General features: G+C 33.9%; 3 protein-coding genes and 2 long non-coding RNA genes across 7 annotated transcripts; 1 reads left to right on the top strand and 4 right to left on the bottom strand.

Annotated features, from left to right (window-relative positions):
• Nucleotides 1-133: 133 nt before the first annotated feature.
• Nucleotides 134-8,452, top strand: LOC127149611 (uncharacterized). 2 transcript variants are annotated; one of them, XR_007821284.1, is made up of 3 exons: nucleotides 134-194; nucleotides 276-324; nucleotides 8,412-8,452. It is a non-coding gene; the product is annotated as an uncharacterized LOC127149611 (long non-coding RNA). The 2 variants fall into 2 exon arrangements; XR_007821285.1 differs by lacking the exon at nucleotides 8,412-8,452 and adding an exon at nucleotides 1,109-1,149.
• Nucleotides 8,453-23,943: 15,491 nt separating this feature from the next.
• Nucleotides 23,944-25,939, bottom strand: LOC127149610 (uncharacterized). The gene is made up of 2 exons (XR_007821283.1): nucleotides 25,391-25,939; nucleotides 23,944-24,223 (listed from the first exon to the last, which is right to left on the bottom strand). It is a non-coding gene; the product is annotated as an uncharacterized LOC127149610 (long non-coding RNA).
• Nucleotides 25,940-38,081: 12,142 nt separating this feature from the next.
• LOC103493022 (probable receptor-like serine/threonine-protein kinase At5g57670) lies at nucleotides 38,082-44,096 on the bottom strand. Of its 2 annotated transcripts, none has more exons than XM_008453642.3 (10): nucleotides 43,906-44,096; nucleotides 43,691-43,818; nucleotides 43,482-43,600; nucleotides 43,272-43,399; nucleotides 41,810-42,193; nucleotides 40,829-41,083; nucleotides 40,574-40,731; nucleotides 39,485-39,700; nucleotides 39,221-39,367; nucleotides 38,082-38,367 (listed from the first exon to the last, which is right to left on the bottom strand). In XM_008453642.3, exons 1-10 carry the CDS (start codon nucleotides 44,039-44,041, stop codon nucleotides 38,212-38,214), a joined length of 1,827 nt encoding a protein of 608 aa, XP_008451864.1. In that variant the 5' UTR covers nucleotides 44,042-44,096; the 3' UTR covers nucleotides 38,082-38,211. The 2 variants fall into 2 exon arrangements, with proteins under 2 accessions (XP_008451864.1, XP_016901699.1); XM_017046210.2 differs by having other exon boundaries at nucleotides 43,272-43,390.
• Nucleotides 44,097-56,886: 12,790 nt separating this feature from the next.
• LOC103499225 (protein GLUTAMINE DUMPER 1-like) lies at nucleotides 56,887-57,234 on the bottom strand. The gene has a single exon (XM_008462178.1). The coding sequence runs from the start codon at nucleotides 57,232-57,234 to the stop codon at nucleotides 56,887-56,889; it is 348 nt and encodes a 115-aa protein (XP_008460400.1).
• A 3,033-nt stretch (nucleotides 57,235-60,267) lies between these two features.
• Nucleotides 60,268-65,820, bottom strand: LOC103493013 (diacylglycerol kinase 7-like). Its single transcript, XM_008453630.3, has 12 exons — nucleotides 65,166-65,820; nucleotides 64,851-64,973; nucleotides 64,608-64,745; nucleotides 64,432-64,517; nucleotides 64,195-64,282; nucleotides 63,867-63,942; nucleotides 62,948-63,030; nucleotides 62,469-62,539; nucleotides 62,230-62,307; nucleotides 61,419-61,506; nucleotides 60,902-61,018; nucleotides 60,268-60,785 (listed from the first exon to the last, which is right to left on the bottom strand). Exons 1-12 carry the CDS (start codon nucleotides 65,538-65,540, stop codon nucleotides 60,627-60,629), a joined length of 1,482 nt encoding a protein of 493 aa, XP_008451852.1. The 5' UTR covers nucleotides 65,541-65,820; the 3' UTR covers nucleotides 60,268-60,626.
• Nucleotides 65,821-72,089: the final 6,269 nt, after the last annotated feature.

Raw genomic sequence — 72,089 nt, 5'->3', positions numbered from 1 at the left:
TCCGCTCCGGGTCACGGTGAGTCTTCGGTAAGGATTGTTTTCGATGAATTCCCTAATGTTGCTACATCCGATTAGAGTTTGAATATTGGAATAAGATATGGCCCTACTTTTCTCCCTTGAAGGTAGTACAGAGTTGACGCTTAAGTTCTCGGGTTCCGCGGCAGGCCTGGTTGGAGATAGCTTCCTTTCCTTGGGTAAGTCAACGGATATCGCTTCTGACCTTTTGAAACGGCTTCTACTAAAGTCAGCTACTAAAACCTTCGTGTTTCGTTTAGGTGGATCTGTTGAGCGTGGATTCGATCTAGGGGCATAACCGAGTATCAGGTAAGGGTTTTCCTACTACTGGACCTCGGATCGAGGCCAAAAAACGTAGTAATCCACAGGGGATTACACGTTAGTGACTGTACTGAATAACTGTATGCATGTTGGCTGTAAGCACTGTTATTATAATTTGTCTGATGTAAAGATACTGTGACTGCTAGTTGTAGATTGAAATTTTATGTTGATGGACCTTGAAGTTTCGGTTCAATATGTAGTAATCACTGGTCTGGATGTTGATCATGGAGTTTGGACGGGGAAGGACAGTGAGTCCGGTTTGGTTGGTTAATTGATTTGATCTAGGGTTTTCCCTAAGGATGAGGAATTGGTGATGCGTATAGTAACCGAGGGTGTAGTTGTTAAAACTTATATCATCTGACTGATAAGGCTTATGGCAGAACTGTAATATGATCGCCGTTGGGGTAGACTGATGTAGACGGTTTAATATGAACTGAGGGGTAATGGTTAGCTTCATCTATGGGGTAGTGTGCCTTACAGATATGTGCATCCTTCGGGAGCACTAGACTGATATGTGCATCCTTCGGGAGCACTAGACTGATATGTGCATCCTTCGGGAGCACTAGACTGATATGTGCATCCTTCGGGAGCACTAGACTGATATGTGCATCCTTCGGGAGCACTAGACTGATATGTGCATTCTACGGAACCACTGGACTGTTATGTAGGGTACCCCCGAATAGGAAGTTAACTGTTGTTCCCTAACGGGCCCAGTAGTGGGTCCCTTACTGGGTATGTTTATACTCACCCTTTTTCTTCTTTAACTTTTCAGGTAGGGGTTCAGCGAGGGGCAGACCGACGAGAGGCAGGAAGGATGCGTGAAGGCCATATGGACGCGTCTGGTTTTATTATCGCTTCCGCTATGTATTTTGTCAGAATATTTTGACTTGTGATTTTGAACTGGTGACTTAATATTTTTATTTTGTGACCTTTTTGATTTATTTAAAATAGGGCCCGAAACTGTCTTTTGTAAGGTTTCTAATGTTTTAATGAATCGTGACTGGTCCGTTTTAAATTTTATGTTAAATGGTCGAGTCTTGGTATTTGGTAGTGACCTCAGCTTAGTCCGGAAAGTTGGGTCGTTACAGTTGGTATCAGAGCCTAAGTCTTAGGTTCTGTAGACTGACTTATAATGTGAGTCTGTGTTTTGTGTCCTTATGGCTGAAACGATCCCTGCCGCTCGTCAGGTACGCTCTCATGAAAGTATATGTATAACTCTACATGCATTACCTTACCTAAGTTAAACTGCAAATTCAATTACCAATTTATGACTAAAGGAATCGTTGGTGGTTGTTAGGGAAATGCCACCAAGGAGAGGTGCACGTAGGGGTGGTCGAGGAGGCCGTGGAAGGGGAGCAGGACGCGTTCAGCCTGAGGTGCAGCCTGTAGCCCAAGCCCCTGACCCGGCTGCGCCAGTTACTCATGCGGACCTAGCCGCCATGGAGCAGAGGTTTAGAGATATGATTATGCAGATGCGGGAGCAGCAGAAGCCTGCCTCGCCAACTCCGGCGCCAGCTCCGGCGCCAGCTCCAGCGCCAGCTCCAGCACCAGTTCCTGCTCCAGCTCCGGCTCCGGTACCAGTTGCACCCCAGTTTGTGCCGGATCAGTTGTCAGCAGAGGCTAAGCATCTGAGGGATTTCAGGAAGTATAACCCCACGACGTTCGATGGGTCTTTGGAGGACCCCACCAGGGCTCAGATGTGGTTATCGTCCTTGGAAACCATATTCCGTTACATGAAATGCCCTGAGGATCAGAAGGTTCAGTGTGCTGTTTTTATGTTGACTGACAGAGGTACTGCATGGTGGGAGACTACAGAGAGGATGCTAGGTGGTGATGTGAGTCAGATCACGTGGCAGCAGTTCAAGGAGAGTTTCTATGCGAAATTCTTCTCTGCCAATTTGAGAGATGCCAAGCGGCAGGAGTTCCTGAACCTAGAGCAGGGTGACATGACAGTGGAGCAGTATGATGCGGAGTTTGACATGTTATCCCGCTTCGCTCCCGAGATGATAGCGACCGAGGCGGCCAGAGCTGATAAGTTTGTTAGAGGCCTCAGACTGGACATTCAGGGTTTGGTCCGAGCTTTCAGACCCGCTACTCATGCCGATGCATTGCGCCTGGCAGTGGATCTCAGTTTACAGGAGAGGGCCAACTCGTCTAAGACCGCTGGTAGAGGTTCGACATCGGGACAGAAGAGGAAGGCTGAGCAGCAGCCTGTTCCAGTGCCACAGCGGAATTTCAGACCAGGTGGTGAGTTTCGCAGCTTCCAGCAGAAACCTTTTGAGGCAGGGGAGGCTGCCAGAGGAAAGCCGTTGTGTACCACTTGCGGGAAGCACCATCTGGGCCGTTGCTTATTCGGGACCAGGACCTGCTTTAAGTGCAGGCAAGAGGGTCATACAGCTGATAGATGCCCGTTGAGACTCACGGGGATCGCGCAGAATCAGGGAGCAGGTGCTCCACATCAGGGTAGAGTCTTTGCTACCAACAGGACTGAGGCTGAGAAGGCAGGCACAGTAGTGACAGGTACGCTCCCAGTGTTGGGGCATTACGCCTTAGTTTTGTTTGATTCGGGTTCGTCGCATTCTTTTATCTCGTCCGCATTTGTGTCGCATGCCCGCTTAGAGGTAGAGCCATTACACCATGTTCTGTCAGTATCTACTCCTTCCGGGGAATGTATGTTGTTGAAGGAAAAGATGAAAGCATGCCAGATTGAGATAGCAGACCATGTGATTGAAGTAACGCTGATAGTTCTGGATATGCTGGACTTTGATGTAATCCTGGGTATGGATTGATTGGCCGCTAACCACGCCAGCATAGATTGTTCACGTAAAGAGGTAACGTTTAACCCTCCCTCGATGGCCAGTTTTAAATTTAAGGGAGGAGGGTCAAAGTCGTTGCCTCAGGTAATCTCAGCCATCAGGGCCAGTAAACTGCTCAGTCAGGGTACTTGGGGTATCTTAGCAAGCGTGGTGGATACTAGAGAGGTCGATGTATCCCTGTCGTCAGAACCGGTGGTGAGGGACTATCCGGACGTTTATCCTGAGGAACTTCCAGGGTTACCTCCGCACAGGGAGGTTGAGTTTGCCATAGAGTTAGAACCGGGCACGGTCCCTATATCCAGAGCCCCTTACAGAATGGCCCCCGCAGAACTGAAAGAACTGAAGGTACAGTTACAGGAATTGCTTGATAAGGGATTCATTCGACCGAGCGTGTCACCTTGGGGTGCGCCAGTCTTATTCGTTAAGAAGAAGGACGGATCGATGCGTCTGTGCATTGACTATAGGGAGTTGAACAAAGTAACATTAAAGAACAGATATCCCTTACCCAGGATTGACGATCTATTTGACCAGTTACAGGGAGCCACAGTGTTCTCTAAGATTGATCTTCAGTCGGGATACCATCAGCTGAGAATTAAGGATGAGGATGTACCGAAGACAGCATTTCGTTCCAGATATGGACACTACGAGTTTATTGTGATGTCTTTTGGTTTGACGAATGCTCCGACCGTGTTTATGGACTTGATGAACAGAGTGTTTAGGGAGTTCCTAGATACTTTTGTGATTGTGTTTATCGACGATATCTTAATATACTCCAAGATGGAGGCCGAACATGAGAAGCATTTACGTATGGTTTTGCAAACACTTCGGGATAATAGGTTGTATGCAAAGTTCTCGAAATGCGAGTTTTGGCTGAAGCAGGTGTCCTTTCTGGGCCACGTGGTTTCTAAGGCTGGAGTCTCTGTAGATCCAGCTAAGATAGAGGCAGTCACCGGTTGGCCCGACCTTCCACAGTCAGTGAGGTTCGTAGCTTTCTGGGTTTAGCAGGCTATTATCGACGGTTTGTGGAGAACTTTTCTCGTATAGCTACTCCTCTTACTCAGTTGACCAGAAAGGGAGCTCCTTTTGTTTGGAGCAAGGCATGTGAGGACAGTTTCCAGACCCTTAAACAGAAGTTAGTTACCGCGCCGGTTCTTACGGTACCTGATGGTTCTGGCAGTTTCGTGATTTATAGTGATGCTTCCAAGAAGGGTCTGGGTTGTGTTTTGATGCAGCAGGGTAAGGTGGTCGCTTATGCGTCTCGTCAGTTGAAGAGTCATGAGCAGAACTACCCTACACATGATCTAGAGTTGGCAGCAGTGGTTTTTGCTTTGAAAATATGGAGGCATTATTTATATGGTGAAAAGACACAGATATTCACAGATCATAAGAGCTTGAAATACTTCTTTACTCAGAAAGAATTGAATATGAGACAGCGAAGGTGGCTTGAGTTAGTGAAGGATTACGATTGTGAGATACTGTATCATCTAGGCAAGGCAAATGTGGTAGCTGATGCTCTTAGTAGGAAGGTATCACATTCAGCAGCACTCATTACCCGGCAGGCCCCATTGCATCGGGATCTCGAGCGGGCTGAGATTGCAGTGTCAGTGGGGGCAGTTACTATACAGTTAGCCCAGTTGACGGTACAGCCGACTTTGAGGCAAAGGATCATCGATGCTCAGAGTAACGATCCTTATCTGGTTGAGAAACGTGGCCTAGCAGAGGCAGGGCAAGCGGCTGAGTTCTTATTATCCTCTGACGGTGGACTATTGTTTGAAAGACGCCTCTGTGTTCCGTCAGATAGTGCGGTTAAGACTGAATTATTATCTGAGGCGCACAGTTCCCCATTTTCCATGCACCCAGGTAGTACGAAGATGTATCAGGACCTGAAGCGGGTTTATTGGTGGCGTAACATGAAGAGAGAAGTAGCAGAATTTGTTAGTAAATGCTTGGTGTGTCAGCAGGTTAAGGCACCAAGGCAGAAACCAGCAGGTTTATTACAACCCTTGAGCATACCGGAATGGAAGTGGGAAAACGTGTCCATGGATTTCATTACGGGGCTACCGAGAACTCTGAGGGGATTTACAGTGATTTGGGTTGTGGTGGACAGACTTACTAAATCAGCGCACTTCGTTCCGGGTAAATCCACCTATACTGCTAGTAAGTGGGCACAGTTGTACATGTCTGAGATAGTGAGATTACACGGAGTGCCAGTGTCGATTGTTTCTGATAGAGATGCCCGTTTCACTTCCAAATTCTGGAAAGGTTTGCAGACTGCTATGGGCACGAGGTTAGACTTTAGTACAGCTTTCCATCCACAGACTGACGGTCAGACTGAGCGTCTGAACCAAGTTTTAGAGGATATGTTGCGGGCGTGTGCATTGGAATTTCCAGGTAGCTGGGACTCCCACTTACATTTGATGGAATTTGCTTATAATAACAGTTATCAGGCTACTATTGGCATGGCACCATTTGAGGCCCTGTACGGCAAATGTTGTAGATCCCCGGTTTGCTGGGGTGAGGTAGGTGAGCAGAGATTGATGGGTCCTGAGTTAGTTCAGTCTACTAACGAAGCGATACAGAAGATTAGATCACGCATGCATACCGCTCAGAGTAGGCAGAAGAGTTATGCAGATGTGAGGCGGAAGGACCTTGAGTTTGAGGTAGGGGATAAAGTATTCTTAAAGGTAGCACCTATGAGAGGTGTCGTGCGTTTTGAAAGGAGGGGAAAGTTGAGTCCCCGTTTTGTTGGGCCGTTTGAGATTCTGGAGCGGATTGGCCCTGTAGCTTATCGCTTGGCGTTGCCTCCATCACTCTCGACAGTCCATGATGTGTTTCACGTTTCTATGTTGAGGAAGTACGTGCCAGATCCATCCCATGTAGTGGATTACGAGCCACTAGAGATTGATGAGAACTTGAGCTATGTTGAACAACCTGTTGAGGTGCTTGCTAGAGAGGTGAAGACGTTGAGGAATAAAGAAATTCCCCTAGTTAAAGTCTTATGGCGGAATCACCGGGTAGAAGAGGCTACATGGGAGCGTGAAGATGACATGAGGTCCCGTTATCCCGAGCTGTTCGAGGGATAAAACTTTCGAGGACGAAAGTTCCCTAAGGAGAGAAGAATGTAACGCCCCGAAGCTCGAGGTAAAAATTTTCGCATTTTAAGTGAATTTTAATAATATAATAGTAATTATATTATTAGTATTTGGGTATTATTGTCATTCCAATTTTAATATTAATATTTACATTATCCTTTTACTATTTACTTAATATAAATGTTAATATTATTATCTAATATTATTATAACTAATTAGTATTAATGTTTTATTATAAATTATTATTATTATTATTATTTTATTTAATATATATTATTATTTTTAAAATTATTTAATATTAATATTTTAATATTAATTATATTTATTATGTTTTAATATATATATATATATTTTTTAAAAAAAAAAAGGGGAAACCCTCGCGCGCCCCCCCCCCTTTTCTTTTCGTTTTCGCTGTCTTCTTCCTCACGCCGCGCCACAGCCACGAGCCCCATCCATTTCCTCTTCTTCCTCCATCGCTTTCTTCCTCGTTTCTGCATCGCCGCCGGTGCCTCCATCTCCGTCCGTGTGGTCGTCGTCTGCCTCGGCCACCGTCGTCCGCCGCGGCTCCCCATCGTTTCGGATCTCCTCTCGGCTTCAATCGCCCGACGCCGCCGCACCACTCCGTTTCTCTTCCGCCTTCGTCTCCGCCACCATCCCTCTCTTCTTCTCCGTCCCCGTCGTCGAACGCCTCCCAGCGTCGTTTCGCCACCGCCGCCGTTGCCGGAAGAGAGAAAGCCCTCAAAACCGTGCTGCCCGTTTCGTCCAACCCGACCCGGTTCCAAGCTGACCCGAACCCGTTTCCGGTCCGAGCCACACAAATTCGGGTGAGCCGAGCTGAGTAAGCCGAGCCGAGTGAGCCGAGCCGCGAGCCGAGTGAGCCGAGCCGCGAGCCGAATGAGCCGAGCCGCGAGCCGAGCCGCGAGCCGAGTGAGTCGAGCCGCGAGCCGAGCCGAGCCGAGCCACAAGCCGAGCCGAGCCGAGACCAAGCCGAGCCGAGCCGAGCCGAGACCAAGCCGAGCCGAGCCGAGGTGGAGCCGAGCCGAGCCGAGCCGAGCTCCTTGTTTCACCAAGCCACCTAAGCCTTCCTTCCTCCGCTCCGGGTCACGGTGAGTCTTCGGTAAGGATTGTTTTCGATGAATTCCCTAATGTTGCTACATCCGATTAGAGTTTGAATATTGGAATAAGATATGGCCTACTTTTCTCCCTTGAAGGTAGTACAGAGTTGACGCTTAAGTTCTCGGGTTCTGCGGCAGGCCTGGTTGGAGATAGCTTCCTTTCCTTGGGTAAGTCAACGGATATCGCTTCTGACCTTTTGAAACGGCTTCTACTAAAGTCAGCTACTAAAACCTTCGTGTTTCGTTTAGGTGGATCTGTTGAGCGTGGATTCGATCTAGGGGCATAACCGAGTATCAGGTAAGGGTTTTCCTACTACTGGACCTCGGATCGAGGCCAAAAAACGTAGTAATCCACAGGGGATTACACGTTAGTGACTGTACTGAATAACTGTATGCATGTTGGCTGTAAGCACTGTTATTATAATTTGTCTGATGTAAAGATACTGTGACTGCTAGTTGTAGATTGAAATTTTATGTTGATGGACCTTGAAGTTTCGGTTCAATATGTAGTAATCACTGGTCTGGATGTTGATCATGGAGTTTGGACGGGGAAGGACAGTGAGTCCGGTTTGGTTGGTTAATTGATTTGATCTAGGGTTTTCCCTAAGGATGAGGAATTGGTGATGCGTATAGTAACCGAGGGTGTAGTTGTTAAAACTTATATCATCTGACTGATAAGGCTTATGGCAGAACTGTAATATGATCGCCGTTGGGGTAGACTGATGTAGACGGTTTAATATGAACTGAGGGGTAATGGTTAGCTTCATCTATGGGGTAGTGTGCCTTACAGATATGTGCATCCTTCGGGAGCACTAGACTGATATGTGCATCCTTCGGGAGCACTAGACTGATATGTGCATCCTTCGGGAGCACTAGACTGATATGTGCATCCTTCGGGAGCACTAGACTGATATGTGCGTTCTACGGAACCACTGGACTGTTATGTAGGGTACCCCCGAATAGGAAGTTAACTGTTGTTCCCTAACGGGCCCAGTAGTGGGTCCCTTACTGGGTATGTTTATACTCACCCTTTTTCTTCTTTAACTTTTCAGGTAGGGGTTCAGCGAGGGGCAGACCGACGAGAGGCAGGAAGGATGCGTGAAGGCCATATGGACGCGTCTGGTTTTATTATCGCTTCCGCTATGTATTTTGTCAGAATATTTTGACTTGTGATTTTGAACTGGTGACTTAATATTTTTATTTTGTGACCTTTTTGATTTATTTAAAATAGGGCCCGAAACTGTCTTTTGTAAGGTTTCTAATGTTTTAATGAATCGTGACTGGTCCGTTTTAAATTTTATGTTAAATGGTCGAGTCTTGGTATTTGGTAGTGACCTCAGCTTAGTCCGGAAAGTTGGGTCGTTACATTTACTAAATGACTGGATGATATTTTCTTTTTGTAGAAAGTTTTTGAAGACTCTTTGTGATAATGATTATGAACTCTTTATTTGATCAACTTTGTTGCATTTGTTCTTTTCAAGAAAGATCAAGATCACTCAAGTGTGTTGCATATAAAAAAGATACTAAACAAAATGAAGTTTTGCCAAAGGGGAAGTTTGTTGTGTTTTTTTACAAAAAAAGTTTATTTTCTTTTAAAAGAATTATTTTAAAAATATCTTCCAAGTTTTTAGGCATACTTTTTGTTTCCTTAGTTGGTGGGTTTTTCCTCTCACATGAAATTCTTTTCCAAGAAGATATTTTGTTTACTTCATCAACAGGATTCTTCAAGATATTTGACCAAAATCTTTAAATATCGATTTTAACCGAAAAATCCTTGAAGAATACTTTTCCAATTACGATTCCAAGTTCATCAAACTCTGTCTATAAAAAGGAACTTTCATTTTCCTTCAAAGCATCAAATCAAAACTTATACAAGTAAGAGCCAAAGAAGGATCATTATTGAAGGTAAGTCTTTCCTTCATAAAAAAAATATATTTTTAATGAAGACCATATGATTTATTCAAAGACCAATTCAAGATATATGAAAATAAGAGATTGAAAGAAGATCTTAATAATTGAATGTGTTCAATTATATAAATAAGGGGAGCCTGATAATCTTCATTAGGTTTAAATATCAAAATTAGAGGGAGCTTGATTTGTTTAGTAAATAACAATTATTATAAGAGTACCAATCTAGGGGGAGTGCCATCTAGATTAATATAGTGGAATTATACTCATTTGAATCTTAATAAAATCTCTTTATTTAAGCCTTAAAAGCTCTCTAGAAGTAGGTGGTATTCACCGAACTGAATTAACAAAGAGTACTAATTTTACTTTTTCAGTTTCTTAACCATTCAAATTCCATTGTTACTTTTTGTAAGCCTATATAAAGGCATGTTTAGTTGAATCAAAAAATTAAGTTCTCCACACTTGTGTCATACACACCTTTTCTCTTCTAAGATTAAGAGAGCTCTTTTATTGTGTAGTGTTGAACTCTAAAAGTCGAGTAGTGTTATTTCTATTTTCAATGGCCCAGAATATACCCTTATATTTTCTTTCAATCTCTAAGAGTCGAGTAGTGTTCCTACATTGATTTTTATTTTTGAATACCATGTGGGTTTGAATAATGTGTGATCCTTGAGTCTGTTAAAAGATAATGTTGTCCAACTCTAGCTTAGGAGACAATGTGAATGAGTTGTTGAATAGGGAGTCAGTCTTTAGTATAGATATGTACCTAATAGATTCTGCAGATTCTGATATTGATGTGAGTGTGGAGAATATGAATATCAGAGGTAAATTATGTTAATGTCGTTCATGGTGACTTACTCAACGATCAATATCTGATGACCACAGAAGTGGAGTCGATGATGAATGTAAAATCACGGATTGATAGACGACTATAGAGTAACCTAGAAATTAGGGGGATTGTCTTTTACGGATCCTACAGTAAGTGATGATCAATTTGGTCTGTAATTATGGAAAGAAGAGGCATACCTCACAAGAATCGATCAACCTCAATGCCATCTAATCAGAGACCACACCATAGAGGATGTCCAAGTTGGTGACCTATTTTTATTCGAGGAATATTTGTGTTGGAAACTTTTGCCATTACAATGAGATATAAAATTGAATTTCTGTCAATAGGTTTATAACGAATTAAACTATTGTATGTTATAAAATGTGTACACACGAAAAGTTCATGTCGATAAATTTATAACAAAATTACTTGAATTTCATATCAATAGATTTTTTCTTTTAAAAAAATACCGTATGTCATAAGAAACTCTGTTTAAAATGAGATGAACTTTCTCTTGAAAAGGTGAAGGTCTTAAAATTACACACATAGAAAAAAGGTATCTAAAAATATGGAAAAAAAACAAATGCTACTTAATGATGTATTGATGCTACCTCAAATTAAAAAGAATTTAATTATTTATTAGTAAAGTCACAACTAATAATAATAGTTCCATCGCATATATTTGAAGAAATGGTATTTTATGGTTTAAAAGAACAAGACATTGCCAATCAAACTTTTACTGTTTTAATTCTCACTTCTCATTCTATGTCTAAAACTAATGTTGCTCTACTTGCTACTAATAAATCAACTTCTACTATTTAACACGAACGACTTGGTCATCTAAATGAAAGAACTTTAAAATTCATATATGATAAAAAGCTTATTGATGTGTCAAGCTGGAAGAAATTAGAATCTATTTGTTCGAGTTGTCAAATGACAAAACGTTGTTAACTCCATTTTGCTTCTAACTCAAATATATGCATGTCTCCATTGGAAAACATTCATCGCAACTTATAGGGACCTGTGCTTGTTACCTCTTGCCAGAATTTCAAATATTATGCTTGTTTTGTGGATGATTTCTCTATATACACTTGGTTATATCTTTTAAAACAAAAATCTGATTTTTTTCAATGTTTTGTAAAATTTCAAAAAGAAATTGAAAATCATTTTGATAAAAAGATCAAAAAAAAAAAAAAAACAAAGTGATGGAGGTGGTAAATTCACATCTATTGCATTTAGGACACACCTAGAGCAATATGGGATTCATCATCAACTATCCTGCCCTCATACTCCACAACAAAATGGAGTAGTTAAGAGAAAACATTGACACATAGTGGAAACTGGACTAACCCTACTTTTTCGGTCAAATGTTCCTATGAGATATTGGGTTAATGCCTTTTACCCCTGTATACCTTATTAATTGAATGCCAACATCAACTATAAAAATGAATTCCTCAATCTATAAACTTTTTAATAAATAACCATATTACAATAGTCTCAAAGAATTTTGTTGTAAATATTTTTCCTACGAAATTATAGTTCTGATAAACTTTCAAAATGAAAGTATCCTTGTGTTTTTATGGAATATAGTCATGTTCAAAAGGGATATAAGTGCCTTAGTCCACAAAATCATAAAATCTATATATCAAAACATGATTTTTTTATGAAAGTACAAACACGTGCACACCAACACAATCATTCTCTTCTTGAGGTTACCGAGTTTGTAGGAGTTGAAGAATGGGTTGATAAAGACTTCGCTCCATAACAAATAGTCATAAATGAGGAAGAGCAACTTCATAATACAACAAACTTTCAACAAACACAACACTCATTTTCCTTTCTGGAAGGGGAAAATGCAAACAATATGCATACTTCATCATTGACCATTTCAACCAGTGAAGACAACTCGAACAACTGCCCCCCTCCCCCCCAATCTAACAACATTCAAGAAGCAGTTGAACAATAATCAATACTCAATCCATATCAGATGCACCTCATAGAATACCCTCAATTATAACTCACGAAGACATTTGCAACTCTTCAATTGCTGACATTACACCCATCATCCAACCTATATAACAAAACGTTGATGGGCCTTTAGCAACAACATCTAAGGCAATAACATCTAAGGCAACCTCAATACAAGAGAACCCTAATCCTTTAAATCTATCTGTAGCCACCTAATTTTATCCTACATTTTTTTAAAATATATTAATTTTAATAATGGTTAAGATTTTTTATTTATTCGCTTTGTTAAAAAAGAAAAAAGGTAAATTTTTTTTTTTGTAAAAATATAGAATCTTGTGATAATTGTTGTTATTATTATTATTTTTAAAATCTTTTATTAAAAGGGAAAATAAAAAAAATTAATGAAAATATCTATCTTTTAACACAAGAAGACAAAAATTCATTAATCATTTTTGACTTATTTTTATCATTTTAAGAAAAAACAAAATATTTTATTTTATACAAAATCTTTAATATCATATTTGATTTATCAATTTAGGAAAAAACAAAATAATTTATTTTATGCAAAATTCTTTTAATTTATCTTTATTACTGTAAAAAAAGCAAATAAATTTATTTTAAATAAGATCTTTCAATATCATATTTTTACTATTTTAAAAAAAGAAAATTAATAAAATTACATAATATCTAATTTGATTTTATACTTGTTAAATTTTCCTAATTTCTGGTGCACCCCGAGCCTATAAATAGGGACCTTTGGTTATTTGGAAAGGGGAGAAAAAAATTTGTTTTAGGGAAAATCTCTATGAGAAAGAAAGAGTGTTTAGAGAGAATCTCTACGATTTTTTTTTTTTTTTTTGAAGAAACATATTTCTCTACAAAAGGTGGGTTGTTAAGTTTTTTTTTTTCGTTTTATTGTTTTTATTTTATTTTATTTTATTATTTGTCTCTCTTTTTTTACCCTAAACCTAATCCCAAGTAAAAACTTCGTTGGAGGTTGCATTAGATAGGGATTTACTCCCAATGATCCGCACCTCATACAAGTAAAAATTTCGTTCGGGATTGAATCCTTTTTTTCTTTCTCGTATCTAAACGTAGAGAGAAAGGAAAAAAATGTATAAGGAAAATTTCCTATATTTATAGAGTTTTTTTTCTTTTAATTTTTATTTATTTGTTTATTTAGTTTTATTTTATTATTATTCTTTTTTCTTTTAAATTTCCTATTCTTCTTGTTTTTTTTTCTTTTTTCTGTTTATGTATTTACTTATTTATTTATTTATTATTAATTATTTTTAACTTATTATTACTTTTATTATTATTATTATTATATTTTATAAACCTTTTTACTTTTTACTTGTCATCATCTGTTCTTTTTTTTTTTTTTTATACATATAACTTTTACTTATTTATTTATTTAGTTTTTTTATACTTATAATTTTTTTAACTTTTATTATTTTTATATTATTATCGTTATTATTATTATTTTATTTTATAAATTTTTTTATTTTTAAATTTATCATCATTCCTTTGTTCCATTTTTTTCTTTTATTTACTTATTTATTTAATTTCTTTTGTTTATATATTTATTTGTGTATTATTTTATTTTAGTTTTTTTCCTTTCTTCTTTTTTCTCCTATTTTATTTATCGTTATTATGTATCTTTCTTTTTTTTTTCTTAACTTATTTTTTATTACTATCGTTATATTTAGTATATGCATGCATTGATATCTTCAATTATTTACCTAATTTATTGTGTGGTATATTTGATTTGGTTTATGACGCGTTTTTCTATTTGACCTTCATTATTTTTTTTTTTTGAAATTTTTAAAATACTTGTAACCATAATTGCATGTAATTTTGAAATATTTTTTAAATTTCTCTCTTGAAACCATTTAGAAATTTTTTTGCTTTAAAATTATTTCTTTTAAACTCAAAATTAAATATATATTTGATAAGGTTTCCCAATCTACTTTTTTGTTATATATAATAACCCATGTCGATTTCGCTAAAAAAATCATACGATGGAATCTAGAAATTTCGGGGAGTCCGTTAATTGGTGAAGGATCAATGGCTTTGGGAGTCCGAGATTTGATCCCAAGAAAAAATAAATTTAATCAATGTTTAAAAAAAAAACTTTATTCGAAGACTAGCCTATGATATAATTTGAAAAATTGAATAATTTATCATTCTCTTTAAGGTAAGGAATTTTTCCTCAATATAGTCTAATTAATGGGTGTATCCCACTTATTTTATGGGATCATTGTTTTAAATATTGGAGTGGTGAGCAATGAAATAAGACATAATTTTTCTAAAAATAAATTTTACTCAAGACATAAATTTTGGCCACCGTTTTCTAAACGGGTGTTACGGGGTGCTAACACCTTTTCCGTACACAAATGACTCCCGAACTCAACTCTAATTTTTTCGTAGACCAGTTTTTTTTATTTTATTTAAAATGATTTATTTCGGTGTCCAATCACACAGTAAAAAAGATTGGTGGTGACTCCATATTTTTTTTTCTTTTTTAAAATTAAACCCTTTTTAAGGACGTCGGCCGCTCGCGTCGTCTCGAGTACGTGACGACACTATCAAATTTTAATGATATTAGTGATCAACTTTATATAGGCTTACCTATTATTCCTTTTACAGGAGAACATCCTTGATCTCCAACTCAGAATTATCAGAATTTTCATCGTATGATTACCAGGAGTAATGGGGCATCCAAAAATGCACATCACTCATTTTATTCACCACTTTTATTAGTGAACCTAAATCTGATAGAATTTCTCTTAAGATTTTCCATTGGTATAGTGCCATGAAAGAAAAAATGGACTCTCTCCACAAAAACCATACTTGGGATCTAGTTCCCTATCCAACAAACACCAATATTATAAGATCCAAATGGGTGTTCAAAACCAAACTTAAGAGGAGATGGCTAAATAAATAGATATAAAGCTCGTTTGGTCACTCAAGGATACTCTCAAATAGAGGAAATTGACTATGATAAAACATTTAGTCCTGTTGTCAAACCTCCCTCCATTCAGCTTATTCTTAGTTTTTGTCGTCACATCAGGGTGGCCCTTACGTCAATTAGACGCTACAAATGCATTTCTCCAATACAGTACTCAAGGAACAAGTCTATATGATGCAACCATCAAGTTTGAAGATATTCATCACACAAACCATGTTTACAAACTCAACAAGTCCCTTTATAGCCTAAAAGAAGCTCCCCATGCTTGGTTTGAAAGACTTTCCAACTACCTTATAACCTTAGGATTTAATTGTTGTCACTCTGATCCATCCTTATTTATTCTTAAACAACCTAACGTCACAACCATTATGCGTATGTACGTTGATGATATAATTATCACAAAAAATTAACCTCAAGCAATACAACAACTCATTACTACCCTCGGTAATGAATTGTTGAGATGTTGAGAGTCCCACACTGAAAAAACCAAGAAGACTCACACTTCTTATACGATAGATGAACCATTCTTCTTATTGCCAATTTGTTTATAGATGGAAACTCATACTATCAAACATGGTATTGGAGCATACTATTGTGCTAATAGTAAAACTTGTCTCGCAAATCTGATTTTTTTTTCTCATGGCCATGGAAGAAAAAGCTCTCACAATTTAATCTTTCGATTGGACAACTAATCTTGTTTCAATCAAACTCAACACTGAAATTTATCTCTTATGGAAATCCCAAGTGCTACCACTAATTTAAAGTATGGGCATCGAACACCATCTCATAGAAGAAAAGAAATATGATGATGAATCTGCCAACAAGGAAGAAAGCTCGAAAGATGATTCTAGTCGTGCAGTTTGGATCACAAACGATGGGCTTCTTATCTCTTGGCTTTTGAACATGATAGAAGAAACGTAACAGAGATGACATTCCAGGTTTGGAAAGTAGTAGAAAATCAAATGTTTACAATGAAAAGAGAAAGGAAAATCCATGTAAGTGAAACTCTTCTCACATTGAAGAAGACATCTTCAATTCTTGATGAACATTTGAAAAAATTTAATTATCTCTATGATAAACTAGCTGCTATGAAGAAACCACTTGATGATATTACTAAAGTCTTTCATCTTGCTAAGAGGCTTAGGATATCGATACCAAGGTTTTCGAACAGTAATGTTATCAAAACCATCATATCCCTCTTTTAAGCAATTTGTTGTGGCTCTTAAGCACATGATGAAATGTTGTCTAATGAATTTAAAGAAGAAAAATTTGGACAAATCAACCATGCCCAAACTTTTTACAGCTAAAGAGGTCACAATAGGGGACGTGGGAGACAATTCTCTTCCCGTGGAAGAGGTTTTCCTCAAAGCAGATTCCAAGGAAATACAAGCTTCAAGCAAGCATCAAAATCAACCTTAAGTTAATGCAAGGAAGTGAAATCAGATTGACAACAAACTCCTATTTCACAAGATCATAATCAGATAGTATGTAAAATTTGTGGCAAAGCTAACCATGTGGCTATTGATTGTTGGAAGATGTTTAATCACTCTTAATCATTTTGAAGATATACCAAAGGCCCGTGTTGCTATGAATTCGACAGATGAACCCGACTCCATGTAACGGCCCAACTCCTTATACTGAGTCGAAGTCATTACTAAATGTAAATCACATGATTTAAATCATAATGTTTAGTTAAAACGAATAAAACCTCAGAATTTTATTTATAAAATCAAATCAGGGTAATGTGCAAAACATAAATAAATATTAAAATCCTACTCGAGCCCTATCTACTTTTAAAGAAATGAAATAGTAAGTAAGGAAGAAAAAAACTCAGGTGCTAAATGTCTAAAATGAGGTGTAAGCGGAAGCAAAAATCCCTATGACTCGCCACAGTCACTTCTGGTCGCTCGCCAGCTTGCTCTTGCTCCTACCTCGGCCTCTACCTGAAAAACATGACATGGAGAGAGTGAGTATAAAATACTCAGTAAGGGACCCACTACTAGTCCCACTAGGTACCTGTTAGCTTCCTATTAGAGTCCTGAAAATGGTACCCAATCTCTGGCACGTTCTCGAACACGTGCAACATGCGCTCCCATAGGAACGAAAATCTGGTCTTCGGTGTCCCGGGGGAGCACCTAAGACATACTGGTCTGTAGTGAACCCAGGGGAAGCACTAAGACAATCGAGCTGCGAGGATCCCGTCGAATCACTCGAATCATATCTATATCCATGCTAGACTGGCGTCCCATCGGACCACGCAGTCCTAAATAGGTGGTGATCCCGAAGGACACCCATGCAGGTACGACTCTAATAGGCTAAGCTAACAGGTACCCTAACCATAGCATACATAAACATAACATCATCATATAATCATATCAGTCTATTCATCATCTCACATCTCACCTCAACATCCAACATACAGTCATAACAAATCACGTCATCACAATATCATGCCATCATATAACCACATCATCAATCACATCGAGCTTTCACCAATTTACATGTGTTATACAGTCTAGTCCTTAACATGTATAACTGGAAGTGTATGCGGTCTCATGGTTCTAATCATAGAGCTAGTAGTAGAAATCTCTTACCTGGAGATTTGCTCGACGAGTCCTAACAACCAGAAAATGTGCTTTCCAAGCAGCGAGGTCCTAGATGTTCAATACGCCAACTTTCATGATTAACTCGCCAAATGACCCAAGACCCAAAAATATAGTTGAGACAACTTATCCTAGGTCGAGGTTGCAACGTTTGCCCTTGTTGAAGAAATCCAACGCTCCAAGTCAATTGGTCCAAGGTGTTCCTTAAAAGAAATAATTTAATTTAGTCCAAATTAAATTATTTAGGTTGAAGTTCAAGTCTCGGCTGGGTATGCAAAGAAACCCATTTGACTTACCAAAAACTTACCACTGACACCTGAGGGAAGGACCAAAAATTAGGTGGCTCAAAAGGCTTGGCGGCTCGGCTGGAAAAACAGAGACCGACTCGGCTTAGGCGTAGGCGCGGCTCGACTCTGTGTAGGTGTTGCGCGCGTGCGGCTCGGCTTGCGGCAGAAGGAAGGCGCGGCTCGGCTTGCTGGTGCACGCGAGCGCGGCTCGACGGCGCGAAGCGGCTACGCGGGTCGGATTCCGGGTTGAAGGCGCGCGTCTCTTGTTCGGGTCGAAAACATGAATCAACTGCGACAGACGACGCAACTCGGGTCGCGAAGGGGTGATGTGGGTCGAGCGACGGGGTGAAGATGTGACGACGTGCTGGCAGACGAGGAACCGGCTCGGGATTGCGACTGGGCTCCCGTACGAATTGCCTGAAATCCAGCGGCGAGGGCGGCGCGGGTTGATCGAGGCAGAGCGACGTGAGTTGAATCGGGCAGATGGCGGCGCAGCTTGGCTGAATTGCTCGGCTAATCGGCCGTGACACCCGACAGCGATTTCTGGTGGAACGCGGCGCTCGGCGTCTGGCGGAAGGCGGCGGCGCTTGCTAGGGTTTCCAAACAATTTCTTTAGGTTGCTTTCTTTCTCTTTTCCCTTTTTTTTTCTCAAAAAGGTTTTTACTTTTGGTGTGCGGGTCCCAAAGTTCATTTAAACACCAATAACTCCACCTTCTCTCTCCTCCTCCAAATCTCACCAAATCCTCCCCCCCTTTCCTCTCCTTTTAAAATAATAATTCTTTCTTTTTTTTCCTTAATTAAATCCTCACAACTCTCCCTTAACCAACCAACCTTAATCTTAACACATAACTTCACCAATTTATTTCCAAATAAAAAAAAATAATATCCAATCAAAAATAATTAACTCTAAACCTTAATTAATCATCAGTCAAAATAAACAAGTTCCTCAAATAAATTCGAATTCTCCATAATTACTCTTAAGACGATAAAATGAAAAAACCAATCTGTTGGGGCGTTACATCCAACTCCTGAGTAACTTGCAAACCCTATTTGGGTAAAGATAAAATATTATGTTGGAAAGTGAAGGTCTTAAAATTACACACATAGGAAAAATGGTATTAGAACTCATTAAGTCCAAACGGATATTCGATCCAAGATAGATGAACCCAAAGAGGCACCATCTTGAAGGAGCACGTTGAGATATTGAGAATCCTACATTGGAAAAAACCAAAGAGACTCACACTCCTTATAATATAGATGGGCTACTCCTCCTGTTGCCAATTATTGGTTTTGAGATAGAATCTCATACTATCAAACAAGTTTAAACATTACAAGAAAACATTAAAAAACAAACTAGTATATATTCTTGTTACTCTTCTCACTTTGAATAGAATGATGAACTCAAAGTGCAACTACTGCAAGTAAATAATTAATAACTCAATAACGATATATTTTCATTGAAATTTTCATATAACGTTGATACCTGATCAATTTTATTCACATCAACATTTAATTGCAAGAAATAAAAAACTTAATTAATCATAATGAAAATGGTAGAGATATTTTTTTCTCCTTAATCCACGTGGGTGGGACCAAAGGGGTGGGGAGTCGGGGGGGAAAGACGAAAGAGACATAAGATTGAGAAAAATGTAAAAATGTTGGGTGGCATAAGCACGTGAAGGGGAGGGCCTCACCATGTCCTCTTCACGTGAACTTCCCTACTTAATGGTCCACCCACAAACACCATGATAGTACCTCCTCATATCTCAATATATATATATATATATAAATGTAATATAGTTTCGACCATATAATATAATTAATATCTCTCTCATATTCATTACCGGAAGTTTGGATTTAACACTACTAAAGTAAAGCGAAATGGAGGTGATGTTGATTAATAAAAGAGATTGTTATGGTGGTTGAAAAAAGAAGCCACATTGTATATTTATATATTTGTTCGTCAACATTTGTTTGATGACAATCCTTTGGTTTAGAATGTCAACTAGAATACAATAGAATAGAATATGCATAGAATTATATAATTAAGTTTAGGGCGGATGTAATAATTAAATTATCATAAGAACTTAAAGAAATACTAAATAGATGTATATATTGAAATTGGAAGGGTTCAGTTTCTAACTTAATTCAGAATTAATTATACAAAAATGAAGAATGCTATAGGATTAGTGTTAAACAATAACTCGAGTAAGGGGTGATGAAAAAAAAATCTGATAAACTTAGCTAATCAACTGAAATCAATTGATCTAATGTCTCGCAGTTGATGTGCAGAAAGATCACAAAATCCATTGACTAATAGAATTTAATTTTAAAAACAAAAGTAAATAGATGCTTATTTATATATCCTCTAACTTTATCTTTTAGAAAATTATATCCTCTAACTTAAATATCAGATTATATTATATCCTCTGATACTTAATATAATCAAATGTGTAATAATTTTGTGCAGTTTAATATTTTAAAATAAATGTTTTAAAAAGTTAATGAGGAAATGAAAACAAAAAGAGAAGAAAAAAGACACTCATTGTTTGATATTCGAAACAATCAATTGAAAATTAATGGGTGGTCCATTTCACCAGCCTTCTAAAACAAAACCATCAATTTCAATTAGGTTGATTAGACGTTACGTTGATCCGAACGCCAAACTGACTCTAACTAATTTTGCGGTCATCCCCATCACAATTGCATTAAGAAGATCTTAATCTCTTCTCTAGCCACATCAAACAAACAATCTTTTAACGGGATAAACATATATATCCGAAGTGTCCTCTAACCATTCGCATTTAATTTATAAGACACACTTTAGTGTTTTATGTTCGTAATTGCTGCCTCCATAATTCATTACATTCAACAAGAAAGCTTGAAGTTACTCTTGAAGTCTACGTAGAAAGAGGAATTTAGGCACAAAGAGACAATGAATCAATTTGGGTGGAGCCACAAGATAGCCTTGTGTAGTTTAGATATTTGGGCACTCTATGAGGCCGACTATCCATTGACAAAAAATGATATTCGATGAATTGTCAATGACCAATGACTTGCTTATAAGTAATATCCACTTTTATTTGATAACATTATCTTTTTATACACACATCGATCCACTAATAGATGTGATCAAATGATACGTAGATACGGAGACTAATCACGTTTAACAGTCTTTGAATTTATCCGTGGAAACTTAGTCTATAAATTTTTAATTTAGTGCTTAAATCTCAATTATTGAAAAAATATGAAAGTTATGTAAAAGGTTAAAAGTGTTGATGACAAAATCTAGTTGAAGAATCTCACTTGACACATTTGCTCCCACCAAAGTGAATTATATTTTGGAGAAAATTTTGCATGCAAAACAATGTAAGAATAGCACACATTGACACGGTTCTTTACTATTTGAAAGTATAGGGTTCCGTCTCAAAATTATTTGACAATGAAAGATGTTCGTCTATCTTATAACAAGTGTAAGTTCTCTTAGTTTTTCCAATATGAGATTTTCAATATGCCTCTTTAAGATGGTGCCTCTTTGGATTTACCAATCTTGGACAAAATACCCATTTGTGCTTAACGGGATCTGGTATGATATTTTATGGTATGAGTTCCATCTCAAAATCAATTGACAATAAAATAAGTAACTCATCTATCTTATAAGGACTATGAGTGTGAGTCCCCTTATTTTTTCTAATGTGAGATTCTCACAACACATAAGTTAGTTTTTAGAACAGGCGTCAAAGCAAGCTTTTAGAGAAGAAGATAGACCTACATGATATAAAATAGTTATATCATGCATGTTTTATAAATAGCATGGGACTAGACATAGGATTTCTTCGATCCTTATACTAAAAAAACTCGAAAAGGTTATATCGAACTTGAGTAGAGGGAACTAGCTAGAAGTAGGTTTTCCTCGACCTCGACCTCGAAAGCTTCAGTGAGCATTTTGAGTCAAGTGACTCAACTATCTTGTCCACTCTCTTCTGGTTTAACTTTTTCTTAGCTTTATCTCAAACTTTTGTTTCTCTTGGTATTTCTCACCAATTCAAAATTTAATACCCCAAGTTTAGAAAGGAGACATAAATGAACCAAGACTTGAAGACCCGTTCACTTTTAAGATGAAAGCTAAAACCTAGGTTTATCTAAAATAAATAATGGAATAGTAACAAGAAACCCTAGTTAGAAAAAATAATTCCTCCGATGCACAATCTCTAAAGTTAATATCATTTTACTAGAAATTATTCAAATTTTGTTGAAAAAAAGAAAAAAAAATCGTCATTTCAAAAATAAAACGTAGGATAGAGACAATTATATTGTGAAGAATTTCCGTGTGCAAAGTAATGAAAGATGTAATACATTTTCATGGTGTTGTTGACAATGAAAAGAAGATTCATTATTATCACCATAATTAATTGTTACGTGCAAACAAGGGAAATTTCTCTCCAAAGACTTTCGTTAGTGACAAAAATTAAAGGATGAAGTGAGTGTATATATCTAGGGATAGCAATAAATACATAAAATTGTCACTATGTACCGACAAAATACTTCTTTTTATTCATTAAAGAGATCCATGTTTCTCTCCTATGAATTTAGTACAATTTTGTGGGGAAAAAAAAGTGAAAGATTGAATGAATCTAATCTATTAAAGTCATTGGTTATATTGCCAAATTGTGGATAACTCAGTTGAGATATAGAGGTGTCATATGTGTTAGTGAGTATGAGTGAGTATGAGGGGTATGAATCGAATTCCTTAGAGATAGTTGTAAATATATCAATTAAATTTAAAGTATTAATATATATAACAAGATTTTAAAAAATTTACAAATATAACAAGATCTATCAGTCTAACAATGATATAAATGTATTATTGATAGACCATATTGCACATATTAGTCTATCACTCATAGACCATAAGAACCTATCAGCGACAGAAGTCTATCGCTGATAGACTTTGTTATATTTGTAAATTTCTATAAATATTGCTATGCACTAAATAACTATCCCTAAAATTGTTACTCATTATAACTATCCTTTATGATACTACTCCAAGAAATAATCATTGTTACACCAATTTTGTTTTCTAATATTAAAAATTAATTAAATTTGGTTGAATAACTCTGAATTAAGTTATTTGAGCTTAAGTGAACCTCAAGATATTTGAGCATAAATGAAGGGTGAGTTGAAATTTAAGTAACTTGTTTTGGAGCCTTGAATGAGGATTTTGTTTGTTTGATTGATATGTTTCCTTATTTAGGAGTCATGAGAGGGGCAGTTTGAACTTTGTATGTTTGGTTGAACTTAATTGAATGTTTTGATGTATGAGTGTTAGTTGGAGTTTTAACAATTGTTTAAGCTTAATTAACTTTTTAGGATGCTGCAGTGTGAATAAGAGTGGGTTTAGACTTTTCTAACTTGTTTTGTAGCCTTGAATTAGGTTTTTGTTTGTTTGGTTGATCGTATTCCTTATTTGGATGTTTGTGAGGGGCAAATTAAACTTTTTATGTTTGGTTGAAATAAGTTGAAGAAATTCTAATAGTTGTTTTAGCTTAATGAACCTTATAATATTTCGTGTGTTTGGTTGGTTGATTTGCTTATTTGAATGTTGTGAGGGTTGAACTTAATTGCATGTTATGAGGGGTGGGTTTAGCTTAGTGTTACTTATTAATATTTTTAGTGTTGAACGAAGTTTTTTAGGATGCTTGAATGTTGTAATAATGTGCTCTATTTAATGTGATCGTAGGTAAACAAATGTTTAGAGATATTTCTTAGAGATGGCGTTTGAAGATCGTTTCTGGAGATGGCTTTATCTTCTATGTATTCTAGGCATAAGCATTTTGTAGAACATTTTGTAAACTTTTTTTCTTCTAATTTTGGTTATAAAGAATACTACTTATGTAAACGAACTTTTGTTCAAGAGCTCCATTATTTATGAAATCCTTTTGTTCGATTTATATTGTTCTCAATTTTGGGTTGTTGAGAATTAAAAAAAACTAATCAATAAAAACTTAAAAAAAATAATAATTTGAATAAAGATCTTCTGACAAGCATAGGGAGATCATCCCAAAATTTGTTTGATGGAAGAAACTCCATACTGTGGAACATCCATTAGGAGTAGGGGCGTATACGACGTTAGGAATTAGTATTTTCTAAGTTTTTGGTTGGATGTCTTAGGTAAAATGTTTAACATTTAAAAATATTGAAAAACATATAAATAGATGCGGAAGCTAACTGTGTCCCCATATGACATGCCACGAATCCCGTTCTGCCGCTCGCCAGCTTCTCAAGTCTCTATCTTAGCCTGAAATATTAAACATAGAAAAGAGTGAGTATATAAATATACTCAATAACGGACCAACTACTAGTCCCGCTAGGTGATCTGTTAACTTTCCAGTAAAAACATAATCATAACGTCGTATGTCCAATGGAGCATAACTAAGTATGTGAGACCGTATGAACACCCCTAAATTTTGCGAGTAGTCACGTAGGAACACCCCTAGTCATGCGAGTGATCACAAGTACACAATTCATAAACATATATGTAATGTGCGAGTGGTTCCGTCGAAACACCCCTAGTCGTGCGAGTGACTCAGTATACACAATATAACTGTCCCCTAACCGTGCATGTGATCTGTAGGTACACCCCTAAATTGTGCGAGTGTCTCGTAGGAACACCCCTAGTTGTACGAGTGATCCTTTAGATAGGATCACAATACAGGAGGGATAAGAAACTTAACATATAAAGTTAACAGACACACCATAATCCAAAAGCATGTAACATCATCATAAACATCGGAACATAACCTGAATATTAATCATAACGTCCTTAAGCATGTTATTATTTTATTATGTATCATAATAATCACAAACATATCAATCATCACCATCGATCATAACATCATTCATCATTACCGATATAATTAATATCAATCATCATCTATAGCATCGCATTATGCATCTTAGTTACCATCAATGCATAATCGTAAATACATGTAGTCTCTTAAATTCAATTCGAAAGTCCAGTAGTAAAATCTCTTATCTGGAGATTCGTTTAACCAAAAATATAATCCTAACAGCAAGGTCAAGCTTCCTAAGAAAAGTCCTAAACAGTAAGGGTAAAATATTAACTTCAATAACTTAATTAACAGTTTATTAAGGATAAAAAATCCAGTTAATTCAACTTACCCAAAGTTGAGGTCGAATCCAGTTTATCTTTGATTGGGTAAAATTCCACAGCTCAAAACTTCCAAATAAAATCTAACCAAATTAATCTAAAATTAAATATTTATGGTCCAAAATTATTATCTAATGGGTATTACCCAAAATCCATTAAATACTTACCAATAAAATAAGGGAAAAGACCAAAATATAGGCTTATAGCTCAAAATAGCTTGGATAGACGGGAAATTGGCCTAGATAGAAAGGAAATTGATGGGCGTGCACAGTTTGAAAAGGAGAAGCGACTCACAACTTGGGAGGACGAATCGACTCAGGCAACGCGGATAACTTAGGTGGCTTGCACGCATGGCTCATATCTGAGGCTGAACGCAGCTCGGCTGACTGCTTACGTAGATCGGGTAGACGACTTGTGCAGATCGGGTGAACGACCGAGGAAGAAGCGGCTCCCACACTCACACACAACTCAGAGGGCAACTCAGCTTAGTCTGACGTTCGTCGATAACGGCAGCTAAAGGTTCATCAATGGCTACTACTCGATGGAACGACACGGCAAAAGACGACTGGTTACGATGCAGGAGACATGGCGGTCGATGGCGTTTCGTGGTGGCTGTCGAACAGAGACAATCGGTGAGTCAAGCGACGGGAAACGACAGATGGAGGAGAATGACGACGACGACGACGGCTCTTGATTTCTAGTGTTTGAGGGGTTAGAGTTTCTTGAGGAAGAAGATGGTGAATAGTTACGATGCACGCTTCACGAGGCCTATGAATAAAGAAAATAATATTATTATTATTATTATTATTATTTTCTTTTATTTTTCTTTATTCTATCCCAAAATAGACCTCACACCTTCTCTCTTCATTTAAAACCCACCAAATCTTCTTTTTAAACTCAAATATTCTCTCTCTTCAATTAAATCTCCATCCAATCAACTTTCTATTTCTTATCATAATTATCTTTTATTAAATAATAATTATATTTTCAATTATATAATTATTATTTTAAATTTCTTTCTTTCTCTCCACAAATATCCTTTTTTCAAATATCTCTTCCAAAAAAAAAATCTATCTTTATCTTCTTTCAACAATACACTATCTTTCTCCAAATAATTATATTTCAACACAATAATAACCTCAATCTTCTTCTCACAAAAATACCATTTCTTTTGCTCAACCAAATATATTTTAACCAATATGATTATCCTTTTCATTTTTTCATAATATTGATATGTATATATAGATATATATATATACATAAAATTTCCCAGTATCTACAAAATCCACTTCTCCAAATTAATTAAATAAGCTCCCAAAATTATTTAATTAACTCCAATTCCTAAGGAAGAACTAATAAATCTTTAAAATAACGTCCACTATTTTGAACAAAATTAAACAAAACTAAGATAATTAATTCCTAAAATTATCTTAGTTTTTGGGTCGTTACATATCTCGACGCTCTTTCAGGCTTTTTTCGGTGATTTTGGGTGAAGGGAGATTTGTTGTTTTTTGTAGTGTTATATGGTTACCGACGTATCTTTTCAATAGTTATGTTTATATCATATTTTGAGGATGAGCAATGAAGTTATTGGCTCATTAACAACAATTTTTTCCCTTTATCTTAAGTATCTTTTTCCAATTTGAAGGATTCTCTTCTCATCTCTTCCTTTCTTTTGATTACTACAAGAAATTGGGAGTTCCCAACGCACTAAACGACATCTGAAGCTAGAAAGTCAGGATAGATGCCTGTTCACAATTAAAGTAAATATTGAACTTATCTTGATGTTCCATGCAAGCCGTTGGGCATGGTGACACTTATTCCCGATGATTCTCGTCCGACGTCGAAAATTGGTAGCATATTTTTGATGACTTTCACAGGCATCTGGAAACACTTGAATATTAATTATGTTAGAGCAAGGGTTCCTGATGGCCCTTGCATGGTGTCGAGAAATATGTTACCAATTTTTAGCGCCATTAGTGACGCGTCGGAAATGGCATCGAATATATGGTGGAACTCCCGACATCTTTGTGGTGCGCCAAGAGTTCCCCTATATATTTCTTTGTAGTTTTGTTTTTCACAGAACTGAAATGAAGTGAAGAGGTAAAGATAAGAAGGATTGTCGCCTTCACAGCCGTCTGCCTCGCCACCATGCCGTCGTCCTTCATTTTCTAGTAAGTTTAAAGCAATTTCTTATTAGTTTTGAAGTTAGTTTAAGTTAGAAATTAGTTTAGGTTAGTTAGTTTATATATATATTTTAAGTTTGTTTAAGATTGAATATTGAATTATTTTTAGGATATTGAATTAGTTTTGGAATATGGGTTGAAAATTTGGGGGGTTTATTTAAGAAATTGGGTTGGGGAGTTTAAATTTTGGTTCCAAAATTTGAAAATGTGTGGGTGAAGAGTTAATTGAATGGAATGGATTAAGAATGAGAGGGGGTTGAATTGGAATTTTGATTTGGGAGGGTTGAATTGGAATTTTTGAATGGGCAGAAGGGGGGAGGGGGCTAAGGGTTATTACTATTTTAAAAATTCTATAATTTGTGTTAAGATTCATTTTGGCTATTCTGTAGTTATGGTAGCCTTTAGTTCAATTTTAGTAGTTTATTTCTTAGTAGTTTTGAATAACTTTATTGTTAATTTGGGATGACTATTCTGCAGTTATGATAGCCTTTTTTTATTTCGAATTTGTTTGTATTTCTGAGGGGTTTGAAAAGGTGGTAGTGGGGTAGCTTGTAAGGTAGTGTTACTGGAAGGGGTGGGTAGGATATGAAGATTGAAGTTGATTGTGGTTAATTAGAATGTAGTGGTTATCCTACAATTATGGTAGCCTCTCTAGTTTGAAGTTAGTTTTATTGAAAATTTTAGGAGATTGTATATTCAGGTTAGTAAGTTTAGGATGTGAGAGGAGAGGAATATGCTTCTAATCAAACTATATATGTTTTAGGGACTTAAACAATGGACAAGGGTTGGATGAAACTAAGGAATAAGTTTTTCCTTGAGTATAGAGAGGGAGTGGTCCAATTTTTAGAAGTTGTCAAGTTTCACGTCGATGCCTATGGATGAATAAGGTGTTCATGCAAGAGATGTATGAACTCAAATTGGAACTCATTAGAGGCTGTGGAACAACATCTACTGATTATTGGAATATCTCCTACTACACAGAATAGGTGTATCATGGAGAGTCAGTTAGCTTTAGAGGTACAGAAAACTTTGAGGAATGAACTAGTAGTAACCCTTTTGATAAAGGAACTAGTAGTAAGCAGTTTGATGAAGAAGATGATATGTTTTGTATGTTGAATAATTTACAAGACCCGATTGAACAGGAAGAGGGAAACGAAGGAAGATCGTTTGGAGGATGGAATGTCAAGGAATATTAGGGTAGATATAGATGAAGATACAATAAACATATTTCAAAACTTATTGAATGAAACACGTAATGAGTTGTACCCCAGATGTTTTGAATTTTTGGTTAAGTTGATGCATGTGAAGGTTTTAAATGCTTGGAGTAACAAGTCCTTCGTAACAATTCCTTCGACATGTTGTTAGAACTCTTAAGAGCAACATTTTCAATGTGTACTAGTACTATCTCTAGTTCATTTTATTAAGCCAAACGAAAACTTCGTGACTTGGGTGACTTGGGCTTGGGATACGAGACTATTCATGGGTGCAAGTACGACTCTGTATTGTACTGAAAGAGTTTGCTAATTTGTAACATTGTCCTACATGTGGCGAGGCTCGATACAAGGTTAATCATAACAGAGAAAAAATTCTGCATAAGGTATTGCACCACTTTCCTTTGGTACCGAGGTTACAACGCTTGTTTGTATCGCAGAAAGGGTCCGTTGACATGAGATGGCGTAGGGATAAACGTGTTGAGACATCCAGTTGATGCAAAGGGATGGAAGCACTTTGATTCTCCTGATAGGCAAATCGATGTGTATCTCCAACCATTGATTGAGAAACTGAAAAGCTATGGAATTTCGGGGTGCGCACGTATGACTCTCCTACAGGTCAGCTCTTTCACCTACCTGTAGCCTCGTTGAGGACAATTAATGACTTTCCGACGTATAGTGACCTATTAGGGTGGAGAATAAAGGGGTATTAGGCATGTGTCATATACATGGGGATACAAGGTAGAATATCCTTCATGGAAAATAAACGCTATCTTCTAGAGAACCACGTGTGGAATAGAAGTAGGCTACACGATTGAAAGGTAGAGCTTAAGGCTCCTCTAGTTGTGATGAATGGGTATAAAATCATAGAACAGCTAGATCAATTGGAGTTTCCAATTATAAGTAAACATCCTTTAATAAATGATAAGAAAAGAAAGAGGGCTCGTAATTGGACAAAGAGAAGTATTTTTTTTCGAACTTCCTTACTGGTCGAGACTACTGTTACGTCACAAACTTGACGTAATGCACATTGAAAGAATGTTTGTGATAATTTGGTTGGTACGTTGTTGAATATCGAAGGGAAAACCAAGGATACCACGAATGCTCGATTAAAGCTATAAGATCTGAAGATAAGAAAGAATTTACACCTAATAGAAGATAGTAACCAATTAGTCAAGCCACACGCGAGCTACACGTTGACTAGCAATGAACGAGTTGAGTTTTGTAAGTTTCTGAAATCAGTTAAGTTTCTCGATGGATTTGTTTCCAATATATCGCGATGTCTGCATGAAAAGAGGGAAAAATATCATGACTCTAAACGAATGATTATCATGTTTTATTACATCGACTGCTACCATTGGTATTCGACTATTCTTACTGAAAAATGTGTACACTACTATTATCGAACTATGTAATTTTTTTCATGACTTGTGCGCCAGAACGATAGAAGTGATTTAGATAGATTACAAGCAGATATCATAATCATACTTTGTAAGTTGGAAAGAATATTTCCACCTGCCTTCTTTAGCGTTATGGTATACCTAGCCGTTCACTTACCATATAAAATCAAGGTTACATGTTCGGTTTCTTATAGTTGGATGTATCACATTGAAAGAATTCTACGCATTTTAAAATAGTATCTTAGAAACAAAGCACGTCCTGAAGGGTCCATTGTAGAAGCGTATGTGATGAATGAATCGAGCATCTTTTGTTAGCGTTACCTAAGTGGTATAGAGACTCGATTCACAAGAGATGAGCAAAATGATGATAGCATTCTAGAGGACGATGTAATTGGTGAGTTTGAAATTTTCAAGCATAAAGTACGATCCTTAAGTGCGTTAAGTCTTCATACTATATGATAGGAAGAGAAACGCCTCTTCCATTGGTACATCCTCAATAATGTAGACGAAATATCGGAATATCGCAAGTAAGCATTCCTTATCTTCGTATTTCTTAGGTATAGTTGTTGAGTATTTGTTATATACATTATTGCTACACAAATTAAACTTATAATCATTTCTGTCAGAAATCATTTGAGGCTAATATATCGACAGGCTCAAAATGCTACTGATTTGTACAAAAGACATCAACGACAATTCTCCGAATGGTATCGAGCATAGGTATATAGCAAGTTTTCGTGTGACATCTATGCACTAATGTATTTAAGCACGTGAATGTGTATAATCATTGTCACATTGATTTCAGGTTATAAGATTACATGAGTCTGAAAATCTATCTAACGATTTCTTCTCACTTGCAATGGGACCATCATTTGACATTCGTTGTTACAATTGATGTATCGTGGGTGGACTGACATTTCATACGTCAGAATGTGATTCCTGGAGCACTAGAAAAACAGTAGAGTGATGGTAATTGGTGAACGTGATGCAAGTGAAAGTGGCGACAATAATTTCTTCGGTGTTTTAGACGAAGTGTTGCACGTTAAATATTAGTTATGAAGAAATGTTTGGCTATTTAAGTATCCGTGGTATGACACGAACGTCCCATTTTTGGTTTACCGAGAAACCTGTAATTCTTGCAATGCAAGCACAACAAGTTTTTAACCTAGATGATCCAAAAAATGGTAGCAATTGGAAAGTTGTGCAGGTCGTCCAAAATAACGTATATATGACGTGATAGAAGTGGACGATGTTGAGAATGAGCACCTAAATGTACTAGAAATCGTTGTTAGCCATCAAGTGGATAAGCACATCGAGGATGACACTCTGTGCAGAACTGACGTTGATCCTACAATTATTGAAAGACCAGTTGTGCGTCATGCCACTAACGACTCAATCGACAATGTAGATGAACACTTGTCACATGCAAGCGAAACAAGCAACGACGATGAATGATAGTAACGAACCAGGTACCCACATATTTATGTAGTTTATATATTTTGCTTCTAGTTATGTGTTCATATTTGCTTATTGAATATTTGTTTTATATGTGCACAAGTCCTATGTCGTCATTTCCAAGCAGATTCGATGAGATCGATGTCATGTTCCTCGAGTTTGTAGAGGCGCTAGATAACCCTGCGGAAGGGTCGTCGTCGATGGGCAACAATTCGAATGAATCTAATAATAGTATACATTTTAACTTAGGATTATTTGAACTTTGTTTTTGACATTATATGTTTTTATAATTTATTGAGCAGGTACTTCTCAACCATCTGCGACTTTGACTCCTAGAAGAAGTACGCAGTCTTGACTGTTAGAGTTGGAGTACTACGTTCAGCCAATGGGCAGATTCTTATGACGATCGCGCCCTACACGCCATTCGCTTCAGCCAAGTGACACGTGTGTGTGTGCGTCATTTCCCTTCCGCTGCCTTAAGTGGGTGGACGTAGGTAGAGAATACATTGAGATCGTCAAGGCCAACCTTCAGGTAAGTCCACCATAAATTTATGTTTTCATTTGAAACATATTTAAGTTAACCAAGCTAATGTGTTATTTTTGTAGTGTGTAACGGTTTTTTATGCTTGATTTCAATGATCAAGCAATGAATATGTTTGTTGAGCATCAAATGCTCAGTACCTTTAAAGAGTTTTAGGACGACTGTCACATGCACTTTAAGAAGTACAGTTTCAGCTTTTCTCTTTGCACTTGTGTGCAAGAAACATTATGCAACCTTTCCTCAGCAATTTCTCAGCTTTCAAAACTTAGATTAAACTCATAGGAATGATCTTCTTCATACCTCTAAAAACCACTTCAACAAAGCTTGGGTTTTTAGAAATTACCACAACCACTACAGGTACATTACAAATAAGAGTCATACTAGTAATAACGTCTGGTGCATCCTCCACTTCTTGTTGGGTCATAGTATAGACCTTTTTCTGTTACCTAGGTCTTCCAACAACTCCCTTTTACCTTACACCGTTGGTGCCCTCTGTCGGAACCATCGAAACTCTTGATTATTCAACTATCTAGTACCCAACTCCCTATTCCCTCTGAACTGTTGTGTTCAACTACGGGCAATCTTTCTTGAAATGTCCTGGTTGTCCACACTGGTAACACACACCGGAACCTACAAAACACTAACCTCAATTATTTCTACCACAAATCGTGCATGGGGTTTGCCTGACTATACTAGCAACGAACTCCTAACCTGTCTGCAGTCTTACTGTTGATCTAGTAGATTGACTAGGTATTCTCTAGCTCTACCTCTGGTAAACACTACCATAATTCATGTTCATCGATGCTTGGCCTCCAGACCGACCCTTAAAGTCTTGATAGCTTGAAACATTTATCCTAGGTGTGAACCTCCACAGCTCACGACCTCTAAAATCACTACCTATTGAAGCCCCACGACTAAGCTCCACTGTTGACTTCTCTTTTGTTAAACTCTACTCCACACGAAGGGTAGTCTCCACTAATTGAGAAAAATTTGTCCACTTAGCAATGGTTGTAACTAGGGTACATATTTCAAAACGCAACCCTCTTTCAAACCTTCGACACCTGTCACTTTCAGATCCACAATAACATCAACATATCGTGAAAGCTCGGTATGCTTGCTCTCATATCGGCCACTGAAAGTGATCCTTGTTTCAACCCCAGAAACTCATCCCTCTTGGCCTCGCTGTATGTGTTGGGATAATACTTATCTTCAAATATGCCTCTAAAAGTCTGCCAGTCTAAAGTATGTGCATCGTAACGCCTAGCTAATATGAATTTCCACCATCCTTCAGCCTCCTTCTGTAAAAAAAATGTGGCTAATCTGACTTTTCGTTCCTTAGAACAATTCATCACATCAAAACATTTTTCAAGCATATTCAACCACACCTCCACATCAGCTCTATCTATAGAACTTTCAAACATTATGGCTTCTAACTTCTTTAGCCGTTAAATTTTGTATGTCTTTTCTGTATCACTAGGCTCTGTTCTCTCTGGCCTTCCTATCTCCTATGCAGTTCTCACAAATCACTCGTTTTCTACCCCAACCTAAACTCTCGGGGTACTAAATTCCCTTACAGATTGATCCTGGGTAGGATCTTGCATCCCATCCTGATTCTGCCTGCGTCGTCTGCTAGTACGTGGTGGCATGACTCCTATAATATGTCAACACATTGGACATACTATAGATACTTAACTCAAATGCATGATACTAAATGTCAACTCACATGTTAAACATAACTAGACTTACTTCTACCCTTACTTAGACCATACTTCACTGGTTCCCTCAAAATTAACTTAACTTCCAATTATTTACTTTCTAGTTTCTTCTTAGAGCTAACTACTCTGTCTTAATTCCCATGGAGCAAACTTCTCTGATACTAAGTTGTCATACCCCTTCTCAAACTACCTGCTAGTTTAGCCCAAAAGACGGCATGAAGTCGATCGACATCGCTCTCCTCTAACGATATCTGTCGACTCTGCTAAACTCTTAAACGTGATAAACTTGCTAATCTAGTATATAAACTATTATACATGCAACACAGCACAACAGAACCTAAACTAATCATATACATACATGAAGTGTAGCCCAGAAATAACTGATTTCACACTAACTCAGTCACTAAAGTCTTTTTGTTGGAAGTCAGCAAATCAATTTTGTTTTTTTGCCATTGCTTCACGTAAGTAGAGAATTGCTTTAGTCTTTCCATGAACACAAATCTAGGGAAACCTTCTTTTTTAGTAGAACTCCACCATCTGGTGACTTGTTTCTTGAAGCCAGCATCTTTTAAAAATATGTTGTTTAATCTAAAGGAGGTTGGCCCCTATCTAAATTCTGTGCACTCAAGAACCAGGGGATAATGGTCATATGTGAGCCTAGGGAGAGTTCTTATATAATGTGAAGTGAACAAATTTTCCCAAGTAGTATTGTAGAGAAAGCGATCAAGTCTTGATATAATTAAGTTTACTCTTAGGCCAGACTAAGTAAACTTATTGTTTGAGAGGGGTGGATCCAAGAGACTACAATTCTGGATGAAGGTGTTGAACTTATTCATACTATGTTTTGTTGGGTTTATAGCATTAGTCTCTTCTCTCCACCTAAATATGTTGAAATCACCCCCTAATATCCACGTCTGAGAGCAAGTATTTTATAAATTCATAAGATTGATCCATAGAGCACTTCTATCTTTGTGTTTGATTGGACCATATACAACAGTCAACCACTAGTAAGAATTATTAGGGCCTTTTATGTTTGTCATTAAAGTAAAGACACCTTCAAAATGAGCTTTGTACAGAGAAATGCATATTGTCCCATGTGATGAGTATACCCCCTAAAGAGCCTTTTGAGTTCTTTGTAGTCCATAAGATACTTTTTGAATTCTAGCTGCTTTTGATGATAGAATTCTTAATGTTGCTTAGTTTTGTTTATGTGAGAATTACAAAGTCAAAATCATAACTTGAAATTACACTTTTTATTAATGCTCTTTTATCAGGAGAGCACAAACCCTTTACATTCCAATTTAGTATTTTCATTTAACACAATTAGAGCCATTTCCCTCCTTTTCAAATGTTGTCCCAAAATCTAAAGCCTCATTTTGTATGTTTAGATATGAACTATTTTGCTGATCCATCAAAGTAGTTGGAGAAAGCTTTAGATTGTTTTCTTTCAACCAAGGCACTAACTGTTTTTTGAAGTCTTGCAAGTCTTCCATATCTGAGTCTTTGCTACATTGCCCCAAATTGTTTATAGCATCTACTTTTGGTGTTACTGTGAAGCTGTTACTCAAAAGAGAATCTGTCTGTGGAAGGTAGTTAGGAGTCTCTGAGACAAAGTCCATATCGATTAGCAGTTGATCTATTTTGTCTTGTTTGTTGTTATCTTCCAATTGAGAATCAAAATTTATATCAATTGACAGCTTGCCTTCTTTAATAAAGTTCTCATTCAAATCCAATATATGGCAGATCACCATCAATCTTGGAGGAAGATCTAGTTTTGGTCCTATATGCCTTCTTACTCGATTTATTTTTTGGAGTTTACTTCTCCCTTTATTTTCTTTGTTGTTAGAATCATTAATACGTGGAGCTTTCTTGGTGGGGGCACTACTAGGATTGTAGTAAAAATTGTGGTTGTTTGGAGAGGTAAAACAAACTTTTCTTTTAGAGCCACTTTTTGATAGTTTTGAATTATCCTCATGATTGGAGTGCATTGAATGAGAATTCTTTTGATTTGCTGCATCATCAACAATCATTAATGCCTTGCCTTTTTTGATCCATTTTCTCTTTAAGATACCTAAATCTAAGCTTGAATTTGATTTTGGGATCCCCTTTGCATTGATGTCCTTGGCTACTGTGAGATTTTCAGGAGCTGTCATATCTTCATTAATTACTATCTTACTTTTCAACTTGGGAAACTCCGATTGGATTGCAGGTACTCCGATGAACTGATACTATTCAGCATTTAGATTAAACTCATCAAAATCAACGGTTGCTTGTCTTCGGAATGAGCCATGGATGTTAACATCTCTTTCGATCAACTACTTTCCTTGTTCAGATGTAACCATTTGCACAAAGTAGCTCTCCCTTGTGTCATCATTTATGCAAATGTTTGCAGGAATAAAACCACAGTAGTTGTACCTTATTTTGATAATGGCTTCAATAAGGTTGGTCATGTTTTCTGTTTCCCTTACCACATTAATAAAGCCACTACAGGTGTTTCCTATTTTAACAAATGTGTCATAGTTCCAAGCTGACAAAGGTATCCCCTAAAGGCAATCCATCCTCCATAACTTGGAACCACTCCTAGAGTTGCATGCTTCTCAAAAGACCAATGCTCAAACTTGACGAATAGATTTCCTACCATAGACCATCCAATATTTTTGCAAAGAAGCTTAGCATGGGATGGATTTTGAAAAAAAACCATAACCTTATCTAATTGAAAAAGAGTGAAAATGAAGTTGGCATTCTTTTGCTTTCTGAGGTTGATCATGATTTTCTTTCAATCATCATGGAAGAATCTTCTTATGAGGATCACAGTGTTTTTTCAAAAAATGCACTTTGAAGGACTTGTTGGTAATCTTGTTTCCTTCATTTATGAGTTGCCGCTTGGATAACCTTTTGATACAACTTTTGCATATGTCCTTCTTGAAGACTCTGACTTAGAGGAAGAGTAGTTTGATTTGCTAAACTCTTTTGGATGGATCACAGAAGGGCGTAGCTTTGGTTTTTGCTCAATGTTTGGACTGATCATTGATATGAAGGACACCTAACCACTTTTTTCTGGTCCTTCTAGAACTAATGTGCAGCTCTTACAACCAATGTTGTCCACTCTAAAAGCTTCAGAAGTATAGCCATTTCGATTTCTGGATTTTCTTACCTAAAGGCAGTGGTCTTCATACCGTTTTTCCAAGAAAAAATGGTTCATCTTTTGTGTGGCAATAAGGGTCTTGAAAGTGTTTTTTATCCATTCCAAGAATTCTAAAGTGGTAAGGATAGAAAAAGACTTGTAGGATCCCACTTCAGTGACCTAGAATGTTTGTGGAGTTGTCTACTTTTCAAGGGACAGAACGAAATCTTTTCTCTCTATTTTGCATGAAAGTGGGAGGAGCTTGAAAGTAGCTATCTTTGGATATACCGGATTTGGAAATGCTCGAAGAAGTAGAGTTAGTTGAGAATGTGAGAAAAAGGAAAGAATGTACCTTATTTAATATAATTTGAACTGCTACTTCAGTGAATTCAATGAGATAGCTGAGGAAAGTTAAAACTTGAGTTTATTGCACTGACCACCGTCAAAAACTCCACTGGTAGTTAATCAGGTGTTTTCCGTTGATAGAGATGAAGCACGGTAGAGTCCCCCATTTTCCTACATTCTTCCTCTTTGCTACTTTAACAACAATACACTAAATCTTATCTTTCTACTTAAATTAGAATTTCTAAAAGAAAATAAGATTAGGGTTTACAAAAGATTAGAGCTTGCAATCACATATATGTTGAGTGAATAGTTGTCTTTAAAGCAATAATTTATAATAAGCATGTATCAATGATCTATTGGCTTTTCCAGATGATTTTGAGATTTCATTTATTTAGGGTTTTGGGTTTAGAGTTCGTTATTTCATCCGGTTTACTTATAAGTTTTAAAATTGTTAATGTGTATGCAGTACCTCTACATTACAAGCACACGACGTCATTTAATTCTTTCCTACGTAGTCTTGTTTTAACATTCACATCCATACAAGGAAGATGTAAATTTCTTAGGCAAACTTACAATGACTTCTATTCTCATGTTTAGTGAATTTATTTATGTTTTTCTTAACAAAATATCAATAGTGACACACATGTTGGAGTATAGTCTTTTGTGTCATTGCCATTGCCATTGCCATTGCCATTTGTATCTTTTATGCTATGTGTGACATTAAAGATTTGAGACATCAATTGATTTACTTTAAATTTCAGCATTTGAAATAAAATGAAATTTCAAATCTTTCTTTTTCGTTTGGAATCAAATTAATTTGAAATCAGTTAAAAAGGTAACTTTTAAATACCTTTTAGTGAACTCAAAATTTTAGTCCCATTATACTATTAATTTTATTATGGTACAACAAATATATCAACATAAACCTCACCTATGATTCTACGAACATATGAAAAAATATTAACAAAGTGAATGATATTATTAATAACTTTTAAACAAAAATTAAAGTTCTATAAATAAAGGCTTAATTTGGAGGAATAGAATAAAATAAAATACAATTAGATTCTAGAAAAGGCTAAAATTTTAAGCTCACTTTCAACTAAACAAATATATATGTATATGTAGATTTTAAATAATCTCATAAATACTCCTCAAGAAGAATGTCTATTGGAACTTCATATCCAAATATCATGGAGTAATCATCCAATTCATTGTCATCATTAGAGATCAACGTTGGGGTTCTCAAGCTCTTTGCAATCTCTGAATCATAGCCTTTATTTAGCACATCCAATACCTATAATTTCATTGAATTTAAAAACAAAAAAAATATATTGGGAATTTGTTAATTAATATCTTTCGATATATATCCAAAATAAGGAAAGGTATTGAGATTGCTAATTAATTTAGTAAAATTATGTAAAATAACACATTATGAAATTAAAGTTTATATTATTCTAAATTGATTTTGTTTTATCTTTTATGGTCTTTTCTAAATTATGTTTATTTATAGTGTTGGTACTCATTATGTAACTTACTTTAATTTATTTTATTAGTGTTCTAAAAAAAAATCTAAATTCCAAAAAAAATTAGTTTATTAAATGTTGTTTTTGAAATTTGATTAAGAACATAGGATGTTTTCAAATACAGCAAAATGGACCAAAATATTTATAAAATATAACAAAAGAATTTATCTATCATCTAAGTTTGTATTTGAGTCAATCAGTATTTATCATTATTAGAATTTAAAATTTTATTATACTATATAAATAATTTTTAACAATTCTATTATTTACAATAGATTTATCGTCGTAAGCTCTCTTATCGATAAATTATAATAAATAAAATAAATTATAATAAATTTATTTAGATCAACCCCTTTTAACTCTCCTCCACCTCAAATGTTTTGGGTTGAATATTGAAAAAGAAAAAGAATTTATTACTTATTCAAAACTCAAAGTGGAACTAATGAATCCTTTTACCCACTTAAAAATGATGGCCTTTCTCCCTCTTCCTTTAAAGGCTTAGAAAAGACAAGATGAATAGTGTTTTTTTTTCTTTTTAGTATTACAAATTGGGTCCATTCAAAATCCACACGCACACCATTATATAATGTGATCATATTCATCTATCACATTGTCAAAGCATACCTCGCTCATCGTCGGTCGCTCGACTGAGGACTGTCGAACGCAGCAAGAAGCAGCCAACACAACTCTTTGCAACTCCTTGGCATCATAGCATTTGAGCCTCGGATCAGCTAGTTTCCCAATCTCGCCCGACTCCATAAGAGGCTTTGCCTGTTCAAAAAGATCCTAATTAGACCACTATTTTTTTGGTGTTAAAATGGAGAAAATTAAAGAAGAAGAAAGGAGAGTACATGGATTATTAATTAATCAATTAATTAATAATATTACCCACAAGAGAAGGCTTTGTTTGGATGAATCAACAGGCTTTCTACCAGTGACAATCTCCAAAAGAAGAACTCCAAATGCGAAAACATCAGTTTTTTCATCAACAAAACCATGCATGAAATATTCAGGTGCTAAATATCCAAATGTGCCTTCTATTGGAACTACTGCATGGTGTGTCCATTTGTTTGGAAGCCATTTTGCTAGCCCAAAGTCTGTTATCTATCAAAAATAACACGTGTATATAAGTAGTAAAATCACTGTTTATTTAGTTCTCAGAAGGTAGGTTTACTCAAGAAAAAAAATTCTAAAAGCTAAAATTGTTGAAAAATATATATCACAATATATCAATTATAGATTGAGATAGTCCGATAATAATTTATTGTGATCTATCTATCGCTAATAAAAAGTAAATTTTATACCTATTGTATTTGTAAATAGTTTGGTTTGTTTTTGTTACCGTTAAAAACAAACCTTTATTTAATTAATTAGTGATTTGAAAACATAATACAAGAGGAGAGAATCAATTAAAAATAAAAAAGTTTGTAACTTTCATGATTTCAGATGCGTGGTTGGTAGTAAATTTTGATATTGAATTCTAATTTAAATAATTTGATTTCATTAAACATCAATGCTTTTTACTTTTCATCCATGTAATTGGAACAAAACTTTGTAACATCTTTATGGCAATAAAATTTGTGACAAAGTGGCTACTGTCTAGCTCCCTTCACTAGTATCTTTTCAAAAAAAAAAAAAAAGTTACGTTTTATGTTATATTTCTTATCATGCATTTTAGTATATACAAATTTGTAAAGATGAAAAGAAATATTTGTTGGAATCTTATGTGTTTTCTTTTTTCTTAAATGTAAATTTGTATTTTAAAAATTTTAAACGATATTTAGACTAAACTCTATATGTTAAAAGTATAGGAAAGCCCCACTGTTTCTTTTTATAAGATAGGATTGATGATGATTTAAACAAAAAAAAGTAATAAAGATATATATATATTTAGATTATTTAATTAAAGCAAAAAAATAATAATAATAAATATTAGGATTTATTTAATTATAGAAGATATATTATTTAATATGTTACCTGAGGCTCATAATCAGGGCCAAGAAGAACATTAGAAGCTTTAATGTCTCTGTGGATTATACGATGTTTGCAACATTCATGAAGATAATGCAAACCTTTTGCAATTCCCAAAGCAATCTTGTATCTCACTGACCATTCTAACATTTTGCTTGTTTTTCCTATCAAAATGAATTATTTCAATCACCACTTCAAAATGTTATATAAAATTAAAAAGGTTCTTAAATATAGAAAAAAGCAATTTCTGTAATTAATTACCATGCAATGCAGAAGAAAGGTTTCCATTTTGAGAGAAGTTGAAGATGAGATAAAGGCCATTTTCAATGCAACAACCAAGCAAAGAAGCAGTATTGGGATGAAAGACATGGCCAATAATTCCAAGTTCCATAAGAAATTCTTTCTCTTTGTTACCATCTTTGTTGTCTTTTGTGAGTCTCTTCACAGCAATCATCTTTCCATCACTTAGTTCTCCTTTGTATACTTCTGAATACCCACCTTGCCCTACCATCTTTTCTGATTTTAATCCAAGTAAAAAAAAAACTTCAAATATTAGCACAAATTAAAAATCCCCCTTTATATATATATATATAATTTTATACCTATCAATATCGTGTTTGGGGTGTAAGGTTTTATTCTCATGTTTTGATAAAACTATTTAGATAGTTTTTATTTATAAGGACTATTCAGAAAACTTTATCAAATTATAGGATCTAAGTTCTAACGAACTATAACTATAAAAACTAAATATAAAGTATAAAAAATAAATTGTAACCTTTGAGTGTAGCCTATATATTTGGTTATTTCAAATAATTATACAAATATTTTAAAGTAGGAAAACAAATTTTGAAAAATCATCACTTCTCTGGTATTTTTAAATAATTTATAATTTACAATATCATATATTTATTTTAAGTGATAAAAATTTGCTTCAATCACCTTTTAAACCTACTTTTACAAATTCAAGCATTTTAAAGATATATTTTTAATAAATTTGGTACAAATCAGTACATTCATTCTTAAAAAGTTGTCATTAAAACTAAAAAAAAAAGTAAAGTACATCTTAAAAACTTAAGTACCTTAGCTTCAAAATTGGATGACTAGGAAAAAAGATGACGTTCCAAAGAACATAAATCTAGACAATGATGAATAACCAACTCCAAATAAAACCATATGCTAAAAAAGAAAATTTGAGTGTCAAATTTCATCAAAAGAAAACAGAGAGCTTGTGAAAAAAAAAACCTGGATGAAAATTATTGGTAGCATTCAAAATCTCCTCATAGCTGAAGCATCTCAGCAAAGGTTGATCATACGATTGCTTCTCAGAAAAGCTGCAATTTCTTTTCCGAAAAGGCGACCCAATGAACGACGATATCAATTTACACGGCGACATTCGCTGTCGGTGTCGCTTTGAGTCACAGGATTGAGATTTGAAAGGGGAAACAAGTGGTGGAGGAGAGCCAATGGTACTGCAGTCCCCCGACGTGAAGGAGTCGTCTTCCGTGGTGGTGTTTGAAACTGAGTCGCCGGAGGCTTCGACCTCATCGTCTGCCGCCATGTGTGGCGGAACCCTATTGCTGTCTGGCTTTTGAGCTCTCAAAACCTCTCCCTCGCACTTACCTTCTCCTGCCCATTTGAAAATGTTTGAGACCCTTTGTTATAAAGAAGAAATATCTTGTAATTTACGAAAGACTTAATTATATAATCATTGATTTTAGGCTTTATAGGATATTTTAAATTTTTGAGTTGGAAATATAATCTTTATCATCAATTTTTTCGCAACAATACTCGGATTGTGTCGATTTTGTATTATAAATTTTGTACTTATGATTTCAGCCTATCTATAGTTTTAATAGTTTTTAATTTTATTCCTTAGATTTAGCTAATATTATTTTTATAATTTCAATCAAATTTTTAAAATTTGGTTAAATATTTACAATATTATTTTTTATCATAATTTACGTACAGATAGGTATATCTCTATCTAACTTTAAAAACCATGAGCCAGTCACATGTAAGAAAATAAAAACATAAATAAGTTAGAAGTAAAAAATTGTTCTTAATAGAAAAAATAAATAAAATTGAAACTTCACATGTAACAGAAAAAAACTTAAATAAGTGTGTCTATTTTTTTTTTTTTTTTTTTTTACTATATTTGAAAAATTTTCCAAATTAAATGTTAAATTACTAATTTCAAATATATCAAAAATGAACAAAAATATTAAATATATATATATCACACACTATCCTTGATGAACTACAACAGTTCAAGATAAATTACTAAGTGTGTCTATTTGTATCATGATAGATAAGTTTATCATGGTTTAGCGTGGTCTATCAAAGATAGAACTTGATATTTTCATATATTTTGTAAATATTTTAGTTTATTTTTCTATATTTAAAAATAACTCTTTAACTTAATCAATCGTAGTCTATTACATATAGATTATGATATTTTACTATATTTTTAAGTATTTTTAGAAGTTTTATTACTTAAATTATTTTTTAATGATAAATGGATAAATTAATTTAGCAGTGCAGTAATAACCAAACAACTATATATTTAATTAGTTGAAAATTCAAACAGTTGATAGAGACTTTTTAAAGTATAAAAATGAGATACTTACAGTGATATGAAAATTAAAGTTTCAAAAAATAATGATAATAATAATAGTAAACTTAAAAAAAAAAAAATTCCTTTTACCTTTAGATGGAAGAGAGTCAGAATCGGAGTCCAAATATTGTTTCAATTGTTCTTGCTTTCCCAAGAAGATCAGAGTACATTTCTGAGGAGCATTCTCAAAACAATACCTTCCAATACTACTGGGAGTTCTAATTCAAAATTACAAATAATTTTGTATTATTATTCTAAAACACAACTCAATCTTCTGAGAATTTAACTTCGCTTCTTTACCTGTTTGATTTGTTTCTCGCACCACGAAGAATAAGGAGGTCGGCTGAAATCGACTTTGCTTCTTCAATCAAACCTCTTCCAATGCTCGAGTTAAAACTGACTCTCGCTTCCAAATTTACCTAACATTTTCCGGTAGGCAGAGTTTAAGTCTAAAGTGAATAATGTACAATATCATACAGAGTACCGCATTATTGTTTTCAAGCATATACCTGCTTGGATTGGTTAACGTTGGCGAACTCTCCGAGAATTGATATGACGTAGGCTTTTGCTCGACGAAGCTGTGATTGAATTTTCATTGTCATGGCCGTCGATGCACGCCTCTTTGTATCGTCGCTGACTGTTATACATATCCAAATTTTTAGAGGCAAAAGAGAATAAAAACAAATTGTTTGAATTGAAGAAAGTTCGGTGAAGTTAATCTAACCAAGAACATGAGTAGCAACAATGCAGTCATGTTGATGAGCTAGAACATTGATTGTCCATGAAAGAAGCATCTTGCTCTCGTCAATGTCATCGGAAGGAATCCCGACAAGTATCTTGACGGGAGACGATAACCCCATCTCTTATCCACCAAGAAAATGGCTTTGGAAGATTGAAAAATATTGAAATATTGTGAGTATAAGTGTAAAGAGAAGTTCTTGTTATGTTTTTATTTGTATATGTGAAGCTAAGGACCAATGTGGAAAAGATAGGGTTTACAAAATAATGCAACAAAATGATTAAGTTTCAGTTGAAATGTGAGGCCACATCTTAGCCTAGCTTTCATTCCAATATTCTTGTTTAAGAAGCATAAAAATACTTTTCAAGTTATTCTTGTTGAAGAACTTTCCCAAAGTATATAGAAATACTTTTCAAAGAAAAAAGAAAAATATTCTCTCTTCTCTCTCATATTTTCCTTTTTAGTCTCATAAGGGCATTTAAGTGTTGTGGTTGGGTGCTTTGAGGAATAAGCAAAGGAGGGGGGGAATAATAATTATGCAATATATGATTTTGTCTTGCCATGAAAGCCAAATAATTTTTTGAGAAGTATAAATAGATTATAAGATTGATTTGTGGGATTTGGTAGGAAAAGTTATTAGGCCATTTAGGAAAGAGTTCTTTTTTCACTTTATTACAAACACAAGGCTTGGGGATGCATCTTTCTTCACTTTTTAATTATTGCTCCCCTTGTTTCATTTTGATATATTTTTTCAACAAGCTAGCCATGGTGTTTGAATATATATTATATTCAGGGTGTTGGTGAAAGCAATGATAGAATTAATGATATTCATACAACTGTGGAAACTAATTGATGTGTGTAAAGTGATCCAAGAAAAACGGGTTAACATTTTTTAATTAAAATTACCGATGGTTGTTTAGTCTTTAAATTTTAGTATATGTTTTATTAATATAATATTTGGTCTCCATAACTTGAATTTTGAAATGCATTAATCATTGAACTTTGTTATGTTACAAATTAAACATGTATCAATTTTTACCTTAAAATTATAAATTTCATTGTTTAAATCCTCAAATATGGCATAGTGTATCAATTTCAGTCGTAAATTTAGATTTTAGAAATTTAAATCTCAAACTTTTGTGACAATTTACATTATTAGTTAGATCCAACTAGAAACATGTCATATACGTCGGTCTATTATATGCACTTATTTAATTAATATCGGTGGCACTAAAAATGTGTTATTTAGCTCCACTTAATTAATTCAAGATTATTCCTATATTTTATATGTTTATTTGATTATTTTATAGGTATCAAGGACTAAAAAGAAAATGGAGTTAAACGGGCTAACTCAAAGCTCTAATGAAGCAAATTAGGAAAATTTTGACAGCGTTGAGTGCTGTCCATACATACTGTTATAATTAAAATGATAATTTTAACGTTTTTAGGTCGTATCTTTGATATGGGTGGCTACTTTGAGCAAATGACCAGACGTTTTCTTTGTTCTTCCGTCGTCCTCTATCCATCTATCATATTAGTTTTTAGATTTATTTCATCTTTATTTATCTATATTGATCAAACAAAAATTAAAAGATGTGCGTCTATATCTTTTCCACCATTATGGGGGAAGGTAAGAGCTTTTTTGTTCTTTTTAGTTTTGAGAATTTTGGTTGAACCCATTATATGTTTGGGTGTATTATGATAGTATGCGTGAAATTTTTTGTCTATGGGTTCTACTCTTGATTTATTGATTATTATGAAATACATTTTCTTGTTATTGATTGACAAATGCTTGATTGTGTAATTTGATGCTTTAGATTAACATATAATTGTATATTAATTATCTCCAAGAAGCAATAGGTTTGTGACTTGCGGTCGACAACAAAGATGATTGTCCTATTGACTTAGGGAAAACCGTAATAAATTTGTAATTAGGTCTTTCCTATTAGAAATTTATCCTAGCGTAGTACCCTAAAACGTAATGCGGTTAGTTAACTTGATCATTAGGATGCTTCTCATCTAATTACATTGCCTAATTTGATATTTAGGATCATTCCTTAGCTTTTCTAATCTATTGGGCTAGGCATAGGTAAGGAGCTAGCTAAAAATCGTACCATGATAATTCAATGATCAAAATTATATTGAGTAATTGCATTCCTCTAAGCTGGAACATTTTGTTTAATTTCATTTCTATCTTTATTTTTCTCGCACTTTATTGACTTGAATAATCTCAAAATCACACCAAACCCCCCCTCCCCCACGTTTATCAAACTAAATATATAATTAACTTTCAGAAACTAATTTCCGTGTTTTTCTATGGATCAACCTAATCTTGCCACTTGTACTACAAGGTAGTATAAGTAAAGTATTGTTCGGTATAATATAAATTTTCGTTTGATTGACCATTTATAGGCGATAGTAAAAGACTAATCTCTCGAATTCTAACTATTATAGATAATTTGTACTTTAATCCTTTGGTCTACCCAAAATCTAGGATATTTCTAGATTTTTTTTTTTAAGATATTTATTTACATAATTCAACAAGAATTTTAGAAAAAAAAATCTAATTTATATATTTATATAATATTATAGGTATTTAAATAAGCTCGGATGCTTAATAACTTTCTAGAATAGTTAGTAGTATTTTCTACTTGAATGAGAAAGGATAACCGGTAGCATTAAATAGCTAATTCTTAAAGGACACCATACTTGATTGTATAAATTTGTTTGAATTATATTTAACTTGGCTCTACAACTTCCGTGTGTCACTTAGCTATGCCAACATTAGTTTCCAAAACATGAAAATAAGGCTAAATATATAAAAACATGAAAGTAAAAAAAGTGTAGGTAGAAGTATGTCAGTACAGCTCCTATCGACACTAAATTTAAAAACAATGGGTAGAAATACGTTGGTAGAGGAGGCTAGTTGCCCATGCATGCAACAGCCTTCTTACGTGGACAAAGATGCAATTTTTTAATTTTTGTTTATGTATTTATAACTTTTAATTCTTAGTTTTGTTTTCATTTAAAAAAAAAGAGATGTTTGGTAACGTTTCTTGTTTCTCGTTCTAAAAAAGAAATAGAAATATTTCTCATTTTATAAAAATTTATTGGAAACAAAAAAAATAGTTTCCTTCATTTCGTTTCTCACTAAACTTTTTCTCAATTTATTTCTATTTGTTTTTTTTTTCTTTTTTCTCAATTACTTTTATTAGTTTCCTTTTCATTTTTCTCAATTATTTTTATTGATTTTCTTTTCATTTTTCTCAATTATTTTTATTGGTTTCCTTTTCATTTTTCTGGATTGTTTTTATTTGTTTTCTTTTCCTTTTTCTCAGTTATTTTTATTTGTTTTCTTTCCTTCTTCTCAATTATTTTTATTGGTTCATTTTCCTATTTCTCAATCATTTTTATTGGTTTCCTTTTTTTTTTCTCAATTATTTTTATTGGTTCCTTTTTCTTTTTTTCAATTATTTTTATTGGTTTCCTTTTCATTTTTCTTAATTATTAATATTTGTTTCCTTTTTCTTTTTCTTAATTATTTTTATTGGTTTTCTTTTCCTCTCATCTCCATCATCTTCATCAAATAATCATCCTCTTCCTCTTTTCCTATACAACCCAGACTCTTCCTTTTCGTTGGATTGTTCCTCTTCGTCAGATCCATAGTTTTTGCCTGATTATTCCTCTTCGTTGGATCCATAGTTTTCGTTTGACTCTTCCTCTTCGCAGCATCCATAGTTTTCGTCTTTCTCTTTGCGCAGATCTAGGTTTTCGTTGTGGATTTTTCTCTAAAGCATCATATGTAGTAGAGTTAAAGGTTAAATTTTGTTTTGTTTCTTTCAATTCTAAATATTGAAGACATAATAACCTACTTTAAAATTAATATTACATTCTAGATGTCACAAAATATCGATGAGGTTGTTGAAATTGAGGGATTAAGAAGTGAATCGACGTCATCTAAGAGAAATTGTCCGAGTGAGAGATGATATTGCCTATCAAATTTGGCAACATTTGAATGATAGATACAATTTTATGTTTATGTTATTATTTTTATTCGTGCATTGGTACTTCTTCGTATTAAATGAATAAAGTTTTGATAATTTTATTTTTTATGTTTGATGGATGACCAATATTATTGTTTAATGTTTAATTGAAGTAGATATGAAAAATAAAAAATAAATCTAGAAGAAAATCAGGACACGAGAAACGATTGTCAAACACATTTTTTGTTTCTGTTTCTTTTTTTCAAGAAACAAAAAACAGAAACAGTTATCAAACACATTCCTATTTCTTGTTCGAAAAAAGAAGAAATAGGGATCAAGGAACAAGAAAGAAGAAACAAATAATAGAAACGTTACCAAACGGACCCTAAACTTTCAATAAATCTTCTATTTATATATATTAAAAATTTTGAAACAATAAATTTAATAAAAATATAATCGTGTATATTTTATATATTAAAAAATTCTACTACAATTCAAACCAGGGCTCAAAATATGTATTGATAATAGATTTTTAAACCATAAAACTAGTTAGTCTACAAGGTTGAATATAAAACTATATATCATTGATTTATTTATTTATGAATATATATATATATTACAATTTTTTAATAATTATTAATTTATAATAATCTATATTACATTATATAATACACATATTTCAACAAAATACGAAATATAGATTATATAGTATGATACGAAATATTATATAATTTTGGTCGATTTTATCTTTTAAAATATATTTCAACATTTTAAAATTTAAATTCAAAATTTTGATTTTCTAAAAACATAACAAAAGTTGTTTAAAAAATTTGAACATTTTTAATCACAAAATTCATAAACCATTTTTTAAAAATAGGTTTCAAATAGCTAATTAGTGACATATTATTAAATTTATCTTCAACCACCCGAAGTTTTTGAGTAAATTGGTGGTTTAATATATAGTCAAGGAGCTCAGAGCCTTGTATAAGATAAAACAACAAGCTAAAAGGACGGAAAAGCTCTCTTTCCTCTCTCCCTTCCTTCTCAAAAACCCAACCACCGTAACTGTGCCTATCATTGCCGGAAGTTGCTGAGTTTCTTACTTCAGTGGGTTAAAATGACGGCTACCCTCATTAACTCACTTCCACCTGAGATCAACCACTGCATTTATGCCAAAACTATCCACACTATTGCTTTTAAAAGGTACTCTTATGCAGTCGTTTTTACTACATTAATCCCTCCTCCCCTATCATTTTCAATATTGTCCAACCTTCCAAAAATGGCCTACTTCAAGTCCATCCCTAGATCTTGCAAGATTGAAAGAAAATAATTTGTCCTTCACCTAGACAAATATTCAAGAACCACCCATTATTGACTAACTGAAACAAGGTCCCATAAGGCCTTCTCCATTGAAGTTTCACCAAATGCACTAGATTGGATCAGAAGCACATTCAAATCATTTTAGCAACTCCAAGCTCTAACCGATTCTTCTTAGAAACCAGAAACTCAGAACATTGCATTTGGATCAGGATGACCAGAAATGGAAAAGGCTGGACTGCTGAAATCTTCAAAGTTGATCATAAAAATCAAAAATCATGCATTCTTGTCCCGGAAGGCCCTGAAAAAAGCGGCTAGGTCTCTTTCTTATCAATGATAACACCGAAAGTGGAAGTGGAAGCAAAAACTAGACCAACCTTTTTGCCAAACAGCAACTCGGAATATCGCATCTCTCCTCCTATCGACTATCACAAGCGACCATATGGAAAAGCAATCTCTAAGGGAAGTTCAAGTGACTCAAGCTACTCCTCAGATACAAGCTCCCCTGTTTCATTAGAAAATGTTGTGGTTATAGTGAGAAGATTTTTTCATGATGACTGGCAAAAAATAATGCATAATCTGAAGAAGCAAACTGAGGAAGATTTCACTTACACAGCATTTCATGCTGAGAATGCCTTAGTAAACTTCAAATCTCTTGTTCCCGCCAACTTACTTTATCAAAATAGAGGTTGGTCCATTGTCGGTAAGTACTTTGTTAGATTTGAAAAATGGTCCTATGACACTCATGCCACTCCTAAACTTATTCCAAGCTACGAAGGTGGGACCACCTTTAGAGGAATTCCTTTGCACATATGGAACATGCAGACATTTCAACAAATAGGTAAAGCCTGTGGGGGACTGATCAAAGTGGCTGAGGAGGCCAAAGCAAGTAAAAATCTGATTGAAGTAAAATTAAAGATCAGATACAACTATTCAGGATTCCTTCCAACAAATATCAAAATCTTCGATGAAAAAGGGAACAGATTCAACATTCAAACAGTTTCACATTCAGAAGGTAAATGGCTCATCGAAAGAAATGTTCAACTTCATGGTACCTTCAAGAGACAAGCAACAACGATCTTTGATGAATACAACCCTGATTCTGAGCAATTCTTCTTCGATGGAGCAGACGCCATCTCGCTGGACAATCTATCTTCCAATTTCAACAGTCGCAAAAGCATTACACCGGAGAAGACATCTGCATTAAAATCGGTTATTACCAGAATTGACAGAAATGCCACGTCCGCAACAGCAATTAATGAAGCAGCTTATAATGATAACAAATTGCATGTAGTGGACAATAAATCAAGGCAAGGGATTTCTTCAAGGATCTCAAATGATGGCTTATTAGATAAAGGAAAGAAGAAAGTTGACATTATACTGAATTTATTAAGGAGAAGGCCAAAATGAAGGTATCATTTAATTCTCCAAGCAACAAAACAAACTTCTTCGATTTGAAAACTGCTCCAACCAATTATTCTCCATCATCGAACTCACCTGAGAAAAAACAAAAAGTCAGCAGAGAGAGAAGTATCAAAAAGAAATTCTCATCATTGCAGTACAAGATCAAAGTCAATCAAAACAAAGAAGATTTGAAAGTTCAACCAATACAAATAGTGGCACATAAGCTGGATGCAGTTAAAAAAGGTCTTACCCTCACGATTGATCTTGGAGAACTGCCCATCCTATATCCTAACAAATCCACTGAAGATCACCACAGCTCAGACAATGCAGAAGTAATAGACATTACCAATACAGAAGTTGTTCCTGAAACTCTAGAAATGAAGATGTCATCAACAGAAAAAATAAACTCCTCTTTTGAAGGTGAATCAAGGAAAATAAAGCACACCTATAGAAGACACAACTACAGAAAGAAGGATGAAAAGAAAAAGGAAACTGACTCTGAAGCTTTCAAACTCCAACTAGTGTCCTGGCTAAAGGAGAGTGGCCTGAAGCTCTCTGCAGTCAACGAAATTCATTATTCTACAACTTCAACAAATGTATTACTGAATCAAATGGGAATTGGGTTGAGATCAGAGGGGGAAGGGGCCCCGGGACATCCATTGTAAAATGAAATTCCTTACTTGGAACACCAGAGGTTTAGGCTCCCCTTCTAAAAGAGCCATTATAAAAAGTACAATAATTTCCTATTACCCTGATTTTGTAATTCTTACTGAAACTAAGCTTAAACATACTAACAAGAGAATCATAAAATCCCTATGGCCTTCTAATAGCATCAATTGGGTAGCTAAACATGCAGTAGGAAACTCTGGTGGTATTTTAATTTCGTGGGATAACCAGATTCATAAATTATTAAGCTAGGCGGAAGGAGCTTTCAATATCTCAGCCAATTTTCTGCACAACAACAATACTTCCTAGTGGCTAACTGCTCTGTATGGTCCAGTAAAAAGAAGAGAGAATTGATTTCTAGATGAATCTCCAAAATTTATAACACCTTAATTCCTTTCCATGGATTATTGGAGGAGATTTAAATGTGATTAGAAACAGAGAAAATAACCGCCTCCTCATCTTCTTCCCACAGCATTAAGATGTTGAACAATTTTATCTCTAACAATCTCCTGATATATCCCCCTCTCACAAACAATAAATACACCTGGTCCAATCTCAGAATTCCTCCTATGTTCTCCCGCATTGATAGATTTCTTTACAATCCAAGCTGGGATGTTACTTTCAATCCCCACACCACAGAACTCTTCCTAGAACTACCTCGGATCACTTCTCTTTTATCTGCAAAGATACTATCCTTAGTTGGGGTCCTTCGTCATTTAGGCTAAATACAATTGTTTTAAATGATCCAGACTTCAGAAGAAATATGGAAATATGGTGGATAGACTCAAAACAAAATGGGCACCCTGGGTATTCCTTCATTCAAAGGCTGAAGTCTCTTGCAAAATTCATTAAGCCCTGGCAAAATGAAAAGTTAAATTTATTCAAAACAGCTAAAGAAGCCTTAATCCAAGAAGTGAATCACATTGACAAGAAGGAAAGAGATTTTTTCTTAACCCAGAATGAAAGCCACCGCAGACTTTCTTTGAAAAACGACCTCAGCCAATTATCTCTCAAAGAATCTCAATTCTGGTATCAAAGAGCAAAAAAGCTTTGGCTCAAGGAGGGAGATGAAAACTCCTCCTTCTTTCATAGAGTTCACTCGACTAGATAGAAAAGAAATTTCATCCATGAAATAATTGATGAAGATGACTCGGTTCAAACCACAAATAGCACTATCTCGAACACCTTCATCAATTACTTTTTCTTCATCTACAAAGGAAGAAAAAAAGAGAGAAATTCATCATAGACAACCTTGAATGACAACCCATAGCTACTACAGATTGGCCTCATCTTTGTGCCTCCTTTGAAGAAGCAGAAATCAAATATGTGGTCAGCTCCTTCGAAGGTAAGAAAGCCCCCGATCCTGACGGTTTTCCTCTGATTTTCTTCAAAACCTATTGGCCCTTGCTTAAAGGGGACATTATGAAAATATTTAAAGACTCCTTTGAGAAAGGCGTTATTAACAAGAATATGAACAACACCTACATTGCTTTGATTGCCAAAAGGAAGGACTACTCTGTGCCTAAAGATTTCAGACCAATCAGCCTCACCACTTCCATTTACAAGATTATTGCCAAAACATTAGCAAACAGGTTAAAGCTCTCTCTTCTTAATACTATTTCTGGCAACCAACTAGCCTTCGTTAAAAACCATCAAATGACAGATACAATTCTAATGGCAAATGAGGTCATTAACTATTGGAAAGTAAAGAAGACCAAGGGTATATTCTGAAGCTAGACATTGAAAAGGCTTTCAACAAGCTGAATTGGGATTTTATTGATTTCATGCTAGAAAAAAAGAACTACCTGAGTTCTTGGAGAAATTGGATAAGAGGTTGTATAGGCAATGTCAATTACTCAATTATCATTAATGGCAGATCTTAAGGAAGAATCAACGCCAATAGGGGCCTTAGACAAGGTGACCCTCAGTCCCCATTTTCTATTCGTTATTGCTATAGATTATCTGAGTAGACTCCTAAATCACTTAGAGGTGTATGGCTCCATCAAAGGCGTCTCCTTCAACAATGATTGCAGTCTATCTCACATCTTATTTGCAGACGACATTCAACAAAGACTACTATATCAAAAACCTTCAAATGGCCTTATCCCTCTTTGAAAAAGTTTCAAGGCTAAAGATCAATATGGCTAAATCAATCCTTTGTCTCGTAAATGTCCCCCTGAATAAAGCTAAAGAAATTGCTATAGACTAGGGCATTTCTTGTCAAATTATTCCTCTCTCCTATCTTGGATTGTCCCTTGGTGGCAATCCTAACTCTAAGCCTTTTTGGAGAAATATTGAAGACAAGATTCAAAAGAAACTCAATAATTAGAAATATGCACACATTCAAAAGGAGGCAAACCCACCCTTATCAAATCAACCCTCAGTAGCTTGTCCATTTATCAGCTCTCTATCTTTCAAGCCCCCTCAACAACTATAGCCTTAAATCTTAACGCTAATTGTAATTAGCTTTTCTGGCTTCTCTCTAGCCCCTGCTATCAATGATATTTTAGCGCTTTGTTCGATCTTAGGCTTCTATTGGAAGTCCTAAGTCTCCAACTTACGCCGTTTCTCTTAAAAAAAAATATAGTCAAAAACATATTTACTGAAATCTAAAATAATTTAAAACAAAATACAATTTGTCCACACCAAACAAGTAAATACGAAAATTTGAAATTTGAAAGAATAAAAACAAAAGGCAGAATTAGTATTTTAATTAACAACAAAAAATGATCTTAATGATATTTACAATAATGATTCTTTTTTTCTTTTTTCTTTTGGAAAAAATTTAAAGAATGAACCTAACACATATACATAAATGCAAGCACAATGTTAAAATTTATAACACAATAACTGATAAACAAACTAATTTAATATCAAATAATGAGAGCCAAGATAGAAACACCAAGGTCGTTAGTCTCTCAGTTTTGTTCAAGGTCCACCTACTTCACGGAGTTGTATGTCTAATGGAAAAAAAAAAATCACTACATAAAGGGTAAGTGATTACATTGAAGAACTTAACTTGTAGACTTCTTCTTCACTACCTCACCACTCAAATCCTCCTTTTCAATTTCAACTTGTAGGTTGGCTCTCCTAGGTTGGAGCTCCCCTCCTACAAAATGTACGATTTTTCTAAGCTTTGAATGAATCCCTTCAATACAACACCAACTAGTCGTCTCCCAAATTCTCATTTACTACACAAGTGATTTACTAGGCCTACTCAACAAATGCATGGTAATCCATAAACAACCAACCAATATGGTAACTCCCTCAAAATGCAATGTACACCAAGTTGAGGTTTAGACAATCTCAACAACCCATAAATCCTTACTCTATTCTTTCAAATGGGCTAACCCTTACCCAATCCACAATATATATATTGGCTAAGCTTTGAGAAGATTCTCAAGGAAAAAGAATATCATCTACGAATAAGAAAGTTAGTTAACAAATCTGTGCTACACACCAACTAATAATAATAATAATTAAAAAAATATCTTCAAGCACAATCTTCAAGATACTTAACATGTTGCTTAACATAGTAAAAGACTCATGTTGTATATAAAATATGGTTCTAGAGCTTTGCATGTAACAAAATTAGCATACAAAATTAGAAATGTGTGATATCCAATTCTATGATCTTTTGTCTCCTTTCCATCTTTCATAAAATGGGAAACTTTGCTTTTCTATGTAGAATAATACTTCCAAAGACACATTATGATATAGGCTATACCTTCAATTTCTTCCTAGATAAGCTAATTTAACTTTAAACACTTTCTTCTTCTCTTTCATTCTCTCTTTTCTTCAATTTTCATGCTTCTTCTCTTTATATGGAATAATAGTATACTCTCTCTCACACATTATTTGATTTAAGCCTTTTTCCTTCTCCTTTTAACACATTTTATGCGTCGGTCTTAAATTCTTTGTAATAATAACATCCCTTCCTTTTAATAGCTACGTCGGTTTGATAACTATTTTGTTTTTATTTTTATTTAATTCAAAAACTATATTTTTATTATTCACAATTTTTTTAACCTTTTAACCTTGTTTGAAAACATTCATTTGAATTATTGGACAAATTTAAAACTAGAAAAAAAATAAAAAAGTAAATAACAATTTATATCCCTAAACTTTGAGGTTCTATTCGTCTAAATCCTAAATTAATAATTTAATAATTGCATCAATTTTAACTCTAAATTTTCTTAAGTATATCAATTTAAAGCCTTTCAATTATTTTTATTTTAATATCAATAAACATCATCACCTGAGACATATAATTTTATTGATTGAACCTCGAAATGTATGTAAGTGAATCAATTCATATTCTCGACTAAGATTTTTTAAAATACTGTCCATTCATTGTAATCATCCATCATATATTTGAAGAAGAAACGTGTAAGAATGGTTGCACGGACGAATTTCAAATATAATCTCAATAAATTTTTATAATTGATTCATTCATAACTATTTAGAAATTTAATTAAAAAAATTAATTAAATATCTCACGCAATATTTTTCATACTAAATTTATATAAGAGTGTAAATTTATATACTTATAAAAGCTCAATGTTTAAATTAATATAATTATTAATTTATAGTTTAAATTGATAGAACTCCTTAAATTGAAATTTTTCAAATTAAAGGTCAAATTTAAAGAAAAAAATACTATTTCATTCTTTTCAAAATTTACTTTATGTTTCTGAAAACATTTTAAAGAAAAACAGTTAAGCAACACAAATAGTCTTATAAATGTCTACCTTACCATATTTAATATTTTTTTTGTATTAGGCTCTCTCTTTCTAGAAAGATATTATGAGAGGGAGAGATAGAGACAAAGGATCACATTATTCTTTATTGTTAAAGCCTAGAGGGACCCTTTTTCTTTCTTTTTATGTTCAATGTAAGAAAGGTATAGATACTTTACCTCTCTAAAAACTATATCCTATTTTTGGTGTTAAATTTTAAATATTATGTTTTAAATTTATCTATGGCACTAAAAAATGCTAATTAGTACTAAATTTTTAGATTTATTTTTTGTTTATCTTTTAACAATTTTGATTTTATCTTTCATATATTGAATCTTTATTAGCACAAAATGTTCAAGTTTAATTGAGAGGAACTAAAACACCCTATCAAAGATATTCAATGTTTCAATTTGATCAAATAGACATATCACCCAACTATAAAATAAATTATTTACTACATCCATATGGCTTAGTATTAAATGAAAAAAAAAAAAAAAAAAAAAAACCTCCAATCTCAAATTTGAAAATAGTTGTATTCGTCAATTATCGCTACATTATATTCCCTTTGATAAGAAAAAATTGTTAATTGTTACAGAGTTGATACATTATTGAAATAAAATAATGTTGGTATTGTAACAACCATCAACTTCATAATACTATAGGTTTTTATATAAATACTTTAACATATAATTATTGATTGTAAGGACTAAATGGAAAAGAAAAATTCACACCCAAAAACAATGACATTTAGATATTAAGAAGATCAATGATCAAATTACAAGAAGGAAATTAACCAAAAAAGACAAAGAACGATCACTCGTCACCATGCTCCGCCACCGTCATTGCCACCGCCTTGTTCAGGACAACCCGTCATGTCCCTTTTCACGACAACCCGTCGACATGGGAGTAGCTATAAAACTTGGGTTAACTTCTCCAGCCATTATAACCAAGACCTTGTCGTTAAACACGGCGCATGGTAGCGGATTCGGATCATCATCGCCTTTGCCTCGACCAGACTCCATGTCAGCATCTCGAGCAGCATCGTGGTTGCCGTTCAGTATAGAAACAGAAATCTTCCGGCAATAGGAACAACCAAGGATCAACAGAGAAAAAGAGATAAGAATACAAACGGCAGCAAGGGCACCGAATAAGTAGGGTAAGGGAGAATGCCATGGTGTGACGGGGGCGGTTGCCTGTGCCTCCATGTGGTGATAAGAGATTCTCTCTGGTGGTTGCAGCAATGGGTATCTATTATCAATTCTATGGTATGTGAGTTTTTTGTTGTTTGTTTTAAAGAGCTTTTTGAAAGAAGATGGGAACGAAAATGAAATGCATGAAAAGGTGTATGTCTATATATATTTATATTTTTTTTATTTTTTTAAATTACAAATTTACCCTCATCTCTCTTGATTTTGTGTCTTATATATGTTGGTTTTGTGTGTGTGTGTGTGTATAATTCATATTAGAGGAATTAGGAAGAATCTAACATAGTCTTAAAATAAAAAATGTTTCAAACATAATCAAAATTTCAATTTTATATTCAGTAAGTTCCTGCATATTTAAAACTTTTAAATAAGTTAAAATTGAAATTTTTTAAATGTTTAAAATATTAATGACATTTTAGATATAAATTAAAGTTGGAAATTTTAAGACTTATCAAATGATTTTTAAAATCTAAGTCACATGTATTAGTTGTAAAATTGAAAACTTTTTACAAGTCTAAGCACATTTTTTAGTTCAACAGTTAGAATAAAGGAAAATTAGACTCTAAAATATTTGAGATATACTAAATTATAATTTAACTATTGCATGTTTACGTTTGTATATATATTTTATCGAAAAGTTGACAAATAAAGACGAAACAGAAAAGAATAGAGAATCAATGCATAAATTTATGTGCATGGTTCACTAATAGGATATGTTAACTATATTTACGAGCAAAGAGAGAGCAATTATTTAGTTTATTATTGGAGATAATAATAATACATTACAGATGAGATGTTCCTCACTTGAATTAGAAAGATTTACCTAGTACATTTTTTTAATCTTAAAAGTTTGAACTATACACAATGTAAATATGACGAAATGTCAAATTCAACTTAAGTTGTACTTCATCGTTGAAGCGCTATATAACAAATTCAAGATACTTTAATACATACACACACGTATTTATAGGTATCATACTTGTAACCTTCTTAATTGACAATAAACAATTCATGAACATGTATAGGTATCCTACTTGTAACCTTCTTAATCGACAATAAACAATTCATGAACATTAAGCTATGTTTAAGTTGGCAACTCTTTGACTCAAGAAATGTGTACTGTTTAGATGAGAATAGAAATCTGATGGGAAGTTTGGGGTCTAATTGTGGCTGCATGTGATTCATTAAGCCATGGGTCAGCTAACAAAGATGGGATATATATGTGTCAGCTAACAAACAAATGAATAAAGGGAAGGAAATGAGTACAGCAAGTTAGCAAACTATCTAACTTGGGGAGCATTATTTAATTCAAGGGAAGTTATATATGATTTTGGATCTTTCCAAATGAGTGTTTCTTGTAACCATACTATTAGAAAGATATATTGACAACAAATATAACTTGTTTCGGAATGTTAAAAGACAATTTTAAGTGGAAAAATTAAGGGACATTGCATTTCTTAAAGAAATTATACATTTCTTACTTTCAATAATTGATTTTGAAATGAAATCTCACAGTATCTAATATGGTATTAGAATCCATAATACGTAAATCGAACTGAAACTGCAAACCAAACTAAAACCGAATACATGTGGTTTGGTTTGGTTGTGTTTAAATTGAAACTACTTCTTATGTAATTTGGTTCAGCTTAAGACATTAAACTGAGTCTAAAACTGAACCGAACGGCAAGAGGATAAATGATCATGTAAGAAGGTAAACGATCATATAAAAAGTTAAACGATCATGTAAGGGGTTAAACGATCGTGTAAGTTGCTGAACGATCGTGTAAGAGGTTGAATGATCGTATAGAAAGCTAAACGATCGTGTAGGAGGTTGTAGGCACATATGTCTATAGTATGTGATCATCGTATTTAAAATTGAATCGCATATGCAGATTTCAGTTCAGTTTGACACAAATGAGTGGTTCAATTCGGTTTCAAATGAGTTTTTTCTTCTTTTTTTTTTTCTTTTGCATTTTGCATTTTGCTGTTTCGGTGCGATTTCAGCTTCAAACCAAACTGTGAACACTCTTAGTCTTTTCAATTGCAAGTTTAACTATCTAAAAATAAGGAAGGAGTTATCTATTGTGATAACTGTGTTACCTATAATGTTACTACATTCCATACAACGCAATTACCATAAATAATAAAGAGCATAATGAACACATAAGATTGATAATCTAAGTTTGGTGTAAACCACCTAAGTTTGAGGGTAGAATGCTTAGGAAAGATAACTTCTCTAATATCAATAATAAGTAATTACAACGTAGCACTTATATGTAATGATAATACAATTACAATGACTCCCGTATAGCTCTATCACTCAACCGTACACCTAGACTCCCCCTAGGTTTGAGACTAATCCTTCTAATGGAAACTTAGGCTTCCCCTAAGTAGTAGTATTAGTGAAGAATATCTTAGACTCCCCTAAATAGAGACTCCCTCTTTACTCAAGCTTCCCTCAGGTCGTGAGACTCCTTTTCACTTGAATCATATCTTTCTTTAAGAACAAAATCCTCTTTGCTCGAATGGCTTAGGCTCCCCCTAAGTTTGGAAAATCCTTACTCAAATGAATCATAATACACAAATAGTAAGTAGATCAAAGTACGTCTCCAAGTGGTGCAAAACTCTCCTTCTCTTACAAACATGTCGATACAATCACAATGTACTATAACACAATGTTGCTCTAAAAAGACAAATCGACCAACCTTAATAGAATATAATGTTGAATTTTGCATCATCTTAGGATTTGGAAAATTTCTCACATAATACCCATTTGTTATTATTTACATCTTAATTTATTTATTTATTTATTTTTATTTTTTAACTTTGTTTTATGTACTCTCAAAATATTCACTTTAGTCCTTATGCTTTCAACACTTTAGTTCATTTAATTCATGTATTTCTAACAAATTATCATATAAAAAGATTATGTATAAAAGAATAGGTAGGAAACACCCAAAAAGACAGAGTTAAGATGATAGGATATGGATCATTAATTAGAATTCTGTTTTCAGTTGCATTTTACAAGAAATGTTCTCATAAATTGGGAGCTTCCCAAATGAATTAATGTCACAGAAATACAAAGTTACAAACAATAAATACCGTTTTGAGGCTTTCGCCACTCTCACAAACTCATTTTCAGTTCAGCTAACAAGAACAAGAACAAGATGTTCTTCCCTTCGAATGAATCCGAAACACCAAACTCTCCTCCCCACACCTAAAAACTTACTTCCACAATATAAAAATTAAAATAAAAAAAAAAAGAAAAAAGAAAAAAAAATTTACATTCCTTTGAAAGGAAGATCCAACGACACAGATTACTTACATTAATGGTTAATCCTAACAGTAAGAAATTGCCAGTATCATCAACAATGTGTAGCTTATCTCTCTAATTATTCTCCGCTGATCATGAGTGATTGACAAGGTACCCTCTTGATTTCAACAAAAGTCGAAAACTCATTGCTCATCGGTTGCTTCCATGGTTCTCCATCCATCTGCAAAAATGCGTCTTTCCATTCTCCACCTCGAAGCTCAAATCGAATCGCTGCAGCCTGCCAAAAGAGTTTATTACCAATGTTATTCAATTTGCATCCATTCCCTTTCTTTAAACTTGAATCCAAATAATGCTTCAAGAATGACATGCAGTCATCAAACATGTTTGAATTACCTGAACTATATGTTTAGCTGAGATGAGTTCTCCCATAACAAGTGATGCATGCCATCCTTGTTTTAGACCAAAAACTTCTAAAAGACCATCATCAACCTGTGCCTCTACAAATCCTCTCTAAAAATAAAATGAAAATGTTAAAGGTAAGTATTCTTTTTCTAGAAGATGTAAGCTTAATTTTCAATTAGGAATTTGAAGGTAGAAAGAGTATATGGCAGGTTATGGTAGGATACAATATAACAATTCCATATACAGTTGGAACTACTAAAACTTCTTTTTTACTCCACTTTCTTACAAAAGCAATCTCAACAAGGAATATGATTCCAAAATGAAAATCCAGGTTAGCTCCCATTCCTTAGGGTTGCAATAAAAAGGGCCAAGCCATATGCAGAAATTATCTCTTGTTTAGAGTCAAAGTGGAATTGAGCTAGAAAGTAGAATTTAATGAAAAAGGAATTAGAAAGAAAAAAAAACCCTATTGTGTGCTCTGTAAAGGGAAAAGAATGGAACTATGTACCTTTTCCATGTACTCTGGCGTAAGATTTCCCCATGGATGCCTGCCACTACCATAGTTGTTGAGATTCAAAGCAACAAGAGATCTCACACTGCAGGAAATGATTAACACAATAAGATAAATGCCTAAAGTTAGGAAGCAAATATCGGCTCCCCTCAAATTCAAACTTAGGCTTGTTTCATGACCATTTCCAAAATTTTTCTTTTGTTATTACTTTTCACCAATGGTTTAAAAAACCACACCAAATTCTAAGAACTAAAAAAAGTACAGAAAAACTTGTTTTCACTTTTAAAATTTGGTTAAGAAATCAACCATTGTACTTAAGAAAAATACAAATCATTGTAAGAAACGGAGAGGAAATAGGCTTAATTTTCAAAAACTTAAAAAATGATTACCAAACGGGTCTTAATTAACACTTCAATGGCAACATATTGGGTGTTGGCTAGTGAAAACATATTCCTATACTGAAAAACACTTCAAACCGTTGCATGAAGGATTCTACCTGGGAATCCCCCTTTTCTCATAGCCAGATAAAAACGCTGAAAAATTTTAGGGTTATACTTTTAATATCTGCTAAAGGTTCAGCTTGTTTTAGCTGTTAGTTTTAGTTTGATATTTAGATACTCCTAGCTTCTGCTGTTGCAACCATTAGGCTGCCATATAGCACTATCCACTTAATCATACTACCGTATTCCTTTCAAAGCAACAGTTCAATAAACGTAATTCTGTTTATTTCATCGATATCATAGTGAAAGTGGGAGCTAAAAATTACAATTGTAAATACAAATTAAGAAAGGAAAAGAGCGAATGATACCTCGAGGGAATTAAAATCTGCTCCCAATCTGAGCAATTGACCTTTTTGACATGCATCCTTAAGATGTTTTTAAGGCCCCTACAACCAGAAAATTGTATTAGAAAATCTGATTCGCAAATTTAAATTTCAGTGTTCTTGCTTTCTATATTTTAGAACTCTTATTCAAATCACAAAGTAACAATCCTAAAAGCATTTTTCAGGCTTATGGAAACTTTTTATAGGGAAAGAGAATGTCTAACCTTAAACCCGGATCACTAGAGCAAGGCGTGAAGAACCAGCCCTGACCACAACTATAGCCGGAATAAATCAACTGTAATAGGAGATTGAAATCAGTTAAACACATCCTTACATTTCTATAAACATCATTGAACATTTAAAATGTCAACCTAAAAAATTTCCTAATATCTTCTTTAAGGAACTCAACTATAAATCTCCATCAAGCCCTGGTGCTTTTATCATTCCCCTAACTTTTCATAAATTTTGTGTCCTCAAAAGATTTTTCCAGCTTGGAGAACAGATAAAGAATATCCTCTCCTTACCACTTCATCCCAAAGAAATAAAGGATCAAAACCCCTCCCAAGTTCTCCAAGAGACTCCACCTCCTCCACTCAATATCTTGACTTTGGAGGTTAAAGTTGAGGAAGAACTGACTAATACAGACGGGAATAGAAGCATGTAATAGTAAAAATGAAGGGACAAAATTATTAACTAGACGAACCTTGTTCGCAATTGGACCTTGTGCAAGGTAAGGTTTTTCATTACGTAGATTGTGGAAGCCATAAGCCACCTGAGCATCCATTCCTGCATGATCAAAATAAATAAATAAACCTACATCAACAGAAAATGCTTTTTTTTTTTAATTTCCAGACCACATTAGTACAAAACTGCATTTTGATACCAACCAAATTTGTCAAAGCATATTATCTTTAGAGGTACGACTCTTAAAGCTAAAAGTTTAACAATTGTTGCATGAGCCAATTTTAGACACAAGACACTTCGGTGACAGTATAATAGATAGTCTAGTAGAATGCTAGGTGCTTGCCGAAAAAAGAAATATAGAAACAAGGATGACTTTAATACTGTACAACTTTAGAACACACACAAAAGTTGTGCCATTACCTAAGAAAAGACAACCTCAATTCTTCTTTTAAACCTATTAACTATTGACTATAAACGATGCAGACAATTAACAAAACTCAAGAAATGTTGAAGACTAAATATGTATACAAAAATTTGTATCTTTTTCAAAAAAAAAATATGTATACAAAAATGGTCCAGACTAACCATAGGCTTCATCATATAAAAAGAAGAGTAATAATGGATACGTAATCCTGCACATGTTTAAGCTCAGAAAGAACTTTCCTATAGCTACTTAAAAGTACGTTTCTGCCTGAAAACCTCTTTTAACATTGACATAAAATCAAGTTCTGCCATACACTAGAATCAATTTGCATACGAAGCCATTAATATTGACATTTAAATAATTAGACAAATAAATGCATTGCCCTTCAAATTTTTATGTATAAATACCTAATGTTTCTTCAAGGTCTATCTTTGATGAGTGTAATTGACTCGAGTCATAAAAGTACACATCCCTTAGAGTATGCACAATGCTTAAATCAAAATGCCTAATATACCTATGCTGAAGTAATTATAAAATACTCCTTCGTGGCAGCTTGCTTTCTCTGATAATGCTTCCTCAATTTCCAAGCTCTGTGGCCACAAAAAAGAAACTTCTACCATTGAAATACAAAATCTTTGTTGTAAAGATTAGTTCGTAAGAAAGAGTCGAGCATTTTAAAGATTAAAACTAATATTCTTGCTAGCACCTCTAAACGTACAATGAGAAACAGAAAGAAAGATGAAATATATCAAAGTGAAATGTTTATTAATAAGACAAAGAGCAGATCCAAAATATGTTCAGCTAGACTATAAAAGTATTGCTAAGTAATAGAATGCACAAACCTCATCAAGAGCAAGCTCTTCTGTAGGTTTCATGCAATGTGGTAACTGCACATTTTCTCCTGATGGTGTAGAAAGAAAAACATGCCAACTGCATCACAATATTCATACGTATGAGAAGCAATAAACGGTTAACTGATGCTTGCACAGACACAAAGCACTCAAAAGTGCACTATCAAAGCATTCAAATATACAAAACAAAAAAAAACTGAGAAAACAGTTCCAAATTATCCCACTAACCTATCCAATTTGCGAATCTGACCGGTGGTTGCCCTGTCCAGGGATCTCTTGATGGCTGACTTCCAAGCAAAAGGAAAAGAACCACCCTGAAAATAGCATTCAATCCTAACGCTCAAGAAATTATGATATTTGTATATATATATATGTTCAAACTTTCATGAGAAAGGAGAACTCACCCAGCCAAAGGTTCTGGACAAGTCGTTGCCAGTACCAAGAGGAATTACTCCTACTGGGGGAACAGGCCGCCTGTCCTTTTTCTCAAGTTCTAATAGACAACCAAGTACCCAACCTACAGTACCATCACCTCCAGCAACCTGTTCCATAATCAAATCGAAAATCACGTATAACCAAAATCCCTTTAGGAAAAATTCCTATAACCAAAATACATATAACTACACGTCTATTTACTTTAATCATACCATGACCCTAATCTTCTGTCGAACATCTTTAGCACAAGCATCACCAAGTTCAGCCAATAACTCAAGGCATCCCAATCCATATCTAACAAATTCATGAGGCTTCACATCAGTTAAGTCAAAAACCTGCACAAAATTTACCATCTTTTAGAAGGAAGAAACTGTGCATATACATATTCTATTACTATTTTTTTCATAAAGAACAATGCAATACGCAATTTGAACTCCAAAATTCTAATTCAAGTTAACAGTAAATATGACAGTATTTTAATAACTAGTCATGGACAATTCAAAAAGATATAAGAAATTCTATAAAACCTGTTCTTCGCTAATTAACATCTGGAGTCTGTCCTTAAGCAAGCGGCCATGGCGACCACCACTCCGTGGATTAATAAACACCACCATGGGTGACTCCGGAGGTTCCTCGGTACTCTCGGGTACAAAGGTTGAGGCAGAGAGAGAATCAAGCCTAGTACCAGGTAACCGGCTTTCTCCAGCGCTAGGGTCCTGCAGCCGGATGGAATCTCTCATAGCAAAACGAAGGTACTGCGGCATCTGAAGCTTCTTCCGCAAATCCTCCTTGTCAATTCTTAACCCTGTCAATCCACATCCTTTGAAAGACTCAATCATGGAAGATCGAGCCGCGATTCGAGTTGTTGAATCGCCTCCGCCTCTCGACGTTGGCGAGTCCATTAGTTTTAGTTTTTAGAGGAGAATGTTCAAATGTCCGGGGGTGAGATGTAATACGGTGGAGAAGTGGGGGATCGAGTAGTGAAGAAAAATCAAATAAAAAACATTCCGGGGAAGTCAGAGGAGTTGGGAGAGAGGAGAGATAGAGAAAGAGAAAGAGAGAGGAAAGGGGAGATGATTGGGGGCCGGCATTTGATTGGTGAGAATATTTCAATTATAAAAACACCATTGACGGCGGGAAGCTCCGGTGGGATTGACGATTTTGTTTTTCTTTTACTTTTGGGTTCTTTGAAAGTCCGGCGTGGGAATGATGAAGACAGTTATACCCTTCGAGAAAGGGGTTTATTTACATTTATGTCCTCGAAGTGTGTTGGTGGGGACGTGTTGTAGACGCGGCTTTTTATTCTTCTTTCAGCTCTTTTTCGTTATATTTGTTTTGGATTTTTTAATTCAATATGTTCTTTCCTAACTATTTGCTTTAATAAATAAATAATCAGCTTATCATAAACACCTTTCCATTTCTTTTTGTTTTGTTTTCTAATTTGTATTGAGCTTTATTCTTTTTTTTTGAAATTGTCAAATAAATAAATAATGTTCAATTTCAATCTATAAAAAAATGTAATAGAGCCGATTTTAATTTCAAATTAACAAAAATGACTTATTCAAAATGGAGGTTGGAATGAAAATAAAAATATTGTAATAAGAAAAAAAAATGCAAAAAATCAAAAATCAAACCAAATAAAACCAATCTGTTTTTTTACGGATGTTTTTGTTTATTAAGATATGCTTAAGTTGATTGTAATTGTCATGATCTTTCTCTTTAAAGTTCATAATTTCAAACTCTCATCTTCTAGTTGCTGCACTAAAAGCTTTTTTGTGTGTTTTAGGATTTAGCTAATAACTCAAATATTGTACTTAATAGATGCAAATCAATTTAATAATAAATTGAAAGAAAATACGCCAATGATATTTTTCACAAACCAAAAACAAAAAACGAATTTTTTTAATAAATATATTAAAAAAAAAAACCAAGTTAAGTTAATATTTAATCATTCCTATCTTAAAATAAGTCAAAGGAACATCTCCAAAGTTTAGAAAATTAGAATATAAGAGCACTACACAAAATTGAACTCAATTGTTGTGTATATCAACTTACAAAAACACCACACATTTTTATATATGGAACATATCAATTGAACAGGGATAAATATAGATTGTGAATATCTACATTTATATATTTATATTTACAATAATTTAATAATTTTTGCTTTATCTTTTAAATATAAAAGTTCAGTGTTAGATTTGTAAATAATTTTGATGTTCTTTTTATAAACAACAACTCTCAACACAGTTAGTATTCTGTCTAGAGATACTGTGTTTCTCACTATGCCTAACCTTTTTAGATCTATTTTTCGCTGGGAGATTTGTTTTCTTTTTTTTTTTTTTTTTTCTTGCAGTGGATACTGCAACTTTTCTACCACTTTGGTCTTACTTATGATATCATGGATTTTTCTCTACCATAGCATTATGTCTTATCACACATCATTAATGATTTTATTCCTTTGAAAATTGTGATCACTTGGGCCCGTTAGAGAAAGCATTGTGGGATTATGTTAATAGCACAAAATAAAATAGAATAAGAAAAATCATTTCAAGAAAATGTGGGTTTGAATTTGATTGAAACTATCTTATTTTGGCATGTAGAATACTATACCTAAAATTTAAAGTCGTTTGTGTATTGTCATATCAAAACCAATTTTTGTATCTTTTTTCATTCCACGATGTTTGAGATAGAGATCCAATCCTTAATTTGTTAGTCGATATATATATATATATATGATGGCTTAACTAGTTGTGTTTAGTTGGTTGATAATGTTAAACCTAATTGTAAATAATAGATTAAATAGTTCAATAAGTATGTAATAGGTGTTATAAAACAACCAATGACAACTTATCTAAAATATAACTAACAAAATATTATTACCAAAACAAAACATTTTTAGCTTATTAACTAACTAACGACACAACAACTAGTACAAGTAATTATACTAACCTTTTGCGCTAATGTACAATGTTATGTGAGCTAAATCAACATGAGACAGTTATTCTTCATTTTGTTGCTTTCTAAATATATATATAATAACGAGAAACTTGAATTAAATTTTTAAAAGAATTTGATAATTACTATGTATCTATACCATCAATTGCGTGTACCTTTCTTTTTCAGCGACTCGAACATAGAAACTCCAAAGCTATGCATGTTGTTGGAGCAATTTTATATATGTTGGGTGACATTTTGTGAATTTTTCTAGAAAGCATGAGAGTGTGAAGACAAAATATTCTAAATGGATTCATTTTAGTTTGTGGAAATGATACGCTTTTAAAAGATTATCAAAAGAAGTGAGGATGACATTATCAGCTTTACCGACGATGTAGAAGAATGTTGTACATGGTCATCATGTGTTAAATCAAGATTATGAATCCTAGGAGTATAGGGCGTTAAAAGTGATATATGTTAGAGTGAAACCTCTTCAAATATAATCAATGCAATTTGAAGATGAACCAAGTGGAAAGTTGGTAGGAATGTAACGCCTAAGTACACAAAAGCTACATGACTGAACCAAAACTATAGAGAGTTCTTGAGAACATGAAAGTATGGTTAATAAATTAAATGATCAAAATAAATTGATAACTACTCCTTATACTAATAAAGTGTACCACCATTTTTCGGTGCACACAATCATAAGAACTTCAAAATTACATATACGTTTGACTTATGAGTAATCGTATGTTAGGTGACCTATTGAAAAGTTTCCTAGGAAACATGTAATTTAAGATAAAAACACGTTAGAATGATATTTTGTTAGTTCATGAGGATAGTTTTTTGGCTTCAAACAACTCAAGAGAGATAAAAGATGATATTGTTAGATGGAGATGGAATGTCTAGATCATCCAAATCTAAATAATTGTCACACACTAGCTCATCACTACTATGGTCATATTTCTCCCTCTCTTTCCAACTTCACCCACTTGCTAAGCGGATCTCTTTTAAAAAGTAAAATACAAATTATATATTTATTTTTTAACTTATTTGATAATACATTTGTTTTATGTTTTGTTTGGTGATTATATCACTTTTTTTTATTTTTTAAATAAGATTCTTATTTGAATTAGGAAAGAAAACCGAAAATATATTTAACACTATATATCTATTAAATAAGAATGGGACCTTTTAAAAAATATAAAAAAACGGCAAAGTATTTACATTGTATAAAACAATTTGGAAAAAGCCCAAAAGTCTATCGTGTAAAATACCAAAAATGCTCTTTCAACAATGTATGTAATATATTTGGTACATTTAGTTACCTGATTTCTTAGATTTGGGGTTCCAAATCTAAAAAAAAATTATTATCAAATAAGTTAAAAAATGAAAAAAAAATGGAAAAAGAAGAAAAGAAAGAAATAGATATGGTTATCCAAATCTAAAAAAAAATAGAAGAAATTGCATGAAGAGTATAGACGAAGAAGAGAGATAAAAAATTGCAGAAATGAAAAAAGGATGAGAGGATAAATTTGAAATATTTAAAAAATGGCTAAATTTATGGACTTTGTTTAGACCTCGTAAATATTTGAATAATTTATTATATTTAGGAAAGTTTCTCTGTAAAAATCTTATTTTTAAAATTATGGAAGAAAACTAAGAATTAAGAAGAAAAAAACATTTCATAAGACAAATCTTCCTTTTCAACGACAAAAAACAAAAATCAATTAACAAACATATCAAACTTTTGTTTTAATAGAAAAAACAAAAAAGTTTGAAATAGTTAGCAAATGGTGTCCTTTTTTTTTTAGAAAAATAAAGACAAAATGCAACAAAAAAAAACATAAAACTTACAACTATCGAAATGATAAAATGGGAAAAAAGAAAAGAAAATAAAAGAGAAACTCATTTGTACCATTCTGGAAACTTTTTTAACATAGATATCTAACATGCAAAACATATAAATAAAAAGTGAAATGCTAAAATAAATACAAAATACTTTTCTTAAAAAACCAACAAAATAGATTCAAACAAGAGAGAGATGGAAAAGGAAAAAAAAATCAAACCTTTTGTTTTTATTTTTAAAAGTTTCTTTATTAAAAACAAAAGGAAATCTTTCTAAAAGTAACAAAATATCAAACTATTTACGGTTCATATAAGAAAGTTCGTAAAATTAGCCATTTTTTAAATATTCTACGTTTGTCCTTTTATCTTTCTTTTCTTCTTAGCTATTCGTCTTCTTTATGCTATTTCTTTCTATCATCTTTCTTATTTTTCAATTCTTAATTTTCCATCATTTTTCTTTATTTTTCTCTTCTTTTTTTTTTTTTTTTTTTTTGCTTTTACATCGTCTTTCTACTTTTCCTCGCAGCGATTTCTTTTCATTGTGTTTCTTCTTTTCCTTTTTTACGCCATGTACAAAAATAGCAAAATCTAAAAGATCGTGTATAAAGAATCTTAAAAAAAAATTATTTGGATTGGAGTAGCTAAATATAAACGATTGTGTAAAAATAGTAAACGTGAAAAGAAATTTAAACGATCGTTTACTTTTGATAAAAAAAAATCATTTAAATTTGAGTTCTCAAATCTAAACGGTAACCAAATTTAAACTTAATAAAATTAAACGATCGTGTAACAAAATTAAACGATGGAACTGAAAAGATAAATTATAGTCATATCTAAACGATCGCGTATAAATTGTAGCCATATCTAAACGAACAATAACCAAATTTAAACGATCGCAAATATATTACGCGCCATTTTTTGTATTTTATACTATCGATTTCTAGACTTTTTTTGTTTTTGAAATTGTTTTTAAATATTTTGTTGTTTTTTTTATTTTTGAAAATACCCAAAACAAAATGTAACTTATTTTGTTAAAAAAAAAATTCAGAACTTCTTTTTTTATTATTTAAAAAATAATGTTAAAATAAATAAAAAAAAATACATGCTATAAACTAATCTAAAAACTCCACGTGAACTAAAAAAGAGGAGTTCATAATTGAAATTGAGAATTAAAATTCTATAATATAATAAATATTTTTAAAATATAAAGAAAAAAGTGGACAGATCAATCCATTGCTATTTCATTTCCCATTTTCCCAATTCCTTCCATACATATAAAGTCGTCGGCACATGGAACCGAAAAACAAAGAAAAATACAGCCACTTGGCGGGAGGGTATAATTGGTAATTGGAAAAGAAAAGAATAAATAAATAAATAAAATAAAACAAAGTGGCCGTTTAAATCGTTGACTCCGTCAGTTTTTTTGGCGGGCCCAAAAGATAACATAAGTGGGCCCACCATTGTCACGTGCGACGAATCATATTGCGGGATGCCAAGGCAAACAGAGCGTGTTGTAGTCTAAACGACGGCGTTTTTTTTTTTTCCTTATGACAACACGTAAAATTCCGACCTTATTCTATACTTTCCGTCTTACGACATTGACACGAATGGAAATGGAATTATATTGAATCATCCCATCTTATGGTTCATTTAAAAGGAAATAAAAAACAAAGAGTTAAATTCTCTCCCATTTTTATATTTGTTTTAAATGGGTTTGTATAAGATTTTTTCTTTTTTCTTTTTCTTTTTTTTTTTTGAATTTTGAGAATGTATGTATATATTTAGACGTTTTAAGGAACCTTTTCTTTATTCTTGAAGAAAGACAGGCAACTTGACCTAGCAAAAAGAATATTATACTTTTCAAATTCTAAATATTATACTTTTCAAATTTCATTGAGTAAAACATTACATTGTTTGTTTTTAAATTGAGCAAGATCAACAAAAAAAAACTTGTTGGATTATTAATACGCATGGAGAGAATTCCTTTGCTACTTTCTCCATAAAAAAATCCTTTAATTTTTAAATTTGTTGATCTTCTTGGATAATCGAGATTTGGGTCGGATGATTGACCTCTGGGCTTGATGATCTTGTTGGATTGCTCGTTGGTTTGTTGATCTCTTGGAAAAAATAGGGTTTTAAACTTATTGATCTTTCTGAATGATCGGTGTTTAGGCTAGATGATTAGTTTTTATTTATTTTCCTATATTTGAAAATAGTTGAGTTATTTAAAAAAAAAGTTGTAAAAACAATATTTTATTTGATTTCTAATCTAACAAAAATGTGACAAGAAAATTCGAAATTTGAAAACCAAATTGAATAAATTAAACATTAGGCAAGACGACAAACGTTCAACTTGGTGGCGAGAGTGAACAACAGTACATGAAATCGAGCGTTCAATCAAGATGGCTGACAGCTGGAGACAGATGATCGTTGACACTAAAGTCTCAAACTGTAGGTTCTAGTGTTAATGTTAATGATAGAGAAGATGAAAAAAGACATCTTATATATATGGCCTAATTTTAGGATTAACCGAAAAAAATGATAAATTTTAAGATTCATTTTGGATAAATGATAAAAATAAAGTTTTATTATTAATACGACAAAATCGAAAAATATAAAAATAATACAACTACGAAGTTGTAACAAATGTCCATACTCTAATAAAA

The sequence above is a fragment of the Cucumis melo genome, chromosome 5 (assembly GCF_025177605.1).
Source record: "Cucumis melo cultivar AY chromosome 5, USDA_Cmelo_AY_1.0, whole genome shotgun sequence".
NCBI lineage: Eukaryota > Viridiplantae > Streptophyta > Magnoliopsida > Cucurbitales > Cucurbitaceae > Cucumis > Cucumis melo.
This window is presented reverse-complemented; position numbering and strand designations above follow the sequence as displayed.

Excerpts from the sequence above, each read along its gene's own strand:
- LOC103493022 (XM_008453642.3), bottom strand. The coding sequence starts at position 44,041 with ATGGGGTTATCGTCTCCCGTCAAGATACTTGTCGGGATTCCTTCCGAT. Across the intron at positions 43,601-43,690 it reads ACGTTAACCAATCCAAGCAG|GTAAATTTGGAAGCGAGAGT; the intron begins GTATATGCTTGA and ends GGAAAATGTTAG. Across the intron at positions 42,194-43,271 it reads TGACTCTCTTCCATCTAAAG|GAGAAGGTAAGTGCGAGGGA; the intron begins GTAAAAGGAATT and ends TCAAATGGGCAG.
- LOC103499225 (XM_008462178.1), bottom strand. The coding sequence starts at position 57,234 with ATGGAGGCACAGGCAACCGCCCCCGTCACACCATGGCATTCTCCCTTA.
- LOC103493013 (XM_008453630.3), bottom strand. The coding sequence starts at position 65,540 with ATGGACTCGCCAACGTCGAGAGGCGGAGGCGATTCAACAACTCGAATC. Across the intron at positions 64,746-64,850 it reads GACAGAAGATTAGGGTCATG|GTTGCTGGAGGTGATGGTAC; the intron begins GTATGATTAAAG and ends ATTATGGAACAG. Across the intron at positions 63,031-63,866 it reads TTATAATTACTTCAGCATAG|GAATGGATGCTCAGGTGGCT; the intron begins GTATATTAGGCA and ends TTGATCATGCAG.